The sequence below is a fragment of the Artemia franciscana genome, chromosome 4, assembly GCF_032884065.1.
Source record: "Artemia franciscana chromosome 4, ASM3288406v1, whole genome shotgun sequence".
NCBI lineage: Eukaryota > Metazoa > Arthropoda > Branchiopoda > Anostraca > Artemiidae > Artemia > Artemia franciscana.
The window spans coordinates 41,189,126-41,259,840 of NC_088866.1; the positions used below are offsets into that span (position 1 = coordinate 41,189,126).

General features: G+C 35.0%; 1 protein-coding gene across 1 annotated transcript; it reads right to left on the bottom strand.

The window, feature by feature from the left end:
* Positions 1–12,252: 12,252 nt before the first annotated feature.
* Positions 12,253–52,150, bottom strand: LOC136026435 (runt-related transcription factor 1-like). Its single transcript, XM_065703022.1, has 5 exons — positions 51,767–52,150; positions 50,316–50,432; positions 44,632–44,775; positions 19,450–19,620; positions 12,253–14,851 (listed from the first exon to the last, which is right to left on the bottom strand). Exons 1-5 carry the CDS (start codon positions 52,125–52,127, stop codon positions 14,553–14,555), a joined length of 1,092 nt encoding a protein of 363 aa, XP_065559094.1. The 5' UTR covers positions 52,128–52,150; the 3' UTR covers positions 12,253–14,552.
* Between the last annotated feature and the right edge of the window lie 18,565 nt (positions 52,151–70,715).

Below are 70,715 nucleotides of genomic sequence, written 5' to 3' on the forward strand. Positions count from 1 at the left end.
GGAGATTTTTCTTAATATGGCAAAGGATGTGATACCCTTTTAAAAATATTTCCCTAATAGCAGTGAATAAAAAAGGGTTTCTTTCTTCTGTTTCAGTTGAATGAATTCAGACTTGAACAAAACACACAAGTAAAAGGAATTGTAAGCAAGGTTTTGTTTACCTCCTTTGATCAGTTACACGGAAAATCTGAAAGATTTGAGAGAAGGTGTCTATGCTTGAAAAGAGTTGAAGGAGTTTTCAAGTAATTCCAATGGATTTTAAATTTAGTATGGATATAGAATTGCATATACAGGGTCTTTGGACAAAATTCTCGCCCAAAACTCTCAGGATGTTATGCATCTAGCTAGATAATTGGTTCTGTCGCTAACTCCCAGCCAATCAGTATCTTCAGCTCGTTCGTTTAAATCTATTTTAACGTACTTTTGGTAAGTCTACCTTGGTTTGTATCACAATTTGAAAATCAATTGAAAACTCTCAGGATTAAGAATTTGGGGAAGATGGTTAAATGAGACTTGAATCTTTGTGTTTTTAAGATCTCAGCAGAATACTATACGCCTAGGTCTTTTTTCTTGTCTGCTTGTGTCTGTCATCTAGCAGTCTGTGCTCCCAACTTCTTCTATAAATTCCTATATAATTTTACATCATTTTCAGAACAAATTTGTGCGAATTCGGTCCTCCTTCAAATTATCTTTTTAAATTTGAAAACGAATTTACTTTCAAAATTTCAGATATGCAGCATAAATTTCAAGAGATTCACAGCACATAAAAAAATAAAGGTTTTCCATGAGATGAAAAGACAGTTTTGACAAGGAAATTTTTATTGTCTTAAAATTAGCAGAGGTTACCATGAAGGAGAGTGGGGTTGTCAAACCCCCCTTTTATCAAGCGTCATCTGTGCTTTAATAAAAACTAGGTAAAAAAAGAAAATGAAAACACCAACATTAAATACTAATCAAGGTTCTAGAGAGAATTTATTGATTTAAAATCCCATGACAATTACATTTGTTTAACCGTTTACGTTAAGGTTTGACCGTTTGTTTCAATTTTTTAAGAAAGACTACTGAAAGACAAGAGCCGTTTAAATAGAATAGGAAGCTTTTTTACAACTGCTAAAAATTTTATTGCGAAGAACAAATTTTTGAGGAGGGGGCAACCCTTTGATATGAGAAATAATTTCTGTTCATTTTGAGTATTAATGTTGCTCCTTACTTCCAGTTGAAAAAAATGTGTTTTTTTACTTAATTATAGAATAAATTCCACCTAAAATAACCAGAATTAAAACAAATGATCATTACCAGACATAAAGAAAACAGGTACTGATGAATAAATAAGTTCAAAAACAATAAAAATGTAATTGATAAACGAACAAAAATTACATCAAAAAGGAGTTGGGCTGCAGCCTCTTCTCTAACCGTAAACGTTCAAGGACCTATTGCGTCATTTGTCATTTACAGAAAATGAAATATATTATAAACTTAGCTTTCATTTTTATGAAATTAAAAAATAAAAATAAAATACAGGGAAGTAAAGCACTTTACATTTTATTGAAGGACTTCTTTTTGGCGGATTTTTTCTAATCAATTGAAATAAAGGATCACATCAGACATAAAGAAAACCGATAAACAATTCAAACTTAAAACGAACAAAAATTACAACAAACAGGAGTTTGGCTACTAAAGTAGCCTTACTTAATCGTTAAAGTTATAAAGCCTGTTTTGTCATTTGTACTTGACTGAGAACAAAGTATTTTATAAACATTTCTATATTCACAATAATAAAAGATAAAAAATTCAGTTAAGTATAATCTTGATTTACTAATATTTACAGGAATTAATATCGTCATATATTAAAGTTTATTTTCATTAGTTTTTTCCAGTCATCTTGACTGTTATTGTGATTTATTTTTCGTCGATTTTTTTCAAAAATTAAAGCACACTGTTCAAAATGCTGTTCAATAAAACTTAATAAACATAAGTGATGCTGTTTAAACATAAGTTCAAAATGCTGTTCTGAATAAAACATAAGTGATGTAATAGGTTTTAGAAACTTAAAGGTTATGGAAGGGATCTTTAGTAGTAGCTTTTGGTCATCTTAATTTTGAATTGTTCTAGGAATTTATTTCTATTCGTCTCAAGTTTAACATGCCTCTTTATTTTTCTTTGAAAAAACTTCTACAAAATTTAAGATTGAAAAAAAAAATAGATATAATTTTTATACCTGGAACAAAAAAAACAAAAAAAAAACAACATGCTTTAAATAATGAAATTCCGGATATTACGACTCTACGTCCAGGATCCTTAATTAACGGGAAACAAAAATTAAAGTTCATTTTCAAAATCACATTTCTTTCTCCATTAGGACAATTCAAAAAAAAAAAAATATAATCCAGTACTTCCTGAGGTAATCTCAATCGAATATTTTAAAGGGGTTTAAATACTTGTGGGAAATAAATTTAGCTAAGCAACGCCAAAAGCTTTTCGTTGTTTTCTTCCCTAGGAACAGGTCAGTTCATCTGAAACTTATCCTGCTTGTCCCGCATTATATCCTTTGGTTGTCCTAAGAGACAGTAAACTTTGGCCCTTCTGTTGCTCCAAAGAGAAACCGGTGCCCTCGCGTTAGTTATCTCCAGGCAACACCTATAAGATTGCTAGTCTTATGATAAATCCACTGTATCTATGAATGAAGTATACGTTGAGGGAACTTTCGGTTTAATTGCATTGCTGAATGAATTTCCTGTAGTTTTATCTGAGCAACACGCAATCCTTTAGAAGCTAATGCGTTTCAATAAAAACTTAGAGGCCAATCAGAAGATACACAACGATGGAATGACTTTCCTCTCTAAAATTTAAGATTTTTACCGAAAGATAGAGCTTGGCCCAAGAATTGTTTTGATATTACTTTTCGTCTGTAAACGCTATGTTTTACTTTCCAAGCCAAATTGCAATCCTAACGGTTAGCAGTTGACTTTTAAAGATGATTTTCTAAATACTACCTTAATGATAAGGGTTGAAATGTGTGGAACTTTCTAAGCTTTTACCAAAACTATAAGACAAATGTGATTTCTAGATTTGTCTTAATTGTCTCCTGAGGTGGCTGTCTTTGTGTCAAGCTGAAAATGTATATTTATATTGTCTATTGTGAATGGCCAATTGTTCTGGCTTGGGTTTTGGCTGGTAATCAGTGGTGGGTAGCTGATCGTCATTTTCTTTTTTTAGTATACATTTGTTGGAATATTATAACCTTTGCGATCGAAATACCTTACTTGAAAGTTTCATCCAATACCATGTGGGTCTGTAGGATGAAAAGAGTCGTTGATTGACCCACAATCATCTTTGTCCCTAGAAGAGAGCATTAGAGTTTTCATCTCGCGGTCGAATGAACCCTCTTCCAGTTTCTATGAAAATCTTAACTAAAAAATGAGGCTGAGGAAGAAAACAAAAGTAATACATAGGAGGCATATCGCTCTTTACTAAGTCTACACTAGGTTATAAACAATAGCAACCATTTTGTTTTGGAAAAATAGAAGTCAAAAACTGGAATTTTAGGAACATTGCAAGTACTATCATACAATACAGCATATATATATATATATATATATATATATATATATATATATATATATATATATATATATATATGTATATATATATATATATATATATATATATAATATATATATATATATATATATATATATATATATATATATATATATATATATATATATATATATATATATATATATATATATATATATATAATTAATTGCGCATGCAGCGCGTTAAGTTGTTCATTTACAAATTTCTACTTTCAGCTTGTCTAAACATAAATTGTATAAATTCATGTATTCAAGGCCATTAAATCTTAAGCTGCACAGAACGTATAATACCTCGTCGTTTTATTATGAGACTCCAGTTTCCCACTCTGAATTTTTCATGACCTCTTAAAACGTTACTCAGCTTATGCAAATACAGTCGTCCAAGATGTGTGGATGAATTCCCAGGAATCTTGCCACGAAAATGGACAGAAACATTGCAGTAGCTTATTCTTTTAAATCCATGATTTATTCAAAAGGGGCTATTAGTCCCAACGCTGCTAAGTGCAAAAAGAATAACAATGTCCCCGCCTGGGAAAAAAATACAAGGATTGTAAATCCACTTTCTACTTAGCAGGAATACCTATTGATATTTAATTCTAAGATAAAGGAAATATAACCTAACTTGTAAGAGCTTGACAATCAGCAAAAAGGATATGTAGCTTCTGTTTCCAAAGAAGTTTGTACCCTAACAATACAAAAAAAAGGGGCAAACAAACAGAGAAACAGTAAATTTCTTTTTGTCGTTATATGGTAGGACATCCATTGTTTTTTAAAGCCCATAGAGCCCTTTCCCTCAAATAAGACTTTTCTGGATCATAATGCTTTCAAAAGACTTATTGTTTTTTCAGGATTAATTAAAAAAACTTTTCAAAAAAGAATTTTTTAAAGAAAAATAAAGGCCATATTAAACTTAAGGTCAGAAAAAATAGAAACTTACTGCAACTCAAAATCAAAACCACCAGAAATTACTATTAAAAAATAAATGAAACCCAGTACGAACAGAAATTAAATAAATAATCATAGCAAAAACACACACAACGGGTACTAATATAAATAAAAAATATAAAACTAACAAAATATTTTGCTACTGAGGCAATAATGAAACGCAAAACGAGCAGGAATTAAATAAACAACTAGATCTACGTTGCATAGGCAACGTGAGGTGTTGTGGCAACTTTTGTCAGGCTTCGTCAAGTAAAGCGTTGCGAGAGCAACACTTTGGTTCGTGTTTCCTCGCTTCAATCAAACGCTGAAGTTGTTAATCTGTAAGTATCTTAAAATAAATTCTAGGTACACCAACTCGCAAAAGTTGCAAAACCCTCATTCCAACTAGCAAAAGTTGCAAACCTCTCATCGATGAAGATGATTCTGGCCTAACAACCAATTATTACTTACAAGTCCCCAACATGTCTTACCACTGGAACCAAATTGGTCTTACCATCAAATACACAGGAAACCATTAATAGGTACAACAACTAGCAAAAGTTGCGAACCCCTCATTGCCGAAGATGATTATGAGCTAACAGCCAACTGTTGCATAAAACTACCCTATATGTCTGACAATTGGTATCAGCCTTTTTTTGGTTTCAATGTGTACCCTACTATTGAACTTGTCAACCCTTTTAAATTTTCAAACTGGTATATCTCACGAAGTCTTTTTTCTACCAAAAAATGTATGACACATGCTTTGATCAGCTCATCAAGAGCTATCGACTGCCGTCGAAAAAAAATATGTCTGTCTTAGTTCAAAAGTTGACATTTTTGCCGTAGGCCAAGTTTCTAAAGTTATCACTTAAAAAAGACCGAAGGATAAACTCTAATTTCTATAGCAATGAGAAAACTTTTAAAGTTTAACAGGCAAATCTGATACCATTTCTCTACCGCAATCCCAAGTGCAAAAAACCGAATGATAAACTCAGCTGGAATCACGAACAGAAATGGGTAGAAACAATAGATTTTTGGCCCCAGGCAAGAGTTCTACGAAGTTTTTCAAAATGCAGTCATATTCATCAATCCGGCCTAAGATCCACACTTTCCGTAAAAACCGCAGAGGTTAGACCCTTACCACTTTCTAGGAATAACATGAAATCGGAGTGATAGGAAAAAAAACACGACAAAACCAAAGTGTTGCTCTAGCAACACAGTCATTGCAAACAAACTAACAATAGTTACTATTTTAAATGAGTAAACAAATCCTAAAACGTTTGAAACTTAAATTGAATATGCTAATCCAGCTTGAAACGAACAAAACTGTACAAAGAAGACTTTGGGTTTTGCCTCCTTCTTTCACTGTAAAAGTCAAAAACCTACGTCGTCATTGGCGCTTTACTGAAAACTATATGTGTCTTAAAGAGACTTGAAAAGTACAAATAAAATCAAACTGAATGTTATATATATATATATATATATATATATATATATATATATATATATATATATATATATATATATATATATATATATATATATATATATATATATATATATATATATATATATATATATATATATATATATATATATATATATATATCTATAGATATGTATATATATAGACCGATCATCAGTTCAAGATTTTATTTAACTGTAATTTTATTTTCATGTTCAATGATGCAATAACTGAAAAAGAAAATATTTGTAATATAGCTCGTTTTCAGTGAAGCACGAATGACGTAGTAGACTTTAAAATTTACAGTTAGGGAAGGGAGCAGTGTCCAAATTCTTGTTTGTAGTGAAGCTATATTTGTTTTGAACAGTCTTGAAAAGAACTAATAAAATTAAACTAAATATTTGATATATACTGATATCAATTGCTGAAAGCTCACCAGTTCAAAATTTAATTTTACTGTAATTTCTATGTTTATTTTCAAGGTTGTAAAAAGTACAAAAAAAATTGTAAAATAATTCGTTTTCAGTAAAGCGCCTATCAATAGCTAGATTTTTGTTCGTTTCAAGCTGGATTTGCATATTCAATTTAAGTTTCACTCGTTTTAACATTTATTTACTCATTTATATTAGTACCTATTGCTTGTTTGTTTGCTTTGATTGCTCATTTAATTTCTCTTCGTCTTGGGTTTCATTTATGCCTCAATAGGAAAATATTGGTTTTCGCTTTAACCTTGATTTACATACTCAATTTAAGCTTTACTCGTTTAGAGGATTTATTTATTCATTTATATTAGTACCTGTTGTATGGTTTTTTGGTGTGATTGTTCACTTTATTTCTGTTCGTTTTGGGTTTCATTTATTCTTTAATGATAATTTATGGTTGTTATGTATGAAAACAAAGAAAGGAAATAATACACGAAAAGAGAAAAAACAAATAGGTGAAAAGCGAGGATTTAATCAGCCAGTAGAAAAATATGAGTGCTCAAAAAAAAAGAAAGAGGAAAAAAGAAACAAAGAAGAAACAACAGCAAAATCTAACCTTTTTAAGTGAACTGCACGAGAGGAAAAAAGACACTGAATCAAACAACAAAAACCAACTTGAAATCAATGAAAGAGAAGTTACCAATTAGATTGAATAAGTATCCTTTGCCTTGCAACAGATTTCGCCTGTCTACAATTTCGGTTTTCATTAGATATGCGGACAGGTTGTCTTAAATTAGACTGGGCGAAAATATTCATAGAGTCTTTTAATATTAAATTATTATAAATTGGGCTTAAGGAAATATCTCCCGTGTCTCTATTTATAGCCAAATTTCTATTTATATGTTTTATTTATCTCAATTGCCTCTTTAAAAGATTGCGGTAGCCCATTTACGGTAGATATTAAAGTTGCCTCTTCAAAAAGAACTTAATGGTCAGGTTTTTCGTATATATGCTGGGCCAGAGCTGAATCAAAGTTGTCATTTTTATTTTCCAATCTCAGGGACTTATCTTTTGAAATTTTGTGTTCTTGCAATCGTTTCCCTATTTATTGATGGGTCCTTCTAATGTAAAATTTTCCACATGAACACGGGACTCTGTAGACTCCACTACCTGGTATAGGGTCCGTTTTATCCTTTCCCGAGTTGAAAAAATCTTCGACTTTTTGTTCAGTTTTGACAGAAACAGAGATATTATGTTTTTGTTTTTTTTTCAAAGTTTGTCGCTGAGTTTCGAGACGTATGGTAATGTTGGGAAAGTTTTTTTCTCAATTGCCAGTGTAATGGAATCAAGGGGGACGGGCTCTCTATTTTCCTGTTTTGTCTTTTTTAATCGTTTATCTATTATATTTTCAATGAGGTTGATTGGATAGCCATTGCAGAATAGAATATCTTTGGCATAATCTAATTCGGATTTTACATGATTACGTGAACATATTTTTAGAACCCTGTCGACTAAAGAAATTACTACCCCTATTATGGGTCGGCCCCTATTATACCGATCATTATGGGTCGGCTTTCTATACATAGAAAAATCAAGGCTAAGAATATTTTTATAATTAAAACATCCAAGAAAGGGAGCTTTTTCTGAATTTCCAGTTTTATTGTAAATTGAAGATTCGAATCAAAACAGTTCAAATGTACAAAAATATTGTTTAGAGAGTCCTGACCATGTTCCCAAACAGCAAGAATATCATCAACAAAACGGAACCAGAAAGAGTGTTTTAAGGGGAAACTATTCAAAGCAGACTGTTCTATGAAATCCAAGTAAAAATTTGCCAAAAAAGGAGACAAAACAGTGCCCATGGGTAGGCCCTTGACCTGAAGGAAAAATTTTTCTCGAAACATAAAATATAAAAAGAACTTGTTGCAAAGACGTATAAGCGTCATTATTGTGTAAATTTTCAAAGTTTTATAATCTGACCAAGTAGAATTTTCCTCTAATTTTCTTTGTAAGGCCTGTTCACATTTATGGACATCACATGAAGTGTACATGGAAATTGCATCAAAACTAGATAAGATAGTTTTTTCTGTTATACTATGATTTTTCAGCTTCTCAATAAGATCTATGGAATTTTGTATATAAGATTTCTGTGTTGTTAGAAGAGACTTGAAAATTGTAGCTAAGAATTTTCCTACACCTGTAGCTGTAGAGCTATAACATGCTACAATAGGACGTAACAGAGTATCCTTCTTATGAATTTTGGGTAGACCATAAAATTTTGGGGCTGAACAACCTTTTGGGTAAAATTTTCTGTACATTTGACGGGTGATTTGTCTATTGTCTTTTAAAATTTCTAATTCTTTTCTCAACTGCTTGGTGTATTTATCCGTGGGATCAGTTTTTATTTCTTTATAAGTATTTTTATCCAATAAAAGGATATTTATTTTATTTTGATAATCTGCAGAATCCGTAATCACAACTGTGTTTCCTTTTTCCGCTCTTGTAATTACTGTATTTTTATTTTTTTTTCAAATTTTGGAGGATTTTAATTTCTTCCTTTGATTGAGTTGTAAGCGACAATGACGGCTTATAATCAAGAATACTCTTTACTATTTCTCCTCTTAGTAGGTCTGGATTTTCAACTTCACCATGAGAGCTAAAAATACCGGACCCCACACTCGTAATAATTTCTAATATATTTACGTGTGTCTGAGCCATTGCAAATTTAGGTCCTTTTGATAGAATACTTAGCTCCTTGGGTGTGAAAACCTTGGAGGATAGATTTTCCAAAGGAGAGCCAGGACAAAATCTAGGAAGGAAAATCCGTGTTTGTTGAAAATGTTGAAATTCGAGTTTTGAAAATTTTTCTGATAAGCGAGTTTTTGCTAAATTAAAAACGTGTCGGAAAGACCTTTGTGAGATATTTAAAATTTGGAGAAAATCCGGAACGGATAAAGTCTGATGTAATAAAGATTTGAAATTAGATATTTTATTACTAAGAACATATCTTTTGAGTCTATGTTTCGTTGATGATATTTTCTGTTGATTTTAAATTAAAAAAAAACATAATATCTCTGTTTCTTTCCAAACTGAACAAAAAGTTGAACATTTTTTCAACTCGGGAAAGGATAAAACGGACCCTATGCTAGGTAGTGGTGTCTACAGAGTCCCGTGTTCATGTGGAAAATTTTACATTGGAAGGACCCATCAACAACTAGGGGAGAGATTGCAAGAACACAAAATTTCAATAGATGAGTCCCTGAGATTGGAAAATAAAAATGACAACATTGATTCAGCTCTGGCCCAGCATATATACGAAAATCCTGACCATTTAGTTCTTTTTGAAGAGGCAACTTTAATATCTACCGTAAATGGCCTACCACAATCTTTTAAAGAGGCAATTGAGATAAAAAAAACATATAAATAGAAATTTGGCTATAAATAGAGACACGGGAGATATTTCCTTAAGCCCAATTTATAACAATTTAATATTAAAAGACTCTATGAATATTTTTGCCCAGTCTAATTTAAGACAACCTGTCCGCATATCAAACAGTTCGTGGTAACGAACTGTAGTAAGGAGCGACCCAGCTCAATAGTAACCGAAACTCTAAAAAATGGAATTTTGATACCAATAGCTACACCAAAAAAATCGCAGTTTAATGCTGAGTTTAAGTATATAAGTTTCATAAAGATTAGTCTTACCCATCAAACGTTACGAGCCTGAGAAAATTTGCCTCATTTTAGAAAATAGGGGGAAACACCCTCTAAAAGTAATATGATCTTAACGAAAATCACACCATCAGATTCAGCGTATCAGAAAAGCTTATTGTAGAAGTTTCAAGCCCTTATCTACAAAAATGTGGAATTTCGAATTTTTTGTTGTTTTATTCAAGTTGGTTTGGTTTCAAGTTGGTTTTTGTTGTTTTATTCAGTGTCTTTTTCCTCTCGTGCAGTTCACTTAAAAAGGCTAGATTTTGCTGTTGTTTCTTCTTTGTTTCTTTTATTCCTCTTTCTTTTTTTGAGCACTGAGGACAACCTGGCGGAGGTCCTTGTCGAAATATTTGCTTGTTTTTCATATTTTGCTACTGGATGATAAAATCCTCGTTTTTCACCTATTTGTTTTTTCTCTTTTCATTCATTATTTCCTTTCTTTGTTTTCATACGTCATGCATAGCCAGTATGGTCTCAGAACGTATATGGTTGTTATGAGTTTAAGTTATTGCAGGTTTCTATTTCTTCTGATCTTAAGTTTAATATGACCTTTACTTTTTGTCAGAAAACCTCTTTTTCGGAATTTTTTTTAAATTAATTTCCTTTTGTTTTCGATTGCCAAAGTTTCAAGTTTTCAAAATTCCCTATTTCAAAATATTTTTTTAATATAAAACAAATTGTCAGTTTTGGTAAGAACTTCCACTGAATATTGAACCGAATATTAAACTAAATTAAACAAAGCCAACAGCTGTAGACATTAAAGTCAACAGTTGCAAGTAAAACTAATACGTTTTTTGGCGGGTACAATTAAACCCAAAGCTGCAGACAATTAAGCCAACAGTTGGATCTAAAACAAAGCCAACAGCTGCAGACAATAAAGCCAAAAGTTGCAACTAAAACTAAGCTGCTGGTATAACTAAATGATCCAAAAAGCAGACATAGCAGCTATGCTAAGTCTGATTTGGCCAAAAGAAAGACATCTAGGGTTTTATCTATCTCTTGAGCTATAAATCTTACAAAAGGGTTGATATCACCTAGCACACCATCTCTTATGGCTTGAAAATATTCATCCGCTTTTTTTTTTAGTTATTATTACGAGCGGATATTTTGCCTTCATTAAAATGAAGTTCATGAGCAGCCTGGATACCCTTCCGTTGCCATCCACGAAAGGGTGGATGAACACCAACTTAAAATGAGCCATTGCAGCGTACCTAATGGGATGTAGTCTTCTGGCGTCATCTGAGTTGAGCCATTTTTGATAAACTCATCCATTAAGGACGGTAGGTCTGGTGAGATGGACACTTACGACTACTAACATAGACCTGCCCACGTCAATAAGCTCCGCTCTCCTTGGGATTTACCAATCCCAACACATGGTCATGCAATTTTAAAATTAAAACTTCTGAAATTTCTTCTTCTTTTTTTAGTAGATTACTTCGTAGATAATTTACAGTCTCTTAGAGTGGAGAGATCGAGATGACACTTGATTGGAAGAATAAGCACAAGTTATAGATACGTGATTGACATAATTGGAACGGATCTGTTCTCTTTGGGGGAGCTGAGGGTGTTAATTTGGAAAAATTAGAAAAATTGAGGTATTTTTGACTTAAGACCGGGTGACTGGATCTTAATGAAATTTAAGATTTAGAAGGAACTCATGTCCTCAGAGCTCTTATTTCTAATTCCAACCAGATCTGTTGACATTGGGGGGAGCTGGAGGGGCAAACCAGAAATCTTGGAAAACGCTTAGAGTGGAGAGATCGAGATGAAACTTAGTGAGTAGAATAACCAAATGTCGTAGATACGTGATTGACGTAACCGGACTGGATCTGCTCTCTTTAGGGGAGTTAGGGGGTGGGTTTCAGTGCCGGGGTCGGGTTTCGTGGCGGGGCCGGGGTTTTGGGCATTAGGGGGTGGGGTTCCGGCCCTGTCACAAGTGCCATATGAGCTCTTAGCTCTTGTTTATTTTGTCTGTAAATCAAATAAAAATCACTAGTACGTACTGAGAATACACCTGAGTATCCAAGTCAGTGGCTAGCCATGTCAATTAATTATAAACAGTACCAACGAAATCTTATATACCGAAAGACCTAATGGATATTAATGAACAAACCATGCCATACAGAACTAGCTATTTATTAAAGATTTCTACTTTGTTTTAGCCAATATCGATAAGCATTCTTACCATTTCTTATAACAGATTTTATCTCGGTGTAATGACAACTGCATAAAGAATATTAATTGTAAAAAAAAAATCCTAAGCACAAACGCAATGTAAAACAAATAAAGTTATATTTGAAACAACTCTGTACATGAAAATAAACCAAAAAAATTATGGCACAGGTAATAGGAACTATTTAAGATCTTGTCGAACTAAACGCTTGAAAAGGTACACATCAAGATTTTTTTTTTTTTTTGAGGAAATATGGTTTTTCGTTATCTGGATGTTGAATTTGTTTTCTTTTATTTAGAATAAAGTTGTCTTTATCTTTCCTCTTATCTGGACATTAGAATTTCTTGTTCTATATCTTTTCTTCTTTATTTTCCTTTATCTGGAAATAGAAATGTCTCTATTTGTGGGGAATTGAACACGAAAAAACTATGCATGGCATAGCAATCAAATGTAAATGTAAGCCAGGATATATATTGACAATAATCAAGCTCTAAGTCTAAAAGTCGCATCTGACATTTTCTCGTTTATGGGATAGTTGCCAAAATCTGTTCTCAAAGAAAAGGGGGGAGGGGGCAATATAGACATGAAAAATCAATGGGTGACTGGAAAAACATTGGCCAATTGCTCCTCCCTTTTAGAACAGCTCAAGCTTAGTTCACACGCATCCTTAGCTAAACATCAATACCTAGATAAAATCATTTTCAACTGATCAAAAAAATTATTTCTTTTTTTTTATTGGCAGTAGCCTACTGATTGGTCAAAGATAATGTTGTCTAGCTAGGCACACATTTGACCGCTGCTTTAGCAAAGAGTCTCATAAAGTTAGCTCGAAGTTCCGAAAACGTCATATACGTCCTTTAGTCCTAAAAGTAGCTATTTTTTACAATAGCTTACACTTTTAGTTTCTAAGGCAAAAGCCAGATTTATGATTATCTTTGCTTGTTTTTAAAATCTAGATCCAGTTTTGCTTCCATAACATACTGTGAACTTGAATTGCTTTATTCAGAAAGTCATTTTGATAATGGATAATGGCTAGTTTGAAAGAATTTGGATCGTGCTTCAGAACTCGAACATGACCACTAAGTTAAAATTTTGAGAACAGTTTCTATCTTTTAATTTTATTGAAATACCCTCTGGTAGACTATTTAAGGTCTATTTAAGGTGGTAGACAAATCTTGGAATAACAAAAGCAAGGCTGTTAAATAAAAAGAGTATATTTCGACTCCAATTCAGATTGCAGTTCAAATCAAAATTAATAAGCGATTTTTTGATAAAGCCATGTATTAAGAGTTTTTAATAATTTTCTTCCCTTTACTTTTTTAGTGAATAATAATAACTTTTTATTTGCCGAATGTTCTTCACAATATGTGTTACCCATGGCCACATACACAAAAGGAAATGTTTCATCCCAAAGATTAGTCTAAAAGGTAAAAAATTGTAGCCTCAAAATTTAGTTTTTGACATACTTGGATCTGCCACCCCCTAAAGCATCACCGTAAAAACTCTGGTGTAAGATCTGTTCCCATATGCGATAGACTGTGTAGTGATAGTACTTAAACTTTTAGTTCAGCTGTTGCGCAACACTGACCAACATAGGTGCTTCTTTTTTATTTTTTTCTTAGGGAAATTCTTTTTTATTTTTATTTTTGAATTTATTGTTTACGATACATTTTATATTTAAACATTTGACATAAGTCTGAATCAACTTTGATTCTCTATATTTTGAAAATAAATTCACAGTTTTAATGTATTTAATTCACAATTTTCAATGGTAGTCAATATTCACTTGTGAAACAATCAGACTTGTGAGTATTTCGAAATAAATCCTAATTTTAAGGTTTTATTTCATTTTTTAGTGGTCTTTGCTCCCAACCATGCTTTGGACGGCACTGATACAAATAAATTTTTGTGGAAATAAATTCAATTGACGACTTTGTCCTTTTTTCAGAGGAAACAAAATTAAGGGGGATTTAATTAGTTTTACACAGAAAACAATATAAGATCAATCAATTATCTGTTAAAACCTTGATTTACGATTTTTTTCTTTTTCCTTTTTAAATGTTAGATAATGCAGGGGATAAGTCACGAAAAAACAATACAAAATAGAAATTAGTCTTAAGCTTTTCTTTACTTATGTCTACTCTATACAATAACTCTCTACTTCTGGTTCTACTTCTTTAACATCTGACAATACTTTTTAAGCAGCATAATTTCCAAAAGAACTGACTGAACAAGTAATAACCACTTTTTCAACTTCAATAAGGCCTCCAAACGACAGATCCATGCCTCTGCATATCCTGGATCTTCCCACCTCCATTCTCTGGTGTTGGCTTACACTGCAGACTCATAAGTTTTTCTTTTAACTGCATCGATAACTCTTCCGGATGCATGGTTACGGAAAGTTGCAGATTGTTAGATACGAATGGATTAAGGAAAGAATCACTTGCAACTGCGTTATCTCGTTTCATAGTCATACAGTTTTGTTGGTATTGAGGCATTTGTAGGTGGTTGAGGTTATGTATGGGCGAGGAGACAGATGGCAATGTTGGCAAAACTGAAAAAGAGGATAAAATTGAAATAATAATATTCTCGATGAGTGTGCAGAATTGTAACACTTGCAAATCAGGATTTAAAAAGGCAAGGAGATTGCTTTTAGATAAATTTAAGCATTATATGAATAGGTATTTAAAAGGTATGCGAAATGTTTTGCATATCTTTGCATTTTCTTTGAATGATTTTAAGTGCGAAAAATTAATTGAAAACTTGTACCAAAATTCTTATTCCCTCCTTTTCTCTCTCGTTTTTGCCTCAGTTTAGAGATTATTACTGTTAAATAGAATGTTTATTTTCTTTTAGATGTTTTTAGAACTAGAAAAGCTTTTTAATTGGATTCTGATATTTGTGTTTAAATAGCTGCGTATCTGAGTCTCAGTAATATGATCAAAATTCAACTTCGGCAAAGGTCCAACCCCTTTCTTTAGAGTATTTTAGCCATGTAAAAGGTTCAATTAGCCTAGTAGACAAAACCAATTTCATTTTTTATACAATCTTTATCTTCCAAGTAATGGTGGATCCTCCACAGCCTACCCATAAGAATACAATACCCTTTATTAATCAAATTGCAAGTTTTAATCAGCCAATATGCTTAAACAACTAAACTTATGTAATAAAACATATATCCTAATTTAAGAAACAACTATTCCAGAAACACTGAAAAATATTTAAAAAAATATATTTTTTATTGTACTTGATGTAGTGCCAGACTATAATTTTAATAATTAATTAACTCCAAAACTAAAAATTATCAGTTCAATCAAAAAATTAAAACAGTATTATGTTTGTCTATCTTGTCTTCCTCTAATCATAACAAATATGAGCTGATATTCAAAACAACAGTAGCACATAATAATATATAATAATAATAATAATAATAATAACTTATTTATAACCCACAAAGTACATTAAACTGTGGAGTAAACACACACAAAAAAAAGACAAAAAAAACAAGACAAAAAACATAACAACATAAAGAACATAGCAGCATAACAACATACAACATAAGTAAATTACCTCAATTCAAAAAATGGCCAAAGAGGGTCAAAAACACCAATCATTTGCCGAGTTTTAAGACATATATCTTTAGATAAATGTTTCAGTCGCGAGGGATCAACGATCTCAAATTTAGAAACGACTGTATGATTCCGATACCACCGAGGCAGACGCAGCAAATACTTGTAATACTTAAAATATCCTAAGCGTATTTTCTTTGTATCCTTCTTGCGAAGGAGGAAAGCAAAACCAGAAAGATAGAAAACAGCAGGGGCGCAAAAACTAGAATAAAGAGGGCATAGTCCTTTTCGGTTATACCGACCATGATTTGGTGAAATTTTCGCGTATCCAACCCGCATACTTTTCAGCACGCTGGACGTAATAGCGGAGCAAGTAGACGAAAGTGACGTGGAAAAAGAGAGACCAAACCATTTAATACTTGCTGAACATGGTATAGTTGAAGAACCCAAGCAAAGAGGTGATGCTGGTGAAGGACTCCCAAAACACAAAAACTCACATTTGGAGGCATTAACTGAAAGGCCTACTATGGATAGTGCGGCTGAAAGCCGGTAAAAGTTGGTAATTAGACTATGTTTTGTCCGGACAAAACAGAAGCAGAACATCATCAGCATGTGCAAAGTGACTAATGCCTAAATTATCATTGTAAAAAATTGACGGTTGAAGACGTTGGAGACACGAAGCTAAAACACATTTAAATATGCTCGAGGATAACACGGCACCTTGCCTAACGCCTTTTCTAACAGGAATATACTCCCCAACAGTGCCATTCCACTTCACCCTAACTGAAGAATTAGCATACCAATACTTAAGCACGGAAACAATAGAAAGGTTAACACCTGAGGCTGCTAGAGAAAACAAAGCATTTGAATGAATTACATTGTCAAAAGCACTAGATATGTCAACAGTCAAACAATACAGGGGACTTTTTTGAGCAACAGCTTGTTTCATTAGCCGACCTATAATATGGTGAGCTTGAACGCAGCCCATACCTTTTCTAAGACCAACCTGGAAGGGTGTAAAATTGCACTTGGAGTTTATGACCGGTAGCAGTACATATTCAAATAGCTTACTAACAAAACAAGACACAGTGATAGGACGGTAATTAGAGCAAGCACTGGGATCCTTACCCCTCTTAACTATGGGAAATATACAACCGGACAAAAAACTATCTGGCACAACGGACTGTGCCAAACACATCTGAAACAATAACTACAAATGCTTCAGCAGTTCGGGACAATCATAAGCAAAAAACTTGAAGCAAAGACCATCACTATCGAGAGACTCAGACTTATTCACTTGCTTAAGAGCTCGGAGTATAACACCAGATTCCACCGACACCGAATTGGGAGGATTGAGTTGACAAGCTTTGTAAAATGATTTGGAGATTAATATTAAATGAAAGCAAAATATTTTTATAATGAGAAACGAAGTCACATAGCCGAAGAGACGAATTAATTGGAGGTGAACACTTTACACTGTTTATAACACGATCCCAGGATTTCTTGTCACAAGGACCATCCCAGGCATTCAGTCTCACTTTACGCAGCGAATACTTGTACTCTCGCTGGGTCTTCTTTTTTATTTGATGGACTCTACCACAAGAAGGACCATCACAGGCTATCCACATACGGAGCCAGAACTTAGCTTTTTGCTTAGCCATCTTCACTTAGGATCAACTTTCCAAAAGGGATTGTGAGTACCCGTTCGCACGCACTCGGAGGGAACAGCTTTTTTAGCGGCAGACTTTAGACAGAACACTATTTGCTGATAATACGAGTTGATATCTACCCGAGTTGAAGTTGTAGATACAGATGTTTGCAATAAGTGGAAAGGCACTTTAATAGATGATAATAACTGGGACAATGTCAATACATAAAGTGGAATATTGGTATTTTCCCAATTTAACTTTGAGAACCACTTGGGAGAGTTACGTTGCACAGAGCTTGCCATGGAGCAAGATAGTTGGCACGTAATTGGTAAATGATCGTCGTCGATTTTAGAGTCGTCCACATGAACTATTGATGAAAGTAGAGTTGAATCTGATACAATTAAATGATCAAGGTTGGAAGTAAGTTCACCACGATAGTGAATATAAGTAAATAGAAGATCTTTATGACCAAGACGGAATCCTTCGGGTGGTGAATCGAGAAAGATTTCAGATCGGTCAGAATTAGATAATAAGTCAGTGTTCATGTCGCCTGCAAGAACCCACTTGGTATTTTGTTTTGAAAGGTCGCTAAGTAGTGTTTATAGGCGATTACATGCTTGTGAAAAGCTAGACAATGACTACACAATCTTTTTATTACAGGGGAAATAAATTTTTATAAATGCGGTATCACCACATTTTATCGCTAAGATGCTAGCGTCGCTTTGCAATAATATCGGCTGAGTCTTGTGTCTGAAATAGATGGCCAGACCTCCTGATGGTCTACCACGGGTTTTCTGGGTGGCTCTCAAGAAGTTATAATGGGTCCGAAAACGCTTTAGGCTATCAACATTCACTTTAGAGAGAAGGTGTTCCTGTAAAAACACAATATCATTTTCAAGCAGCTCACTAATCAGTAGATCCTTGTCCTTTGTACCATTAATATTAAGGGACACAAAGCTAAACGGAGTTTGAGCATTTATTTATTAGCGTTACTGAGAGCCGATCGGAGAACTTTGCATTTCAGACTAAAACTTACGTGTTCCATAGTGCAATTTGCAAATTTTGGGGAGGCTTGGCAAGGGTTTTCCTTGAAATTCACATGAGGGCCAAAACATCTGGAACACTTGGGATGTGCATTGGGATATGGAAACAAAAGGATTAACCTTACCGTCCATAAGATCTTTAAGCTTCAGCTTCATCAAACAGATTTAGAGAAAAGAATTTAGAGAAAAAGTAAATCCAGTTTCATTTGATAATTTTATGACAATGTGATTTATACAAGCGAAAAATACTTCACTTGGTATACGCACAATATAGCAAAACAAAACGGAAAGTTTCGACCAACGCTTCCTCTAAATGGTTCAAAAAAAAGCTTTAGTACCCCAGGACCATACATTTCCAATTAGGCATTGGCTTTGAAAGTCAGGTCAAGCTCTATTTAGTGTTCGAGGCTAAAATAATCCTAACTTTACCTGGAAGCTCCTACGGGATTATGGGGGCTATCAGTTTTGAATAAAGGGAAAGTTTTATGGTTGAGTGCAAGATTTGTAATTAAAATCATAAGTCATCTAGTATCGTCTATGTGAACATACGGATGAATTTATTGGGGGGGGGGGGGGGTATTAAAATTAACATTTGTATAGATAAGTGTCATTTTACTAGAAATTATATAAGTAAAGATAATATAATTATATTATCTTATAATATGATAATTATATAAGCACATATCTAACAGATGCGTGGACCACAAACAATAGCCAAAATCATCTAAATGCCTCAAAAAAATATTGAAACAAAATAATAATGAATCCAGACAACAAATAGCTTCACTAAAAATCTAATTACCAAATATTTGATTCTCTTTAGATCCAGTTTTTAGGCTATGAAGGTGTAATGTTTACTATTTTACCACTATATAAAAATGATTATCTTACCACTACGAAGGTTCCTCGTTCCAGCCGGATCACAGCTAAACTCTGACACTGTTTGTCGTGGGTTAGTGAGCTGGGCATTTAGATACGATAGTTGCTGGGAAGATCCGGGAAACCCTGCTGACCAGTTTAAACTATTGGTTGTAAGTCCTCTGAGATGATTAGTGTGAAGTCCTAAAACAATTTTAATTGTTTGAATTTTCCCTTGAACTAAAACAGCATTAATTCTATTTGCGCTTCTTTATGAAGGATGGTCTTGGGCTAAAACTCTACTTGAACTAAATTAATTTGATTAATTTAACTATAATTTGATTAACATTGAACTATGTTAAAGTAGCTTTCAACAAATCTCGAGCTCTGGACCAGTATTTTAGGTGGCCTTAAATCGAAGAAACCTTGAACCCGAGAACAGAAAATTATTACTTTATCGTAATACAACATATTTAGCATTTAATATCAAAGTTGATTATTTTCCTGGGTTTCACCTTGAAGTTGAGATACACATGCACAGCAAACGACACATCCAGAATTTTTCTTTGGGGGAGAAGGGAAGGGGGAATAAAACTTCGAAAACGCTTTGAAAAGTTTGTTTATATGCATTTTTTTCCTTTTTTAACGAGTAAGACAAAACATTTTGGGCCGGTTCAAACCCCATAACATCCCCTTGTGCATTGCACAGTGTTATCCAGTAGACAATATTAGCGGCGACAATTCACGAAATTTAGGAGGGAGGGGCAAAGTATATTTTTGTTTAATTTTCAAATTTCTTAATTTTGTATTTTAACTGTTTTTCTTCATTTTTCAATGAAAATACCAAGAACGAAATCATTTTTCAATTGAAATATCGAAAAAAGGAAATTTCAAAATCTGGTCAGAGGGGCAAAAAATAGAGGGGCAGAAATCCCTCCCCTCTGCCACGCCAATTGACACCCCTGGATGATGCTCGTTAAAGATAATGAAAAGATCCTCAATGGGGATACGAATTCTACCTTTTTTATTTGCCATCTGGTTGCTGTTTTATATTGAAATATCACTTTTTCATGTTTCAAATCGTGAATTAATATTAGAAAATCCTTAAATCTATTGTAAACTAAGAAGTGACTATATTTCTTTCATCGAAGGTATGTGAACAATTTTTTGGAAACAATTTCCTGCTTCAATTTCCAGAGTCGCAAGGAATTTCTTCATACACTTGATTATTAACGATTTTTTACATGGCTGTTTAACTTTTAACCAAATACTCTAAGTCATTAAGTATTAATCTTTTCTTTGTAAGTAATTCTTTTTTATGGAATTTTTTTATGCAATTTAACAGGCGATTTTTCTCATATAAATCAATAGAACATACGTTTCTGTACACAACAATTTCGTTTTCCTTACATTTGGCTGAAGAGGTAAGGAACAAAGCAAACAGTTCGTTATAACAAACTGCGAGTAAGGAGCGACCCAAGCTAATAGCAACCGAAACTCTAGTTGTAATGTCATAGGTACTTTAAAATGACACATGGCCACTACTCCTTTCTTCCTTTAATGATCTTAAATTGAACGGTGATTCACTCAAGATGCAGGTTTTGATTCTTTAAAAAAAACCTACGAGACCCTCCAAATCAGGATTTCCTTGGATGTAACGTCATAGGGTTTGCTTGTTACATAATAGGGTTTTGATTGTTTAAAAACCTTCAGAAGCCGTTCCAATCAGAATTTCATTGGTTGTTATGATTATAAGCCTGAAAGGGCCAGGAAAAACCCTTCGGGGTCCACTAGTGAGGGACCTTTCAAGACGCTAGACTCTAACAACTAATTCCCATGGGCCCCCTAGTATCCAATCCATCGAGGACCCTAGCCTCCAATTTCATCAAACTCCTAACCCTACACCTTTTGCACTAGCATTTGATTCCATCAGAGGGCCCTAGCATCCAATTTCATCGGGGACCCTAACCTAACAACCGGGAGCCCTAGCAACCAATTCCAATGGGGCCCTAACATCCAATTTCACTGGGCCCCTATCCTAACAACCGGGGGACATAGCCTCCAATTTTATTGGGGGCCATAGCATCTAATTTCACCGGACCCCTAACCAACCCATCGAGGGTCCTAGCATCCCATTACATCGGGGGCTCTAACGAGCATTTCCAGAAGGGTCCCTTAGCAATTAATTCCAATGGGACTCTTAGTATCAAATTTCACTGGAGGCCCTAGCATCCAATTCTACGGGGGGTCCTAGCATCCAATTTCACCAGACCCCTAACCTAACATAACCACCGGGGCCCCCCTTGTATCAAATTCAATCATGGCCCTAACATTCAATTTCACCAGGCCCCTAACCTACCCACCGGGGGCCTAGCATCCAATTTCAGTGGGGGACCTAGCATCCAATTCAATCAGGGGTAGGCTTGCTATTAGAGATAAATTTAATCTTAATCAAGAGCTATTTCTGAAATCTTTTAATGAAAACTCCGTGTTTCTTTGAGCCAAGACTATGCATATTCGCGCCACCGTGACGATATGTGGCTGGACCAACCCCTACCAACCTATTCTAGAGAGGGAGAGGCTTTCTACTATAAATAAATTTAAACCATAATAAGAGTTATTCCTGAGAGCTCTTAATGGAAATATCTCGTTTCTTTGAATGTCTCGTTTCTTTGACCGGGTGTTAGATTTCACCCCCCCCCCTCTCCCAAAAAATTATTTTAATACCTCCCACATTAACTTAAAGCTGTTAGAACATGTTAGTCCAAGTAATTCACACCACCATGGCAATATGTGGCTGGCCCGTGGCACCAGTGTGATAAATATTATCATTCCTAAGACATTTTTCAAATATTTTCATGTTCAAAATCATGCATTAAATCCATTGGATCATGTTTTTCGCAAGCCAACCCTCTATATTACACCATGTCAGTTCAAGCCACCACGCCACACTATTACTTACCCTCTGGCAGCTTCTGGCTCCCTACTCATTCCTAGGACATGATCAAGATATTTTCTTGTTAAAAATATGATTTAAACCCAACGGTTCTTGTTTTTGTAAGCCAACCGTCCGTGACATACCACCTCAATTCACACAACTATGCCACACTATGACTGGTCCTCTGGCTCCCTCTAGCACCCCAGATGATTCCTAAGACATTTTCCAGATATTTTCGTGTTAAAAATCATGCACTAAATCCATTTGTTTATATTATCGCAACACTCCGTCCCCCCAAGGTGATACACAATGTTAATTCACACCACCGTGTCACACTGTTACTGCCCCTCTGGCCCCTTCGTCATTCCAAAGGCATTTTTTCACGGTTCGTGTTTTTGCAAGCCAAACTCAACGTGATACACCATCTTAATTCACACCACACACTATGACTGGCCCTCTGGCACTTTCTACCACCCCCTTATTATTCCTAAGACATTTTCCAGATATTTTATTGTTAAAACTCACGCAATAAATCGATTGATTCACGTTTTGGCAACCCAGCCCTCCGTTATACACTCTGTTAATTCACATCACCGTGTCACGCTATTACTGGCCCTCTGGAGCCCTCCGGCCCCCTTCATCATTCCAAAGGCATTTTTTCAGACAATTTTATGATCATAATGTTATTTAAATCCAATGGTTCGTGTTTTTGCCAGACAACCTCAATGTGATAGACGGTGGGACGTGTTAAAAGAATTTTCCGGCGGGGGGGGGGACTGAAATCTAACACCCGGCCAAAGAAACCTTTTTATTATAAGCTCTCATAAGTATCTCTTAATATTGCTTAAATTTATCTCTAATAACACCCGCTCTGGAAATACTTTTTAGGGTGGGCTAGCCACATGTTGTCACGCTGGTGTGAATATGGATAGGTTCAGCTAAAAAAACCGTAGTATTTTTGTTAAAACCTCTCAGAAATACCTCTGAATATGGATTTATTTATCTCTATTAACAAGGCCTTCCCTCCCCAGAATTGGTTGCTAGGGGTTGGGCTAGCCACGCATTGTTACTGTGGTGTGAATATGCATAGTCTTTGCTGAAAGAAACACGGCATTTTCATTAAGACCTCTCGGGATTAGTCTCAATATGGATTGAATTTACCTCTAATAAACCCCCCCCATCGGGAATTACTTGCTAGGGTGGGCTAGCCACATATTGTCACGGTGGTGTTAATATGCATAGCCTTGGCTCAAAGAAACGTAGCATTTCCATTAAAATGTCTCAGAAATATCTTTTAATATGGATTAAATTTATCTCTAATAACAAGCTTCCCCTCTAGAATTGGCTATTAGGGGTTGGGCCAGACACATATCATAACCGTGGCATGAATATGCTTAGTCTTGGCTCCAAGAAACGCCGCATTTTCATTAAGACCTCTCAGAAATAGGTCGTAATGTGGATTTAACTTACCTCTAGTAACAACCCATCCCGTATGGAGTTGCTTGCTAGTGTTGGCCAGCCACATATTGGAACAGTGGCGTGAATATGCATAGTGATGGCTCAGAGAAGGTGGCGTTTTCATTAAAAGCTCTCGGGAAGACTTCTTAATAGAGCTTTAATTTACCTCTAATACCATCCACAACCCCCTGAAATTCCTTGCTAGGGTCCCCACCTTTCTTTCATTCATGGTTCCTTTCGCTCATATTTTATCCTTGTAAGCTTTTTTCGCGTTTTGTTTTTTCCGTTGTTGAGTTTTAACTGCATTTTTGGTGATTTCACGATTCTACAAAGTTTTTGATTAATGAAATTTGTATCTACAAAAGCCTTCATTCTTTAGATTCCTTGTTTTAGGATATAACTTTAATACGTAATCACTTGCGGAATAAAATATAAAATGTCAATGCAAGGTAACATCTGCTATGTAACGCAATCTGTGTGGCTTACGTAACAGCACTAATGTAAAGTAACGTGCAGGTATATCTAATATAGCAAAAATCAATAGCTTTTCTGGATAGTTACATGGCTCGGTGATGATGGTTAGGAAAGATGCGAATCAATTAATTGTTCTAGTATGCGCAAAAAGGGGATTCTCCTTATGTGCAATAGGCTATTTCGTAGAATCTATTTCCCAAATCAAAATATTAGAAAGAGTTTTATAACCCAACTGGTTAGTGCTCCATTCTATTGAGGGGGAATCCCTTTTGATTCCTGATGTGAACATGAAATCCTTAGTTAATAAATGTCCCAGGAGAAAAAAAGAACATCATGGAAGAAGATGGAATCTCTTGAATAATTACGTAACATCCCACGTGTAATTTGTCATTACGTAACACCAACGTTTACACTGCCATTACTTCATTCCCAGTAAATCTACCAAGTCACGTAAGATTACTTAACCCCCAATAAATCAATCAAATCACGCAAGATTGAGTCACACCCCACGTGTGCGCTGCCATTATGTAACACCCACGTTTGTGCCCCCAAGTTACAACCGAGTTTTTCTTGCTTGACTAATGGAGTCTAGCGAGTCCTGTTATGTAACTAACCCAAAACCTATTACGTAACAAGCAAAGTAAATACTTCCTATTATGTAACAGACACCTGCACCTCCAAGAAAAACGTCTTTAAAAAATTCTCCGCTTGAATAGTGGACTCTAACATGTCCTATTACGTAACAGTCAAAGCCCTATTAGGTAACAACCCAAAGTAAACAAACTCTATTGCATAACAACCAAAGTAAACCCTCCCTATTACGTGACATGCGCCTGCTTCTCTTAGAAAACATTCCCTATGATGTAACATGCAAAGTAACCGTTCCCCATGGCGTAACATGCACCTGCGTCTCTTGGAAAACATTTCCCATGACGTAACATGCACCTGGTTGCTGTAGTCTGAATGACGGGATAGGGATGTCTTTAAAAACATGGGCAGGGTTGTCTTTAAAAGCAGAGATAGGGATGCCTTTAAAGCAGGGGTAGGGATGCCTTTAAAGCAGGGGTAGGGATATCTTTAAAAGCAGGAATAGGGATATCATTAAGGTTTTTGAGGCATCACAACTAACACTACGAGGATTTTGATAGCAACAAATAAGTCGAAGCAAGTTATCCCCAGGAACGAGATAAGAATGTCATATCTTGAGTTTTCTTTTCATATTTTCTTTGGCTGACTTTTTATTGACATTATAATCTTTGTATTTTCGCTTGTACATTTTTAGCTGGATTTTACTATTTTTAGATTCAATGTTATCTCTTTTTTATTTTTTTTACATTGTTCGATGTTGAACACTTTCAGTCATGGCATAGCGTTCAGTCTGTTTTTATGCCCTAGCAGAATGGTGGTGCACAAATAAATATCTCGATTTTAATTTTGCTGACTGATATTTACAGCGGGGTATGTAGTACTTCTTTTCTTTGTTATAATGAGCCTCACACAGCCAAATATTACCGCGTTACTACAGTTTAGGAAAGACTTGAAGAAAATTGAAACTTATTGTTATGTGCAAAAGAGTGAAGCTTTGAATAGATTGGGGTGGACGAGGAACTTGGGCAGCTGTATTGGCCTTGGGTAGGTTGGTGCTGCAGTTAGCAATTACAATTACTATTAGAAGAAAAGACTTTTGCCTACGGCAAAAAACTTAAATCATTATGATAGCTCGATAGCTTGTGACCCTAAATACTTCTTAAATATAAGCAAATAGTCAAAGAGTGCTAACAGATTTGACCGTTGGGATGGCAGGGTATGGCGTCCTATTAAATGTTAAACGTTTAATACACCGAATTATTAATCAAAGCATGGCAGTTGAACCAGGGTTGCCAACTTGCACACTCTCATGTTTTGCACTCTTTTTTACCTTATTTGCACTCTTTTCCTCAAAGGACGGAATCACTCTTTTTGCCAATTTTTACCTAAAATGTATCTGTTTTGAACATTTTTACGAAATGGTAATAGAAAAATTTATAGCGAATGAAAAACTTAAAATTAAATTAATTGAGTGCAAAAGATAAAACTGCTAGCTGGTATGATCTCTGTTATCTCTGCCCGTGCCTTGCCCTAGTCCTCCAGTCGTCTTTCCAGCATTTCCAACCATTTGAGGAGAAGAGATCAAAATCAAATTAACAAATGTAAATCCAACAGGCATGCAATTTCAAATATTTTTGACTGAAAGAAAAACATAGAAAACATTTAGCTATAAAAAGAACGATTCTTAGAAAAGGTTCATTTAAATAGGGAGCCCTTCTGAATTCAATTTAAATACATTTGAAAAAATGTGGTTTTTTTGCATTGGGTCTTTTTTGGCAAAGATCACTCTTTTGGGCCCTGATTTACATTCTTTTAAGACGTCGGCAGTTGGCGTCCTGGCTTTAACATCATGAACTAGCTTCAGTACTGCCACTCCTTGGGATTTCACCAATATCTTGGATGCCATATTTAGATCCCCCTCATTCTCCACTTAGCTACCCGTTACCTCTTAACACCAAAAAAACATTTGACTAAAAATATCACATCGGCCATTGTCGATGAGAGCTAATGGATCTCTACGTAGATAGGGGAAGCGTGCTTGAAGCCTAAAAGCGCATTCTTACTTAATTCTTAATTAAATTTCTTAACCTTCCCTAGCCCAAAATATAAATATAGAATTAGACCGGGAGAGGGAGAGTAAAAATTCATCTCAAGTCCCCTATGCTTTCAGGGAATATTGCTAAGACTATGTTTATCATATTGGTTATGGAGGGCTATAGCCCCCACCTTCAATTGCAAATATTATTCCAAGAATTGAAACATGAGCCTGGTTTTCCCTGCCAATGGAATTTAAACTAATATACATAAATCAAATTTTGATTTTATTTAATTTTTGTTCGTTTTTGATACAATGTTCTGGGTTTCCCTAAATAATAAGAGAACTACCCCGCCTCAAATACGACCTCTTCAACTCAAATTCGTTTTTTACTAGCCGTGCATTATTTTGTCTTCATTGATGTGTGTGACTGTGGTTTTTTAAACAATTTTCAAACAGTTCGTGGTAACGAAATTGTAGTAAGGAGCAACCCGGCTCAATAGTAAACGAAACTCTAAAAAAGGTAATTTTGACGCTAAAATATTCATAAAAAGAATTGGATTTTCATGCTGATTTTAAATATATAAGTTTCATCAAAGTTAATCTTTGTCATCAAAAGTTACGAGCCTGAGAAAATTTGCCTTATTTTGGAAAATAGTGAGAAAACCCCTCTAAAAGTAATAGAATCTTAAGGAAAATCACACCATCGCATTCGGCGTATTAGAGAACCCAGTAGCAAAAATTTCAAGCTCCTATCTACAAAAATGTGGAATTTGATATTTTTTGCCAGAAGACAAATCACCGGTGCGTGTTTATTTGTTTTTTTGTTGTTTTTTTTTCCCAAGGGGTCATCGTATCGACCAAGTGGTCCTAGAATGTTGCAAGAGGGCTCATTCTAACGGAAATGGAAATTTCTAGTGCTCTTTTTAAGTGACCAAAAAATTGGAGGGCACCTAGGCCCCCTCCCACGCTCATTTTTTCTCCAAAGTCAACGGATCAAAATTTTGAGATAGCCATTTTGTTCCGCATAGTCAAAAACCATAATAACTATGTCTTTGGGAATCACTTACTCCCCCACAGTCCCTGGGGGAGGGGCTGCAAGTTACAAACTTTGACCAGTGTTTACATATAATAATGGTTATTGGGAAGTGTACAGACGTTTTCAGGGGGATTTTTTTGGTTTTGGGGGTAGGGTTGAGGGGAGGGGGCTATGTGGGAGGATCTCTCCTTGGAGAAATATGTCATGGGGGAACAGAAATTCAATGAAAAGGGCGCAGGATTTTCTAAAATTACTATAAAAAAAACAATGAAAAAATAAACATGGAAAAGTTTTTTCAATTGAAAGTAAGGAGTAGCATTGAAACTTAAAACGAACAGAGATTATTACGCAAATGAGGGGTTCTAAAAATACTTTAGCATAAAGAGCAAGGTGTTTAGGAGGAGATAAATACCTCGCTCTTTATGCTATAGTATTTTTAGCAATTTCAACTATTTATTCTACGGCGGTCATTCTTAAAGAATTGGGACAAAAATTATGATTTAGTGTAAAGAGCGAGGTATTAACGAAGGTACAAACCCCCTCATATACATAATAAACATTTAAGAATATAATTGTTACGTAAGTTAATTCTTAAGTTACGTGTATTTTTTACTAATAAAAACATTCATTAAAATTAAAATTTATAGTTGCCTTTTTATGTAACCGAAAAATTGCAGGGCAACTAGGCCTCCTTCCCCACCCCTTATTTCTCAAAATCGTCTGATCAAAACTAAGAGAAAGCCATTTAGCCAAAAGAGGAATTAATATGCAAATTTCATTTTAATAATTTATGTGTGGAGAGCCAAAATCAAACATGCATTAATTCAAAAACGTTCAGAAATTACATAAAAAAAATAATTTTAAACTGAAAGTAAGGAGCGACATTAAAACTTAAAACGAACAGAAATTACTCCGTATATGAAATGGGTTGTCCCCTCCGCAATCCTTCGCTCTTTACGCTAAAATATGACTCTTTGCCACAATTCTGCTTTTTAAAACAATTAAAAGCTTTAGCGTAAAGAGTGAAGAATTGCGGAAGGGACAACCCATTTCATATACGAAGTAATTTCTGTTCGTTTTAAGTTTTAATGTCGCTCCTTACTTTCAGTTAAAAAAACTTTTTTTTTATGTAATTACGCATAGAGGCCACATCGTTCCTCACTTTAATCTTGAATACATCACCCACAAGAAAAACTCTTCATTTTTTTTTCTTTTTTTTACCAGGAATCTAGTAAAGAGTGAACCACGTTGTCAATAATGACCGTATACGATTTTCTTATAAAAAATTGTTTAATCACTTGCACAAGAACTTATAAAAATTCCTGTGCTTTCTTGTAATTGTAAATTGTGCTATCTTATTTTAGTGCTATTACTTATATTTAAGCCTCACTTTAAAGTTAAAAAATGTGTCATTTTTGTATTATCACTTCTACCCAAGCCGTAGAAGGAACAATAGTACAATAACACATGGAATATGGCGAAATTTCAGGAAATTGAAAAGACAGGCGTCTTCTGTTATTTTGTCAGAAAATATATGTGTTATATCATCTTGTATTCAAAGATGTATTTTCGAAAATTATCATTTCAATATTTTGTATTACATATTTTATATTTACTTTAATACTGTTATCTTTCCTCAGTTACTAAATTCACTAGATATAGCAATTTCATGTACTTGTGTATTATTTGGAACACACTCAATAAGTGAAGTCAGGTTCTTTTGTGAAACAAGCTACGATGCAGGTACATTTTATGAGAAAATCCGGTTTTATAGCCACAAAGACAAAATTCAATTTAGTTTGCTACGCATAGTGATAGAAGATAGTGTCTGAACATGGATTTTGAAATGAAGATTTGGGATTTGCCAAAGACTGAAAAAGAGGCAATTATATTTTTCCAGGATAAGGGGTTGTTGCCCACAACAAAACAGTGCGTCAATGGACACAACATGACTTTATGCTCTTACGAGAAGCAACATTTTTGGAAGTGTAACAATAGACCATGTTTGAAAAAATTCAATTTGCGTGTAAATACGTGGTTTGCTTACAGTGGAATACCATTTATTACTGCAATTCGTTTCATTAGCTTTATCAAAAGTTTGGGCTATATATTTGCACATTAAAGGGTGAAGAGCATTATATCAAATACCTAACTTAACCTAACCACTTCTATATATAAAATATTCAATTAAAATATACCTGCATCGAAGTTTGTTTCACGAAAAAACCTTACTTCACTTATCGAGTGTGTCCTGAGTAATACACAAGTGCCCAATTTCATTTCAAACTTCCCCCAAGTACCTCCCTATGATTTTTCAGTGCCCCCCTTGTTGCGACTGAAAAAACAAAGCAAAAAAAGGAGGTGCATCACTGCATCCTCTATGAAAAAGTAGTTTCCTTGTTTTCCAAGATGGGGGACTACGATTCTCCAGCATGGGGTCATCAGCTATGGTGATTCAATTGGTGCAGTTTCATTTGGATCCAACACTATATTTTTGGGATTTCATTCTGTTTTTTGAAATTCCCACACATTTGTTTAGTAACAAAGTTTTATCATCAAGGTTAATCGAAATAGTAGTTACTATTCCTAATGGTGATTCTTAGTCACTCGGCAGTTTTTTTTAAACAATTTTTTTAATTTTCGGTTTCTATGGGCAAGGGTTCGTTCTTTACTAGGTTAATCCTTGGGGGTAATTTTCTGCATACAGACCAATGGTCTTTGTAGTGCAAGTACCAATCTCCTGGATCTCTACCTTTGGCCGGGAGTGCTATGCATGGTTGAGGGGAAATCCTCTGACGCTTCCCGTGTCCTCTCCCGCCAGAGATCTCCATGTCTCTATTTGGAGGTTTGTCGACTCTGACTGAGCTCCCAGAGTCACACCGTTGACCCCCATCCCAAACCAAACCTTCAGCGACACTAGGACTCGAGCACCTACTCCTAAGAATCTAGGATTGCAAGACCAAGGTTCCAACGAACAATGCTTCCAGATATTCTAATGCTAAAATATGCCAAAAGTAAACATGGAGCCTGGTTATATTTACGGAACAAAGTAGGAGAGAGGGGGTAAATGTGAGGGTGCCGTTCTAAAACAACTAGGGATACAATGGATATTGGATATAGTAGACTTTTATTTAAAATCAGTTCCACTTATATGCTTGAACACAGTAGCCCTAATCTTAGTTAGTGTACTTGACTGGGGGAATAGATGAGTTGAAACTTTTTTAAGTTCCAGCTCATATTGAAATTCAAATGATCAAGTTTTACGTTGCAATGGTTCACTTGTTTCGTTTCCTAGTATGAGGTCATCGCAAACATTTCTCAACGAATTAAGCCGTTTTCACTTCACGAATCTTTAAAATGCTGTCTTGCTTCCTTATAACCTGCATGTAATGCCTTTTTGCAAGATAGTCACTAATAGGAAAATCCATTTTATATTTCTTCGTTCCGCCCAATACTTGCTCTACATTCTTCTGTGGGAACGCAACTCATAAATATACCATAGCACACCCAAAACTCGCAGTTTCAAAACTTAGCAATATAAAAAGAAAATAGCAGGTCACCCATGGTTTAATGCTTTTATTTAAAAAATAGGATCTTTTTTTTTTGTCTCGTATTAGGCTACACTTTCATGCTACTGCCCTTGTTTTGTTACTGGAAATGCTCGTTTTTTTTGTTTTTTGTTTTTTTATCCATTCTCAGTCCTTTTTGTAGACGGGCCTCCAAATTAATTAAGTAAAACAGGAGGTCCCATACACCGACGGTGGTATCTATCAAATGTCTAGATTCAAGTCCTAACTTCAGACAAGTCCGAACAGCTTCCATAGTATCATAGCCAATAGAGTTTCTTTTCATCTCTTATCGGAAGCTTCATGCCCTAATTCTATGTTGAAGTTAAAGCTCAATATACTATTGAAGTTTTACAGGTTTGTTACTCTTTTTTTAGCACGATAGCTCAATATAGTACAGAGATTATCTCAGCGAGCGTTTAGTTCGTCGCCGCAGTGTCTGTTCACCTTAGAGTGTCAGCAATCAAAGGCAAGTTAAAAAAGTATCAATGCCAATTTTGCATGTCTTTCTCTTCCAATTCATCTATAATAGCGCCTAAAACTCGGTGAGACGCAAACAGCCGATTCACAGAAAGTTTAGGATATAATTTTGGGAAATAACAACTAATGTTTTTCACCGTCTTGGGCAGAGACGCATTGGCGGTAGATATTCCGACAAAAAGATACAGGAAATACAAACACTGACTGATTTTTGGGTCAATTAGAACCTAATGGAAGGGCTTAATACATGTGACGGAAACGATTGGTGGACTTATATTATTTTTTAGTAAGGATCAAGGCAACAAAAAGGGTCACCTACTCACAGGGTTGCCACCCCTAGTGATTTGTCACTATTTCTAGTGATTTTTTTTGCTGCCTTAAAAAATCACTGGTACTCCTGTATTATTCAGAACACACTCGGGAAGTGACGTTAAGTTTCATCCCAATAAAATAAATCAAAATATGATGAAAATATAATATAAATCAGTGTATATAAGTTTATATATATAAATTGGTTTTGTATAAACACATCAGTTTATATAATAATAAGGTTTGGGGTATATATTTGCATATTTGGGGGGTGTAGGGATAAAGTAACCTGACCTAGCCTAAATTAATCTAACCACGCCTTACCCTCCATCCATCCTAATGTGCAAATATTTAGCCCAAATTATACGATTCCAACGCATTCTGTCACCCGTTATTTGTCTTTGTGGTTGTGAAACCGATATTCATAGGTCGTACATTCAGCAAACTTCTCGAGTGTATTCTGAATAAGACAGGAGTACCAAATCACTAAATCAAATTAATCATTAGGCTATTGAAGAAGATCCCTGAATCAACCAAGAAATCAATAAAATTTAGTGATTTCATTAGATGGCAACCCTGCCTACTCAGTGATGAGATTTTGACCATTAAGTTTTTGAAGTTACACGACAAATTCAAGGACCTTCAAATATAGTTTAATTTCTTGTGAAATCAATGTACTGAAAGTTATTTCCAGATCTTTCACTACAATAAAAGTCAAGACTTTAATTTCATTAACATGAAATGAATCCACATTTGTTACTATTCTCAAACTGCTAATGAACCAGCCCATCGGAAAACCCAATACTGGTCATGTTTCCAAACAACAAAATCTAACGCTACTCCCTCCTGAACCCAATCCAAAATGTATTAATGGTCACTGATGGACATTTGACTCACAATTTCTTGGTATGACGCGTAAATGTATATACGTATTTTGTCCCTTGAGATGAGCTGTCCTCTTCTAACAGGATTAAATAAATAAAAAAACAGTTTTTGTAACTGAAAGTAAGGAGCGAAATTAAAACTTAAAACGAACAGAAATCTTCCCCCGCCACTCAACTTCTCCCCCACCAAACCAAAAAAATCCTCCTGAAAACGTCTGTACACTTCCCAATAACCAATACTATATGTAACCACTAGTCAAAGTTTGTAACTTGCAGCCCCTCCAGCGGGGACTGTGGGGGAATAAGTCGTCCCCAAAGACATAGTTATTAGGTTTTTCGAGTATGGTGAATAAAATGGCTATCTCAGAATTTTGATCCGGTGACTTTGAGGAAAACATGAGTGTGGGAGGGGGCGTCGGTGCCCTCCAATTTTTCGGGTCACTTTAAAATGGCAATATAACTTTTAATTTCCGTTAGAATCAGCCCTTTTGCAACATTTTAGGACCACTGAGTCGATACAATCACCCTTGGGGAAAAAAAAACAAATAAACACGCATCCGTGATCTGTCTTCCGGCAAAAAATGCGAAACTCCATATTTGTGTAGATAGGAGCTTGAAACTTCTACTGTAGGGTTCTCTGATACACTCAATCTGATGGTGTGATTTTTGTTAAGATCGTATGACTTTTAGGGGGTGTAGAAGCCTATTTTCTAAAATAAGGTAAATTTTCTCAGGCTCGTAACTTTTGATGGGTAAGACTAAGCTTGATGAAACTTATATATTTAAAATCCGCATTAAAATGTGATTCTTGATGTAACTAGTGGTATTAAAATTCCGTCTAACAGAGTTCGGTTACTATTGAGCCGGGTCGCTCCTTACTACTGTTCGTTACCACGAACTGTTTGATACAAAAAATGCTTCATCTGATTTTAACTATCGGACTAACCTATCTAGAAAAAATCATCTGAATTATCAGTATTGTTTTTCTCTGATCTCAAGTATTATTCTTTCCCTCTTATTTGCTAATAACCATGTCAAGTTGCTCTTAGCGACCTCCTGCCATAAATTAACCCAAAAAAGTCATTTGAGCTGGAGCGACCAGATCTTTTTACAGTTCTCCTCTGACTTTCGACCCCAAGTGCGTTTCCGTCTATGTCTGTATGCCATTAAAGACAATAAAATTGTGCATTACGCGCTTTTCGATAAAGTGACAGGTATATGGCACAGGTGTCAGCTTTCTCGTCATCCGTGTCCTAGCATCAAGCTGTTTCAACAAAGGACGTAGAGATAAAGCCTTATCTTGGGGGTTCTCGTCAGAATTTAAACAGCCATTGATTAATTAGGCAATAACACCAACCGTTTCATTATAGATGTATTATTTCTTGATAACCTTGGCCCCACTAGAATTGAATTCGTGTAACTAGGCAGACAGAATACAATCTAAAGGGGGGGGGGGGGGGGGTTCTGGCCAGTTTCGCAAAAAAGAAAATTATGGGAAAATATGAAAAAAAGCCGAAAAACCCATAAAAACCTAGCTGTTCAAAATATTACGGGTATATTCTAGTATATCCAACACATGTACTCGAACTTCTCACTACTCCCATTTATCCCTTCAGCTCCTCCCCATCAGCGAGGGCTCCAACTTCATGTACCCACCATATAATGTCCATTTACAGACAAATAAAAAGTTGTGTCAATTCACTAAAATTTGAGGGAGGGGGTAAACTGTATTTTTCAAAATTTAGGACTTTACATTGTCAGATGTTGAAACAACGGACTACTACTAATAATAACAATAACTCACGATAGCACCCAGCTGATTGAGACCAACACAGCTACGCACGCTCCTTCTCCATCCCAATCTATTAAAAGCCTCCATCTTTGCACCCTCCCAGGAAGTTCCCCATTCCTTCAAATCTTTCTTTATGACATCCTCCCACCCAAAACGCGGACGACCTGCTTAACGTTTAGCCCTAGACGGTTCACCGAAAAGGACAATCTTTGGAAATATATCATCCTTCATCCGCAGAACTTGCCCTAACCATCTCAACCTTTCTCTCATTATAGCCTTGGAGCCAAGTGTGGATTGAACCACACTTTTCATACAGCCTACTGTTTGAAATGCGGATAGCCAGCCGAATGCCCAGAACAATCCATAGGCAATTTCTCTGGGAAAAAAAATCTAGCAAATCTTCATCTGCTTTCTGGAGCGCCCATGTTTCAAAGCCATACTTGGCAACTATAATCACTATAGCTTCCAATATTCTAATCTTGGTTTGAACACTTATCTTCCAAATCTTTTCTAACCGTGAACAAAAACCTGAGCCTTGGCTATTATTCTACTTCTAACATCTTCACTGCTCCCTCCATCCTTACTAATAATGCTACCTAGGTAGGTAAGTGCAGCAGTCCACCTGATCAATCATTTTGTTGCCCAACGTCAACTTTTCATCTTCACTAATTCCTAGCCTTAGTGACTTAGTCTTTTATTTTCAAACCTATTGCAGCACTCTGAACTCGCAAAACTTCTAAAAGTTCATTCATTTTTCTTAAACTTTCATCTAAGATGCTTAAAGCCTCATACCAGGGGGGGAAGAGTCCCCCCCCCCCAATTTCATTCCGTGGTCTCCTATTGCCTTTCCTGTGCTTCTTAAGACAAATTCCATCAAATTGATCCATATATATGGTGATAAAACGCAACGTTGTTTAACTCCTAATTTAATACGAAACTAGCTGCTGACCTCATTTCCTACCTTAACCGCAGCAATGTTATTCTCGTACATAGTTCTAATCACTATAATATATTTGTCTGGTATACCATACTATGATAAAACCTTTGCTAAAGCTCTTCTATGAACAGAATTGAACGCTTACTATTAATCTATAAAACTGAGGACCAAAGGAGTTTAATAATTCAGGCCCTTCTCCATTATTAACCTAAGTGTGAAAATTTGGTCGACACCTCGTCTACCTTGTCTAAAACCGCACTGTTCTTTTTTTAAACTTCGCGTACAGCATCTCTCAGTATGAAAAGTACCATATTACTAAGTAATTTGGTCTCTAAGTAACCTACAGAGACCAGTTTAATGCCTCGATAATTACCACCCTCACTCTTTATCACCTTTCCTATACAGTGGTTTGATTAATACTTTTCTAAAATTGCTTGGTACTTCCCCTTTTTCAAAAATCATATTCATAATCTTCAGTAACTTATGTCTAACCTCAGAGCCGCCATATTTAAAAAAAAACTCATTTACCACACTATCAGCACCTGAAGAATATTATTTTTCAATCCTTTTAGTATTGTGGCTAATTCTTCTTCATAAAATAAATCTTCCTTCACGTCCAAAGTATCACAAACTTTTTCATTTTCCTCTATACCTTTTCCTGCAACTCTCTCTCGGTTTAGCACATTCTCAAAATATTCTGCTCATCTCTCTTTAATCCTTTCTCTATCATTAATTGTGGTCCCTTTTGACTACAATAGCGGACTACGGAAAATAAAATAACGGACTATAATAGTGGAATTTCGTTGAAAAGAATTTCGTTGAATTTTAGTAATTTGGAATCGCTAAAATGGACAAATACTATAAAAACTTGAAAAACGCAAAAAAAAACGGGAAATACTCCATCATTAGAATAAACATGTGAGGGCCCAAGGCCCGAGCGAGCGGTGTTAGCCGATAAAAAGTCAGTGAGGCCATTTCTTCGGCTAGTATCCATTGTATATGCATCAAATCAACGGTTTGTTTGTTTTTCCGTGTATAGTTTACATTGAAAATAGGACTACGGGGTGTATATAATATGTTAGAGGTAATTACATGGTTAGAAAAAAAAAGTTCATTAGCTCTACGAGTCAGCTTTTTCAGTCTTACGCAAGCTATGATGGTAAAAGTTAAAGTTTGGTTTGGTTAATGTTACCAAACCATTGAAAATAGGACTACGGGATGTATATAATATGTTAGAGGTAATTACATGGTTAGAAAAAAAAAAGTTTATTAGCTCTACGAATCAGCTTTTTCAGTCTTACGCAAGCTATGATGGTAAAAGTTAAAGTTTGGTTTGGTTATGTTAATTTAAGTTAGTTTATTTAGGTTAATTTAAATTTGGTTATAAATATCAGAAATGGGTTAAAAACCTAACTAAACCTACCCCAACCTAACCTAACCTTGTTTAACCTAACTTGTCATCATCAAATTATGCATTAACACGAAAAAGTTGGCTGGCAACGCTGGCTTCAAAAAGGAAAAAAGGTGTTTCAAAAATGGTGTTAGCGCTGAAATTCTGAGCGAAGCAAGGACACATTGACGAAGGCTTGAGGCCTTAATTATTGAGTATAGCGGGAACAACAAGCAAAGGGAAATAAAAAAAAAGGCCCACTAGGCAGGTTTTTATTTGCAAAACAAAGACCCTGTGAACCCGAAAAAGTATAAAAAAGTGAGAAAAAACCTTTAATTTGTTGTAAAGCTAAGAGCGCGCAAAAGTTTAGGGGAACGGTAGGGGAAACTCTTAAATATTGAAGAATGGGTCGGAGGCCTTGTAGATCAGTCTCGAGAACAACTTGAGGAATAATTGTTGAAATTTTCATGTAGCATTAGAGGAAGAAAGAGTTGGGATGGACAGGCAAGTACGCAGCAGTTTTCCTTTTTTTGCGGGGAGGGGCAAGAACAGCAAAACTAATGCTTTATAATTTGAAAAAGAAATGCCCAGAAACTCATAAAAAGGGGAGCCTGAAGCCTTTACTAGGTTCGTCTCTGGCCAAGGAGGATTCAAATTTCTGCTAGGGTTCGGGGGAGGGGGCTTAAAGGTCTTGTTTCCGAGTCCCTAGCTAATCCCCGTGTCAACATATTTTCTGAATAGTCAATCTGCTACATCTTGAAGTACCTTTGGGATGAAGAGGAAAGTTTCAGGGAGTGTTGAGAGGAATAAGAAGATCTTGATTTTTGACATGAAAAGGGGTAACGGAGGATAAAAAGAAGGATAAGGACCCTCCAGTGTCATTTATGGCGCATAAGGCGTCAAAGTTAACTTATTTTTTTACAGGTACAGGTATTAAGCCTGTCTCCCAAACTTGCAGCAGTAGGAATTGATATCTGGGACCCATATTGCTAAGCATCAATCAACTGTGCTGCCAACTGTTCCAACTATGCGCAGAGGAGACGGGAGTCTAAATTTTATTTTATTTTTCAGTCACCTAAAAGGTTTTTATGCATTCAGGTTATCAAATTAGAAGATCTGCAGTATCTAGCGAACAGATTTGTAGATCGAGCATAGACCTTGTGCTGGGGAGTGATTCTTCCGACGCCACTAAAAAAAAATTTTCAGTTCAATGACCACGAAATGCCACGAAAATACTGGGATATCATCTACAGAAATTTTGAAATTAGTCGGTAAACACAGCAGTTTCACCGACTTCTACCGTGATTTTACAGATGGTGCCACAATTTACCATTTGGTTAAATGAACAGCATTAAAATAGTGACATGTAACAAAATCCAAATCTCGGTTGGTAAATACAGTGGTTTTACCAACTCGTGCAATGATTTTACGTATTGTATTCGAAATGGAAATTATGCTAATCTTGACAAAAACAATCGGTAGAAACGACCAGCCAGTCGGTAAAATCTTTTGCCCCTCCCCCAAACATTTTGACTAGTAATGACCCTGCCTAGGATGAAAAATAGGAAGAGGAGCAAAAATGGATATCTCCAATCCACCTAAGAGTCTAAATACAATTAGACTAGCGGAACTTAAGATCTTTTCATGGTGAAGTAGAGGGGTAAATAAAAAGATTGTTCCCATGTTATCAAAATTGTATATCTGAGCTATCTCAAGAACAGTTTGGGGGATCGGATGGAAACCTCTGGTATGACGGAAGGGGGAACAAAGGGACTTGAAGTTTTCTTTTACTTGGAGGGATAAAGGGAAAAGACATTTCACCCTCTAAATTTTGTCTAATGACTCAAAGTGGCACATGTTACCCGTAAGATTTACTTAACTTTACATTCTAATCTATGTTCGTTTTAGGTTTCGCTTATTTATTCAATGCAATAGCTATTCGTTCTAACTTTGAATAATTATATGACTTTATTTCTGATTAAATAAAAAAAGTTTTTTTTTAACTGAAAGCAAGGAGCGACATTAAAACTTACAACGAACAGAAATTACTCCGTATATGAAAGGGACTGTCCCCTCCTCAGCGCCTCGCTCTTTACGCTAAAGTTATTCACTGTTTCATAAAGTAGATTCGAGAGAAAGAGTCAAACTTTAGCGTAAAGAGCAGGGCGTTGAGGAGGGAACAGCCCCTTTTATATACGGAGCAATAATAACTTCTGTAGTTCATGTAAAGTCACTACAATTTACAACCTGCAATGTGCCACCTGCCATGTACGAGGATAACATGGTAAAAAGGAAGATTACCAGTTGGTTCCCTGTTGAATGGGAAAGCAGTTTTGAGAGGGAACAGTTTCGAAAGGCAAGCTGAAACACCCATTGATTTTGGTTACGGAAACAATTTTTTGCGTCCTACCATAAAAGTAAAATAAATGAGAATGCAAAGCCACATGCAGGGGTTAAAGGGTTTGAACCCAGCCCCCTCCAAAATATTCGTCCAACTCTTAAAAAAGTATCTAAAATGGATGTAAGAACTTTTTGATCCGTTTTTTTTAAGTTATTTTATAGCCCCCTCTCCCGAAAAAAATCCTGGATACGTTCTTGTGAGGATTGACAATGGTTTTTTAATCGTTGAAAAAAGTCAGAAGAATAGGCCTAGTCTTAGAGCTAAGGTTAGGATACTAGAAGCCAAGGGAAGATCACTGGTAAAGAATGATACAGAATCTGCAAAAGACAAAAGGCTGCAACATTGAAGTCAGTTATTTTTATTTTAACTAAAAATTTTCAAACAAATAAGATTCATAGTTTATGAATCTTTCTTTTTTTTTCTTTTTCTTCGTGTCGTAGCTCCTTATCTTGATTAAATAAATAAAAAATTTCAACTGAAAGTAAGTAGCAACATTAAAACTTAAAATGAACAGAAATTATTACGTATATGAAAGGAGTTGTCCCCTCCTCAACACCTCTATCCTTACGCTAAAGTTTTTAGTACTTTTAAAAAAGCTTTTTATTGTTCTAATTAAACGAACCTTGGGTTTCAGGAGTCATTCTTAAAGAATTGGGACAAAATTCAAATTTTAGAGCAAAGAGTAAGATTTTGAGGAGGCGGTGCCCCATTTATATACGTAATAATTTCTGTTCGTTTTAAGCCTTAATGTTGCTCCTTTCTTTTAGTTAAAAAAAACTTGCTTTTTTATTTTATTTCTGATTATTTTTAAAATAATGCCAGCAAATGAGACCCCATCTCCACGGAGAAATCCCCCTCCGCACGGAAATATCCTCTAGACAATTCAATCCCGGTGAAAATATGCCTCAGACAACTACCCTTAACAACTCCTCGCGTAAATCTGAGACGGAATAGAGAAAGCAAGACATATAAAAAGAATTTTGTTTTGAAATTTGGACCGATTTCCCCAAAGTGTAGCTTTCCCTAACAAGTTCACCCTCTGGAAACTTCCCTCTCCTGAAAAACCTCGTGCCCCCCACCCAAAAATGTATGCATATTCCCAATAACAAATACTATGCGTAAATAATTGGCAAACTTTATAACTTAAAGACCTTTCCCCTGGGGCTATGGTGGGGGGTTACCCAAAGGCATATTTATTGGACCCTTAAGCGTTAATGTTAATTCAATAAGGTTTTTATTTCTTCTTCTTTGTCTCCTTTATTTTTATACATTTGCAGGACAGAAACTCCAGCATTTTTATTTGGGGGGGGGGGAGGGTAAGAGAGGTCCATATCCAAATAGTCAACTTGCCCCCCCCCCCCCAAACGACACCCCTGTACATGTGTATACATCTTACAATCTTACAAATGAGCACTTTGTCAAGAAGTTTCTTGAGCTCAGAGCTTAGTTTCTTGAGCTCATGGCTATCACATGGCAATAGCGTAGATATCAAAATTCAAATAAACCCATGCATTAAGGCAGTACGCTAAAATTAGTGAATCCCAATTTTTATGAGCCCGAGAATTGCCCCCTGACTTTTTAGTTAGGATTCAATCACAGGTCAATTTTAAGGTCCGCGTGCCACAAATTAGTGCAATTGCGCCCAATAAAATGAATGCAAAATGTTGAAGCGGCTTACGGCGTATTTGAGGGTATCACTCAATTTTATAGATGTCTCTTTGTCATAAAAGGTTTATTTGTATGGACATTTTTTTTAAGAGGGCTGTTAAATTTTATGGCGTCTGCCTTGTGTCTTTTATTATTGTATCAGATTGAAAACATGATGAATGACTTAGGACGTCTTCTTTTTTTTAGTGAAAAGATGGAGTAGCTTCGTCGAATACCTCAATAAGCTAGCAACACTGTCACAAAATCACCTTGTTCGTTAGTGGACTAGCATAGTGATTAACTTAAGAAAATTACAGCAGTATTGTCTTTTACTTTAGCTAACTGATTAGAGGTCGAAGGTGTATCCATTTTTTGTAAAATACTTTAAATTATTCTAAAGCACAAAACTTGGATCGCTCTTGGGAATACTAAAACTGTACTATGAAGGAAAAAATAATTTATTAAAATTAACAACGTAAAAGCAAGTTAGAAGATTAATACCACTAAAATAGCAAATTTATCTGGCAAATGTTATTAATTAATATTAATAAAGTCGTAATGCGTAGCCAATAAGGAGAATATGTCTGCAGAAAGTCACTCCCATTTTTTCCCATGCCCTCTATCTTACGTCTTATTACATCTTTTTTCTCTATATTTTTATATCATTTCACATAGACTATGAATTATATTTTGCTTCCCAACATTTGAAGACTTGGCTTAGCATTTAAAATAATGGTAATGAAATCATTTTATTTTACAAAAGTTAAATAAAAAAAAAAATTTCAAATGAAGATAAATAGCTATATTAACGTTTACAACCAACTGTAATGCATTCGTTTAAATTCCACACATAAGGAGGGGGGGTAGCCCTCCCCCTTAAAGTAAGCGCGACTGTATTACACGCTAAACTTCGACTAGCTCTTAACTAAAGCCCGTTTAGTGAAAAAAATAGTATTTTGGTGATTGAAGTATTTGGGTTTAGTCCAAAATTTCTTGTAAGTAGTGGATTGAGTGGGGGCGGTAGCTCCTCTTGGGTATAGGCGCTTATCCCCGCCCCCTGGAAAATAAACCCAGAGATAATACCTCCAAAAATTACCCCCTGTGGAAAATACTCCCTCCCCCAATCACTTTTGACTTATAAAAAAGAACCAAAACTGTTTTCTGATTGAATGAGCATCCTCTGGAGTTTTTACAACCATGAGGCGGATGTGGGGATGAAAAAGGGGCAGTCCCCCTTCTATATGGAATAAATTCTGCCCATTTTGGGGTTTCATGTTACTCTTTACTTTCAAAATAACAGCGCAGACCAGAAATATTCCCCGAAATCAAGAGGGATTAAATATCAATTTCACATTTATGATGTGCTTTTTAAAGCACATTGGCATTTTTTGGCATTAAAATGTACTCTGAAGCATCTTCTTCCCTCCTTAACTAGCCAAAATATTTGTTAGGCATAAGCAAATTTCACTGTCTTGGGTAAATTCTCTGTTGTCTTACAATTCCAAACATTTGCATACAAGGGTTTTAAAACTCTATAATGGGATTCTGGTATTATTTTGTAGTTAGGAAGGGAGGGACATGTCTCAAAGGGTGCACTTTAATACCGAATCATCCCAACTCTCATTGAGGCATCAGATGAATAAAGAATTAGTTCTAAGGGAGAGACGAGGGGAGATTGGAGGTAGAAATGAATATATAATCCCAAGGGCCGTATCCAGGACTTTTTTGATGGACTATTTATTTGGGGGGGGGGTACAAATTTGCTTAAAACACATCAAAAATGTGAGATTGATATTCAGTCCTTCTATATTTATTGGAATATTTCTGATCTACGCTGTTATTATGAAAATAAAGAGTAACGTTAAACCCCAAAACGAGCAGAATTTATTTCATATTGGAGGGGGGCTGCCCCTTCCTCATCCCTACTTCCACCTCATCCCTACTTCCACCTCATGGTCATAGAAACTCTAAAAGGTGCTCATTCGGCCAGAAATTGAGAGTTCTAGTCCTTTTTTATAAGTCAAAAGTGATTAAAGACCAACCAGTCGCGTGGGGGGTATTTTCCATGGGGGGGTGGGGTGTTTTCGGAGAGTATTTTCAATGGGAGTACTTTTAAAGGGGGTGTGGAAATCATTTTATCATTTTCATGCAATACTAAAAAGGGCTTATGCCAGATTTGCCTCTCATTCACTCAGACTATCTGTCTTGACTTTTTCTACAATTACCTATGGCTTGATGCCCGCAACTCCTTGGTTTTAATTACTTGATATTTTCCTGGGGAATTTCTGCGGGGGAGGAGGGTATTTCTAGGAGAAAGGGGTAAACGCCGACTCCCATCCCTCTTATATGTAGAATAGTTCCTGTTAGTTTTTAATTTTAGTTTCAATGTTTGCTATCATAAAAAAAGGGTTCAAAAATCTATGTTGTATCTGTTTTTGCAACAACACTCAGGCCAAGATATTTCATTAGTTCCTTAACTTTAGTTCCTTACCAGAGAAAGGATTTCAAATCTAACGTGTTATTTATAGATGGCTATCTTAAAATTTTTAAATGATGTCACGTCATTAATGATGGCAGCATATGGCTCGGGAGGAGGTCTTGCCACCGTCTGGTACCATCCGATAGTTTTCAACTCTTGAAAAAGGCCCTAGACCTCGCGATTTCCGTTCGAATAATGCTTTTCCTGAAACTGCAGGACCATTGTTTCGATAAAATAACCCTAGTCAAAAAAAGAAAAAAAGAGAACAGCCGTGGGCTGGTTGACAGTGATTCTGATTTGAAAACCGTAATAACAAATTATGGTTTTGTTAGGTATACTATAATTACAATTTTTGAAGATAATATATATTTATATATATATATATATATATATATATATATATACATATATATATATATATATATAAATAAAGGGAATCTATTATCCTACACATTATTTGCATAAAACTTGGCTAATTGGCGTACAATTATTAGTTAGAACAAGTTCTATGTCAAGAGCAAATTTGGCTAATGAGCCACGTTAAAACTTCTAAGGATTACCAATCTTTTTTTGATAAGAAGAAACCATATTGGACATTTTAAGTTAAATTTTCCGATTCATAATCCCCAAAAATTCGGATTTTGCTCATATTTGCTTTTTCCTTGTAATTTATTGGCAAATTGTGTTGGGTGGTCACAGAAAGACAAAAGCACATATCTACTAAAAGCCTATATCCTATCCTATCATACTACCACAGTACACTTCAAAATATACAACTCGTAAAAAGCATTGTATTACCTTGTTGTTGTGTATAAGCCATTCGTAACGCCAGCGCTTCTGATCTGTGATGCGCCATAAGTGCCTGATCTATAGAAGGGGTCATCGGCGGGTGTTGCAAAAACTGATTGCCCCGGTGTGGGTATGGTAGCATAAATGGTATCCCTGAAATTCAAATTTCATTTCATGCAGAAATTCAAAAATTGATTTCCCTAATGGGCAAATCAATGCCAAGCCAAATGTCTCAATCAATCCCTACCAAAACCTAGATGTCTGTATTTTTTCGTTTTCGAGAAAATCGTATTAATGGTGATTTTTTCTATTTTTTTGGAACTTGAGGATCCGATGAAGACACAAAATTTCACCAAAAGTTTTCCGAATGCCGTCCTCTCCCCATTTTTTGCCACTCTATTTTCAGCGGTACACGGATCCTTGGTTTTATAATTCTAGTATTTATTTCTGTGCTAGATTTTGACTGTGGAAAACCGGTGAATTCTGTTTTCACCTCTGTAGATACTACGACCTATCTCAGAAGTATGAGTGGAAAGAAAAATTCTAACGTCGCCATTGCACCCGCCTTGTCAAAATTAATTTATTTCCATCCTCACTTAAAAACTAGATTTATATGCAGAAACGGGGTTTTGGGCAGATGACAACTTTTATGCTACTAGGTGATGGGTAAAGGAGAAGAGACAAGGAGGAAATTTGTACTTTCCGCTAAACAATCTTGTAATAAATTCATTCATATGATTTTTCTTTATTATTATTATTATTATTGCAGAGTTCAAGGACACAAGAAGCAAGCTGGACTTTTTTTTTGAAATAACCTACGAGCCAAATTAGAGATAATCATATGTTTTATATTGGAGTGAGGAGATACTTCTTTTAATAGTTTTGAAGAAGATGTATGTAATTTTAGCAGCTTGCAAACTGCATGACACTGATTAAGTTATGATTTCGTGGTATTCAACACAAAAGAGCGCATGTGGCATTTTCAGAATTTTACGATATAGTGAAAAATATATTTTGAAGCTCTTGGCGAAGCAAATTTTTTCTTCAAAGATTTTAATAATTACAAACTTTAAAAAAAAATGAATGTATGTAGCTGAATGATGTAGCTTTGATTTGAACCTCCCCCAGCCTAAATTGTTTTGGATTTGTAAAAACGTAACAAAAATGTATATAAACAATTTTTGGATACATTTTATGGTTTTTGTCAAGACTCTACTCCAAAAATATACCTCCCTAACAAACTCCTGGGTAAGGACTTGCATACGTCAACACAAGAATTTATTTGGGATGGTTAGACACTTCGCTATTTGTATTTTTGGACGAGGGGAATGGATAAATAAAATGCAACAATAATTATAAATTAAAGAAAATTGGTACAAAATACACAATATATTTGTGAAGCAACATATTTGTATTTCTTAAGATGTTGTTATTTAAAAATTGATTAATTAAAAAAGAAATCAGAAGCAAGATTTCCAGAAAAAAGAAGAAAAAATCCATACCAAACTCTAAAACAAAGAAAAATCAAGTAATATTATAAGTTAATTTCAAATGAACAGAAATTACTATTTTAATAAATAAGATCCAAAAACGAACAGAAAGAGAATTAATGATAAAGTCAAACTAAAAGCAAAGTGAGATTAGCAGACATAAGAGTGAGACTATCACCCCTTCAAGCCCAGTAAAATATAATAGAATGTCATCTACACTTTGGTGGAAACAAAACGGACTTAGTAAAAAAAAAATTGAAATTGAAATTTCAAGTGCTTTCTTATGCATCAATTCATCATACTTTAGACAAAATGTAAATAAAAGGTAGCAGTTAAAAGAGTTTTTTTAATTGCAATATTTCAAAAAAGCGTTTGTCTTTTTTGTACAAATTTGTCTCTAGCTTATGTTTTTTTTTTTTTTTTTTTTTTTTTTTTTTTTTTTTTTTCTTTTTTTTTTTGCCGAAAAAGAACCTGAATATAAGGCTTTTCCTGTTTTTACGTCAAATTTCCAGAAGCTAGTTTTTTCCCATCCAATAATACAGATTGAGAGTCCTTTCATGATTCTGGTTTAAACAAGGCGCAACATGCTTACATTTCTCCTAATTAGATGGCATCAGAAAAGGGGAGTTGAAGAGGCTGCATATACTCAGTTTGTGCCTACAATCCTACAAATTGAAATTCTTTAGAATCCGGCTAATAAGGTGCAACATGCATATATTTTCTACTAAAATGTATCGGTGAAGAATGGAGCATTTACATGATTGGAGAGCCATGCTCCTGGTACTCGGTGGGTCATGCATATTTCTCTTAGACACTTCTGGGTAAAATGGCTATCTCAAAATACTGATTTGATGTCTTCGAGGATGCCCAGTGTAAAACTGGACAAAAGAAGCGGTTTCTAGCCTCTGAACACTTTTGATCCTTATAAACAATACCAGAGCTTTCAAATTTGGACCTAATTAGCCTGTTCCATTTTTCTGGAAAATCCATTACATTCAAAGCGGGGAAAAATATCAATAGGGACAGGTTACTCAATCAGGTTACAAAAAAGTCCACACTATTGCGCTGAGTATGACGCACTTTTCGTCATATACCAGACCCTAGGATGTAATGCATAACGTTTATTTCATTAAACTACAGTAAAAACCGAAAAAAGTCAACTAAATTAATATAGAACAAAATCGGAAATGATTCAATTTCTTCGTATCAAGTAGCGAAACCTTTTTGTTAAGCTCAAAGTATCAAATAGCGCAACATGTGCCATATGGATAGCATTTGCTTTTTCGCCTTTAGAAGCCTTTACCAGTGCTATAATTTATTTGAAGTACTATTTAGGATAAAAGTTGAAAAACTTGTACACATCTTGGATTAAGAACTTCAGGAGGTTCTCCAAGTATATTTCCAACATACTTGGAAACTTCTCCAAGTATGTTTGAATAAGATTTGTAGCTTATTGTGCTAAGAAATGTCCGAGAACAGCTTAAGTATTTTAGTTTTAATACTTAAGCCCGAGACACACTTGTCGTTTTGTCGTTTGTTCTACCGAGCATTTTTTTACCAAGTTTTTTCTGCCGCTGCTGCTCAAGTGCATACACACTGGGTGGTAAACATTCTATTCTCGCAAGATCAGTCGATCATAATAGATCTGATATATCATAATAGATCATAAATAGATCTGAAACCTTGCACCAATAGTTTGTTTTATTCATAGTGTTGCATATAATATCAATAGAGAACAGCCTCTTGATTAACGTTATTTCGCCATCGATTGATTCGCCATCATTGAAAATAATTGAAAAAACAACAAATTTGTTGAAAATTTGATTGAAAAAATAATTAATCAAATAATTGAAAAAACCTACGTATTGAAAAATACATTGTATGCCATCCCCTATATTCAGATAAATTGAATAATTGAATTTAAATTTTATTTAAAATAGTATTTAGTGCAGGGCGAATAAATTAGATTAACCCCCATTTTTTCTGATAAATATGCTTTGATTTGTAAAGGGTTGAAGGCAGGTTAACTCTCTGACACTTTAAACTTCTTGAATTTCTGGGCCCTTCCTAATCAAATTATCTAGCCCTTTTTTTTGTACAATTTTCCTCTCTTCCCAGGAAGAAAAATTAATTTATGACTAGCAATCTCGTTTTTTTTTTTAAGATACATCCTCTGCAAACACTCAATCGCATCAGCAGTGGTCAGCGATAAAAAAGCTGAGTGTGTGCGCTTTTTTTAGTTCCATGGGCCACCATCGTTTCTTTTTCTTTCTTATTTCACGCCCAATGCGTATATCGCAATGCGTATATTTCACGCCCAATGCGTACTATGCTGCAAACCACACAAAAAAAACGCTCGGTAGTGTGTTTCGGGGTTAAGCTCCGAGACAATCTTGGGGTTTTTTTTTTTTTTTTTTTTTTTTTTTTTTTTTTTTTTTTTTTTTTTTTTTTTTTTTTTTTTTTTTTTGTAACTTACAGGCGTCGGTTTAACAAGCGTTGACGGTAGCAATGCAGCCTTCCATTGTCACTTCGATAAATGAACGAGAAAATAAACAATCGTTTATTTTAATGCCTTCACTGAGATAGTTGCCTATGGAAGAAAATGGAAGCACACACACTCGCCTTCTTTTTTTTTCCTTTTTTTTCACTAACGAATGCTGATGAGAGAGTGTGTTTGCAGAGGGTATATCATAAAAGAAAATTCAATTGAAAGTCATAAATGAATTTTTTCTTGGGAGGGAAAAGGCAATTTTTATAAAATGCAAGATAATTTTTATTAGGAAGCACCCAGAATTCGAGGAAGTTTGAAATTAGAGGTTGGACCCAAATTAGCCCTTGCCTTCGACCCTAAAGCAAACCAAAGCCTATTTATCATAAATAATAAAAATGAGCGTAAATTCAATTTATGTATTGGATTTACTAAATACTATTTTAACTAGATACTACTAAACTAAATGCTATTTTAACAAGATTTGAATTCATTTACATTAAGATAATTTCTGCCTATTGGTGTTCAAAATAATTTCTAGTTTAACTACTTCCCGAACCCCCAATGCCCGTTCACGTAATAAATTCATACAATATGGGGGCGGGAGCAAAATGTACTTTTCAATGTGTAGTAGTCTATTTCTTTGTTTCCTCTTTAATCGACAGTGAAATAAATTTGATGCAAGAAGGTTTTCTCTATTCATGTTATGCACAACATTGTGAATGAGATAAACTCTTATTGCACTGTTTCAGAACTATTTATGATCTATTATGACCTATCAAATACATTATGATCGACTGATATTGCAACGTTAGATTGTTTACCGCCCAGTGTGTATATCCTAGAGTAACAACGACGAAAAATAGCTCAGTAAAATAATAATAAATAAATAAGCGCTCGGTAAACAAAAACTTTGTAAAAAAAGGGGGGGGCAAGATGTTGCGGGCCTTAAAAGAAAAACATGACTCATTTTTAATACAAAAATTTTTACTTTTCATTATTTTTCATTTATATATTTCATATTTTTCTAATTATTTTTCATTTCGCCATTACACAGCAAAGTTTACGAGAAACATTACAAGAAAAAAATTGTTTTCTTCCCTTTTTGAGGGATGCTCTCAAGAATGATGTGTTTCCAGGCCCATAAGCCCCCCCTCCCTCCAGACATCTGGATTTTTGTGAGTTTTCACTACTCTTCAGATAACTCACCTTTCTTAAGTGTTTTTTATAATGGAATCACCATATAGAATAACCTTTCCATATGGCCTTATAGTAGACTGTCAAATTATTTTACCAACATTTTACAACTTCCTCTGGTAAGCTTGTACAACCTCTCTCCCTTCATTTTTTTTTTTTTTTGAAACGTTTTTATAAACGGTATGAAGAAGGAAGCGAAGTTCTTTTTGTGTTACATAACTTCTTCAATCCATCACACATTTAAGTCTCATGATTTTTCATACATTTAGGTCTCATGATTTTTCATAAATTTAAGTCTCATAATACATCCATCTTTGGGATATGTCTAAGGTACGGAAAAGGCTGAAAAATATGATGTAGTCTTTCAATTGTGAACTGATTTTAAGGGTCCTACCACCATTCACCAGCTTTGGGAGTTTCGATTTTTGTTTTTTTACAAGAAAAAGTTCAATCCTGAATCTTCTAAATATAAATAGAAAAGGCATTTTAATATTTATAATAAAAACTAAAATACTAACTGTGCTTATAGCTTCTTGGTTCCCGAGGTCCATCAACAGTGATTTTTATGGCTTTTGAATACGTCGTAACAAGAGGAGGACTTGTACCAACAGTTATTGTTATGGTGAAACTTTTCCCTGGAATCAAATACTGGAATTTACCTATTTATGCTTAGTAAAGCAAATAAATTAACCTATGAAATTAACTTAACCAATAAGTACATAAATTGAATCTAATATCCCAAAATTTACCCAGGAAAAGTCTAACTATCACGTAAAACTATAGATTTGACAGTTTTAGACACTGGGGGGGGGGGTGTTAAAGCATAAAATCGGTCGGAGTTTTTAGATTGAGAAAGTTAAACTTTTTTGTTAAACAGACTCGACCTAACACAATCGCGTCAATAGAGATAAATATTTTGGAAAAATAAATTTTCCACAAGATAGTTAAAAAAAAAGGAAAGTGTTAAGACTGACTAACTCAATTAAGCGTAAATACAGTGAAGTTTCGTCAAGAACCCTTCCAGACTTTAGGTTAAAGCTGAAAAGGCGCCCAACATTAGGTAAGGCCAAACTCCAAGATAACTAAGGCCCGACGTGAGATCCTTGGATCCATTCTCCCTCCCACGCTTCAATCCTCTAAAGTTTTACTCTTTGATGTTTATTTTCATTAAAGTATCACTTAAGAATTCATGAGCTTGCTAATGACAAATTTATATCCCTGTTTTGAAGTTCCCATTAGAAACGTGAGACCAATTATGTAATTCTAGAGTTCCAACTCAAAACCATTTAAGCACATGTTTCGAAAACTGTGTGCATATCACTCCTTTTTTAAACGAGAGTTAGGAAAAGATTTTCAATGTACACAAAATATAAACTTAAAAACAGTCCTTAGGACCAGTTTTCCCTCTTTGCTCACCCCAACTTCCCACTCATAGACATATTACACATCAGGGATTATCTAGGGAAATGTCCTAACTGCTTAAATCTTAATTCTAATAAATTATTAAGATCGTAGCATGATTGTCTTAAATCAAAACACGCTAAGCAAATATTTCACATAGGCCCATTGCTTGATTTTTCGTAAAAATTGGAATTTATAGCTTTCTAAGCTTGTTTGACCACAAATCTGAGGCTAATATAGACGTCTAATGTCCAAACACTGTGAAAGTACTCCAGAAATAGGGTTTTATTACAACAAAAATTCATACCCTAGGGTTTCTGAACCTGTTGCTTACGAATCTGAGGTGGTTATTGCAATGTCGAAATCCAGAATCAAAACAGAGATAGTACCTGTTTAAGACATTGCCTTTCCTTCCCTCTAAATTACCTTATTACCCCCCCCCCCCCCAAGTAGTATTTGTGACCTCCCTTGAGAACAAAGTTTCACAGTTTTGCCTTCTAAAAGGTTAGAAATATAACTCTATATTTTTTATAAACAAAAGCGCTAAAACTAGACAAAACTTACACACCTCTACCGCTCCTCCCAATGAATCTAAGGTCTTGAAACTTTGCTACTCCTCCTTGAATAGTTGAAATTGCATTCCTTAATTCAGCACTCCAATTTTCATCATTACCTGCACTTAAATAGACCTGTGTTCCATCTTCAACAGGACTTAAAACTATAACACGAAACACATTTGGTAATGTTTTATTTGACCTCCAATGACTCGGTAATGCAGAGCAAACAACTGACGGGCTGCCAGTTCGCACAAACTCAGAGCCAAGGTTAAATAAATTCAGAATATCTTTCTCGATAATATCGCTGACGTTTTTCTTCTGCAGAGATTGACTATGATAGTTGCTCGGGATATGGTTCAGAACGGTTGCCATCTTCACAACTTACTCTACAAGATCAATTAACTCACTGAGTGACTTTGTGGTCTCAATTGCGGATTATCTGCTCCATCCTCAACCCACCAGTGGGTAGCACATGCCCAGCCCACAACCGCTGTTTCATAATATCGTTGGTCCATACTCGTCGGTCTTGATGGAATCTACCTGTTCCATGACAGGTAAAATGATTAAGTGGTATCATGGCAAGGAAGATCAATTTCTGTGTGAAATTACAAGAATTTCTTGGTTTTTGGGTCAAAATGATTGAATTATTCAGGATTAAATTACTATTTATTCATTCGTAGCAATAAAAATGAAATCTATGAATCGAACTTAGTCGGTGTTAATAAGATCAGGTTTGTGTAGCTTTTTACATTCTTTCAGTCCTTGCACCAGATACATGCGGTAGCGAACTATAAGTAAGGAGTAACCCGTGCAAAAAGTTAACAGAATTCTAAACAGAAATTCTGAAAATGATATATATGTGTCATTGTTTCCCCAAAATTAGTGATAAGGAAAGAGTTAAAGAGAGATGGGCAGAATATTTGGAGAAAGTGCTGAATGATGATAAGTTCCAGTAAATTATCAAACAGTTCGTGGTAACGAACTGTAGTAAGGAGCGACCCGGCTCAATAGTAACCAAAAGTCTAAAAAATGGAATTTTGATATCAATAGCTACATCAAAAGAATTGATTTTAAATATATAAGTTTCATCAAGTTTAGTCTTACCCATCAAAAGTTACGAGCCTGAGAAAATTTGCGTTACTTTCGAAAATAGGAGGAAACACCCCCTAAAAGTCATAGAATCTTAACAAAAATCACACCATCGGATTCAGCGTATCAGAGAACTCTACTGTAGACGTTTCAAGCTCCTATCTACAAAAATGTGGAATTTTATATTTTTTGAAAGAAGGCAGATCACGGATACGTGCTTATTTGTTTGTTTGTTTTGTTTGTTTTTTTCCCCAGGGGTGATCGTATCGACCCAGTTGTCCTAGAATGTTGCGAGAGGGCTCATTCTGACGGAAATGAAAAGTTCTAGTGTCCTTTTTAAGTGACCAAAATATTGGAGGGCACCTAGGCCCCCTCCCACGCTAACTATTTTCCCAGAGTCACCAGATCAAAATTCTGAGATAGTCATTTTATTCAGCGTAGTTGAAAACCTTATAACTATGTCTTTGGGGACGACTTACTCCCCCACAGTCCCCGTGAGAGGGGCTACAAGTTAAAAACTTTGACCAGTGCCTACATATAGTAATGGTTATTGGGAAGTGTACAGGTGTTTTCAGGAGGATTTTTTGGTTGGGGGAGGGGTTGAGAAGAGGTAGATATGCTGGGGGAACTTTCCATCGAGGAATTTGTCATGGGGGAGGAAAATTTCCATGAAGGGAGCGCAGGATTTACTAGCATTATTAAAAAAAATCATGAAAAAATAAATATGAAAAAGTTTTTTTTCAGCTGGAAGTAAGGAGCAGCATTAAAACTTAAAACGAACAGAAATTATTACCCATATGAGGGGCTCACCTCCTCCTAATATCTCGCTCTTTACGTTAAAGTATTTATAGTAATTTCAACTATTTATTCTGCGGCTTTTATGATTCAGGGGTCATTCTTAATGAATTGGGACAAAATTTAAGCTTTAGTGTAAAGAGCGAGGTACTGACGAGGGGACGAACCCCCTCATATATGTAATAAAAACATGATAATAGAAAAGTTCTTTACGTAAGCTAATTTATAAGTTACGTATATATTTTACTAATAAAAAGATTCGTAAAAAATTAAAAGTTTTAGTTGCCTTTTTAATTAACCAAAAAATCGGAGGGCAACTAGGCTTCCTCTCCAGCTCTTTTTTTCTCAAAATCATTCGATCAAAATTATGAGAAGGCCATTTAGCCAAAAAAAAAAAAAAATGCAAATTTCGTTATAATTATTCTTCTGCGGAGAGCCAAAATCAAAACATGTATTGATTCAAAAACGTTCAGAAATTAAATAAAAAAAAACAAGTTTTTTAACTGAAAGTAAGGAGCGAAATTAAAACTTAAAACGAACAGAAATTACTTCGTATATGAAAGGGGCTGCTTCCCCATCAACGCCCCGCTCTTTACGCTAAAGATTTTTACTGTTTTAAAAAGAAGAGTTGAGAGAAAGAGTCAAAGAGTCTATACCTATTGAAAATTTGATAAAACAAGATTTTACCTTAATCTTTAGTTATTAGTTTCTTTTTCTCTGGTTTTAGTTCTGAAAGTGCAATTCCTGATGTTTGATTAGAATTTTAAGTTGTATCAATGGCTTTTTCTAAATATAGGAAATATATTTGTGCATCTTTGAAACCTCATAAATTGAGACTGAGCAAGCTGTGAAGCTGAAAACAGTTCTGCTGTGCACAAGATCTATTTTGCAAAGTTTCACTTTTATAGAACATAGATTTTTAAAGGTCATCAAAGGTGAGGACCCTCTAGAAGGAGAGGGAGTGGTGGTAGGTACTTCAATATACCTTCCCTGGACATACTTTAGTCTATAGACCCATCCCTGAGAGTATCATATTCATAACCTAACCCCTTTCCAAGATGACCAAAAGTAGCTAAAGTAGAATTTTACCAAAGATTTATTTTGGAGGAAGAAAATTATTAAAAAATAACAAGGCCCCGGGTGCATATAGTTTGATAAATATTTTTTATATAGTATTTGTGAAGTTAGAGATAAATTAACTGAAGATTATGAGCATAAACCGCAACAGAGAATTGTGGAAAGCAAGCCGCCCAGAACGCATTATATTGAATACTTCATCTAACCATCTCTATATATTAAAAAATAAAATAAACAAGTTTTTTTTAACTGTAAGCAAGGAGCGACATTAAAACTTAAAACGAACAAAAATTATTCCGTATATGAAAGGAGTTGTCCCCTCCTCTACGTCCCGCTCTTTATGCTACAGTTTTTTATTGTTTTAAAAAGTAGTTTTTTAAAAAGTTAAAAAACAGTGACAAAGAGTTAAACTTTAGCCTAAAGAGCGGGACGTTGAGGAGGGGACAACCTCTCCTCAGTTTTTTTAACTGAAAGTAAGGATCAACATTAAAACTCAGAACGAGAAGAAATTTTTCCGTATATGAAAGATTGTCCCCTCCTCAATACCTTGCTCTCTACGCTAAAAATGTTAGCACTTAAAAAAGCTTCTTTTTCTAATTAAACAGCCTCTGTGTTTCAATAGCCATTCTTAAATAAATTGAGACAAACAGATAAGCTTTTAAATTTATGCTTTTTTTCAAATAATGCCAGTAAATCCGGCTCACCCTCCATGAAATATACCTCCGTCACGGAGAAACTTCTTCGCGAAAATGCTTTCCAACATAAAGTAAGCCCCTCCCCTCAAATTCCCTCCAGATTCTTAACTGAAAATCCCCCTCCACGTAAAATTTCCTGCGGACGATTCGGCCTGAAAAATTATCCTTAGCTTACTTTCATTTGAAAAAGAGTTTAATCTCTAAACAGTTCTTCGATCACTCCGGAAATACCCCACTTCCATGGATTTTTTCCGGAAATCAGCGGATAGCTCCCTGGAACACCTTCACGTGCAAAATTGAGTTGGTAAAGATAATGTAAGATAATTAAAAAGAATTTCATAGAAGAATTCTAACAAATATCCCCAGCGTAAAATTTTCCCTGGTAAAATTCACGCCCCCCCCCTGGAAATTTCCCTCCCCAAGGAAGATTCTCCCAATGAAAATTTACCCCAAGCACAAAATCCCTCCCCGGATAATGTCTGTATTCTTCCCAATAGCAAATACTATACGTGAACAATGAGCAAATATCATGACTTACAGACCTCTCCCCATGGACTCTGGGGGTCATTTTACCCCTAAAGACCAAGCTATTTGTTGTTTCAACTATTCCGAATAAAATGGCTTTCTTAAAATTTTGATCAAGTAACTTTGGGAAATACATGGGTGTGTGAAGGGAACCAGTTGCCCTCCAATTTTTGTCGCTTGAAAAGGGCACTAGAAATTATAATTTCTGTTTGAATGCACTCCGGTCTTCTAGGACAATTATTTCAAAACGATCTCCTCTGGAAAAAAAAAATATAAATAAACACGCATCCGTGATCTGTCTTCTGGCAAAAATGGCAAAATTCCACATCTTTTTATGTAGGAGCTTAAAACTTCTACAGTAGGGTTTTCAGGTACGCTGAATCTGATGGTGTGATTTTAGTTAAGATTCTATGACTTTTAGGGGGTGTTTCCCCCTATTTTCTAAAATAACGAAAATTTTCTCAGGCTTGTAACTTTTGACTTATATATTTAAAATCAGCATTAAAATGAGATTCTTTTGATGTATCTATTAGTATCAAAATACCGCTTTTTAGAGTTTCGTTTATTATTGAGCCGGGTCGCTCCTTACTACAGTTCGTTACCACAAACTGTTTGAAATGATAGGATACAATTTAATCAAGCAGTTCGTGGTAATGAATTGTAGTAAGGAGCGACCCGGCTCAATAGTAACTGAAACTCTAAAAAACGGAATTTTGATACCGATAGTAACATCAAAAGAATTGCATTTTTATGCTGATTTTAAATATATAAGTTTAATCAAATTTAGTCTTACCCATCAAAAGGTACAAGCCTGAGAAAATTTGCCTTATTTTGGAAAATTTCATCAAGTTTAGTTTTACCTCTCAAAAGTTACGAGCCTGATAAAATTTGCCTTATTTAAAAAAAAAAGGGTGAAACACCCCCTAAAAGACATAGTATACTAACAAAAATCACACCATCAGATTCAGCGTATCAGAAAACTTTAATGTAGAAGTTTCAACCTCCTATCTACAAAAATGTGGAATTGTGTATTTTTTGCCAGAAGAAAGATCACGGATGCGTGTTTATTTGTTTGTTTTTTTTTGTTTTTTTTTTATATTTGTTTTCGTTTTCTTCCCCAGGGGTGATCGTATCGATTTAGTGGTCCTAGAATGTTGCAAGAGGCCTCATTGTAATGGAAATTAAGAGTTTAAGTGACCAAAAACATTGGAGGGCACCAAGGCCCCCTCCCACGCACACTTTTTTCCAAAGTAAGCGTATTAAAACTTTGAGATAGCCATTCTGTTCAACTTTGTCAAAAACTTAATAACTATGTCTTTGGGGACGACTTAATCCCCCACAGTACCCAGGGGAGGGGCTGCAAGTCACAAACTTTGACCATTGTTTACGTATAGTAATGGTTATTATGAAGTGTACAGACGTTTTCAGGGGGACTTTTTCGCGTTGGGGTGGGGGTGGGTTGGGGGGAGGGGGTTACGTGGGAGGATCTTTCTATGGAGGAATTTATTAGGACGGAAGAGAATTTCCATGAAGGGGGCGCTGGATTTTCTAGCATTATTAAAAAAAAAGACAATGCGAAAATAAATAATTTCTTTTCAACTGGAAGTAATGAGCAGCATTAAAACTCAAAACGAACACAAAATATTACATATATAAGGGGGTCCGTCTGCTCTAGAATACCTCGCTTTTTCCGTTAAAGTATTTTTAGTCATTTCAACTATTTTTTTTACGGCCTTTGTAATTCAAGGGTCATTCTTAAAGATTTGGGACAAATTCAAGCTTTAGTGTAAAGAGCGAGGTATTGAAAATGGGGCAAACCCTCTCATATACGGAATAGAAAAACACAAATATAGAAGTTCGTTATGTAAGTTAATTCGTAAGGTATGTATGTTTATTACTAGCAAGAACGTTCGTAAAAAAAAATTAGTTGCATTTTTAAGTAACCAAAAATTGGAGGCAACTAGGCCTCCTCCCCCACCTTGTTTATATCAAAATTATCTGATCAAAACTATGAGAAATCCATTTAGCAAAAAAAAAATCAATATGCAAATTTTGTTTTAATTATTCATGTGGAATGAGCCAAAATCAATACATACATTAATTAAAAAATGTTCAGAAATTAGAAAAAAAAACAAGTTTTTTTTAGCAGCAGGTAAAGAGCGACACTAAAACTTAAGACGAGCAGAAATCATTCCGTATATGAAAGGGGTTTTCCCCTCCTCAACACCTCGCTATTTACGCTAAAGTTTTTTTTATTGTTTTAAAAACTAGAGTTGTAACAAAGAGTCCAACTTTAGCGTAAACGGTGGGGTGTTGAGGAGGGGAAAACCCCTTTTATATACGGAATAATTTCTGTTCGTTTTAAGTCTTAATGTTGCTCCTTACTTGCAGTTAAAAAAGCTTGTTTTTTTTTATTTAATTTCAGGTAAAACTTCCATGTTCAGTGGAAATTTCAAAAAAAATTCCGCTATGGATTTTCCCCCAAGATTTCTACTTAAAAATTCTGGGGTGAAAACAAGTTGAAAATCTTTCCATGATATTGGTCTCCATGGGGCTGAAGTCGTTTTTCAGCCCCATACCCAAAGCTGTATGCATCCTTAAATACAAACGTATCTTACCCCGCCTTTTTATTAATAAAGGAAAGGCTTTGGTGTAAATATGAACGTGCTTAAATATGTTGAGGTTGTCTAGCAAAAGAAATTTTTAAATACATTCCAAGACCACAGTGGCTGTACATGACGTATGAAGCAAAGAATAACATAATAACAAATGAAAAAAAAATTAGATAGGCAAGGAAAAAGAGGGTAGTATCAACGTGTGGGAAAATACGGAACGAAAATAACCAGATCGCCAATTCCTCTTCAGTGCTGTATTTTTCATACAAAATATCTTCCGTCCTCAGTATTTCTCCACTGGTTAACACTACCCTCGTTTTCCTTGCCTATTTGATTTTATTTTTCTCATTTGGTTTTTTTTTTCTTCTTTGCTTCAAATGAATTTGTATTTTGATGTCGTTAAGTAAATAAAGTTTATGTAAAATAAAGCAGCATAATAAAACAGATTAAAAAAATAAAGCAATAAAACTGCCAAAATATCATTTATGATGTTTCAAACATTACATAAAACTTAAAATGGCTTTAAAATCCATTAGGGTATATACTGGCTCCCTCATCCTCTCCGCTGCTAGCCTACTTTGCAGTAGCATGTCACAATCGTATTATAACCGCCAGATCAATGAAGTAATAGTATCATGGCCCCACCCCCACGGATTCTAACTTGTTTGTCCAAAAGAGATGGTAAAGATGGTCAATTGGCCAAGAAATGGGAAAAGAAAAACAAATTTACATTTAAGGCTCTATGCGAGAAATTGATCACAGTTGGAATGCAAGAACTTTAAAACAAATTTGGAGCACAAGGAGTAATCACTAGCATATCTTGTTTACCCCAATTAGTGGTCCTAACCCTACACAGTCGACCGACAGTAATTACCCAATTACTACCACGTCACGAAACTCTGCCATTTCATTTTCAACCCTAATATGACCAATAATTAATTCGACTATTACTCCCCATTTTTAGCCGCGTCACTTGGTCTATTATTTATTTTTCTGGTTTTATTTTGAATGTGTAAACCGCTGAAACACGCCAACTAGCTATTAGAGACTATTTAGCCCCCATAGACGTCTTGGTGGCGCTTCCAGGTTTCAATTATAGTAATGCAGTCAGACAGGATACATTTGAAGCTTAATAGGCTTAACTAAATTGATTTGAATGTGTGAAAGCGTCATGTGTCTTTAATTCAGGGAATTACTAGAGAGATTCGCCGAGACGTTTTGCAGAAAAGGTTGCAAGAGGAAACTTCGACAGAATGCCGTGGTGTTAATTGAAGAAGAACGTTCGCCATTGTGTCGGCACAGCTCCAACTAGTTTGCGTGACAATAGTGTCTTCGAACAATAATTAACTTTCCAATGTATTGGGTATTTTTATGACGTCTGCAAATTGAAAGGCGAATAAAAATGCAAGGCGTTGCACAAGCTTACAGGTAAAGAAGTTTTTTTAAGGACAATATATTCTTGTTTCTTACGGCAGGGATCTTACTATGCGTGTAGACGCCACTAATGATTCACCTGAGCATTGAAACTAATATTATAGAGAGGGTTTATAACTTTATAGATGTGATGGTCATAGATATGGTACTAGACTTGTTGAGATTTGCGGATTTTCTTTCTAATCCTCAACCCCCCCCCCCCTCTCTCTCTCCCAGGCCAAATACTTGCAACTTAAAAGGGTATTAAGTTTTGGAAGGGATGCTAAAAAAATGCACATTTCTGTCAACCCTTTACTTCAGTACAGAAACAAGATTGAGGAACAAATACAGAAGAACCCCCCCCCCCAAAAAAAAACAACTAATTTTGGAAGTTCTACATTGAACTACGAAAAAAACAGCGTTTTCAAGTTTATAGTACTGTACAGCAGAACTTAAATCTTTTTAAAGAATGTTGCCCTTATACAATATCTTCTTATCCCAATTCACCTGATTTCGGAAACTTTTACTTCATTTTCAAAAACCCGACCAATTGGTTTGCGCATCCCAAGTAGCCTACCGATCTCTTGATTTTCTGCCTTCGACCGGGAGTGAATTGCGTCGTCAGGGGTAAATCCTCCGACACTTTCGGTGTTTATCCCTCAAATTTCTCCAGGCACCCATTTAGAGCTGGGTCAACTCTGGCTGACCTTACAGAGTTACATCATTGACCCCCTTTCCAAACTTACTAGCCAGCGATTTTAAAAACGTGGTTAAATTAAGTCTGAATAACAGTACTGCTGGCTCCAGCTCTTATGTGTGATTAAAAAAACAAAAATTTGATGAATTTCGATCTTCTGAATTATCTAAATTGACATTACATATTTGAACTCACCATCAACAGTTCTCTTAGGATTGTATTGAAATTTTCTACTTTAGTTTGAGATTGGGTATCCCTGATTGAACCCATGTTTTACCCGGGAGAGGACCCACTAACAAATCGTACAAGATACCAAATTTTTGTTGAATAGAATAAAAGTATTCAATTTGGGAGAATGGTGCTTTCTCTTTATTTTTTTTAATGGTTTTTTAATAAATTAAGAAAATAAATAGGAAAAAGAAAAGAAAATCATAAAGAAATACAACACAATATACATAACAGCAAAAAGCAAAATCTTCCACCGAATAAACTGAAACAAATAGTTAATTTGCGCTCATAGTACATATTTGAACTCACCATTAACAGTTCTCATAGGATTGCATTGAAGATCCCCGCTATAGTTTGAGATTGGGTATCCCTGATTGAACCCACGTTTTATCCGGGAAAGGACCCACTAACAAAACGTTCGAGGTACCAGATTTTTGTTGAAAATATGGTATATTTTGTTCATTTTTGTTTTTTTGTTAATTCTGTTCGTTTTTTTTGTTTTCTTCGTTTTAAGTTATTTTTGTTTGTTAAATACGTCATAACGCTAGAACAATGTCCTAGCTCTTTGTCAAACACCTGCTAGGTTAATTATAATAGTAAGAAATTATTTTGGGATTACAGACAAACATATTGGGTAAGGATGATTTCTTATTCAGATTAAATAAAAAAAACAAGTTTTTTCAACTGAAAGTAAAGAAAAAACTTGTTTTTTTTATTTAATTTCTGAAGGTTTTTGCATATTTGCATATTTTTTTTTTTTTTGGCTAAATGGCTTTCTCATAATTTTGATCGAATTATTTTGAGAAAAAAAAAGCGGGGGAGGAAGCCTAGTTGCCCTCCAATTTTTTGGTTAATTAAAAAGGCAACTAGAACTTTTATAATTGTTTACCAATATTTTTATTAGTAAAAGATATACGTAACTTATAAATTAGCTCACTTAATGAACATTTTATTCTCATGTTTCTATTACATATATGAGAGGTTCGCCCCCTCGTCAGTACCTCTCTCTTTACACTAAATCTTAAATTTTGTCCCAATTCATTAAGAATGACCCCTGAATGACAAAAGCCGTGGAATAAATAGTTGGCATTACTAAAAATACTTTAGCGTAAAGAGCGAGGTATTAGGAGGAAGTGAGCCCTTCATATGGGTAATAATTTCTGTTCGTTTTAAGTTTTAATGCTGTTCCTTACTTCCAGCTGAAAAATCTTTTTCATATCTATTTTTTCATTTTTTTTAAATAATGCTAGTAAATCCTGCGCTCTCTTCATGTAAATTTTCTTCCCCCATGACAAATTCCTCGATGGAAAGTTCCCCCAGCATATCCCTCTCTTCTCAACCCCTCTCCCAACCAAAAAATCCTCCTGAAAACGCCTGTACACTTCCCAATAACCATTACTATGTGTAAGTACTGGTCAAAGTTTGTAACTTGTAGCCTCTCCCACGGGGACTTTGGGGGAGTAAGTCGTCCCCGAAGACATATTTATAAGGTTTTTCGACTACGCTGAATAAAAATGGCTATCTCAGAATTTTGACTTTCGGAAAATAATTAGCGTGGGAGGGGGCCTAGGTGCCCTCCAATTTTTTTTTGGTCACTTAAAAAGGGCACTATAACTTTTCATTTCCGTTAGAATGAGCCCTCTTGCAACATCCTAGGACAACTGGTTCGATACGATCACCCCTGGAAAAAAACAAAAAAAAAACAAAAAAAACGCATCCGTGATGCGTGTTTAAAATACAAAATTCCACATTTTTGTAGATAGGAGCTTGAAACTTCTACAGTAGGCTTCTGATACGCTGAATCTGATGGTGTAATTTCGTTAAGATTCTTAACGAAATTTCGTTAAGATTCTATGACTTTTAGGGGGTGTTATATCCCATTTTCAAAAATAACGCAAATATTCTCAGGCTCGTAACTTTTGATGGGTAAGACTAAACTTGATTAAACTTATATATTTAAAATCAGCATTAAAATTCGATTCTTTTGATGTAGCTATTGGTATCAAAATTTCATTTTTTAGATTTTGGTTACTATTTAGCCGGGTCGCTCCTTACCCGGTTCGTGGTTCGTTACCACGGAACTGTTTGAAACGTATAATTATAGGCAGCACTGGAGTGCTGCCTAAGTAAAGAGCATAGTGGCTTTCACATATTTTTTTGCACCTTGGAAAAAAAATTAACCCTTTATCCTTATTAAGAGTCAAAAGGGACTGGGGAGCAGCTAGCATCCCTCCTCTATGCTTATTTTCTCCCCCAGCTCCCATCCCACAAACATTATTCAGTACAGACATATAAACTTTAAGGATGGATTGAATACGTAACTTAATTCAAAAAATTTCTTACGTGTTTATTTTCTATTTTAAATTTGATTTACTTTTTTATTTTTTAGAGAGAAACGTGCTCTGGGTACAAGGAGTTAAGCATAGCAGGTACTTCACAAACTCAACGTCGTAACCTTACAGATTTGCAGCTTTTGTGACTTTGAAATTGCCAGACAGGGAAAAGGTCAAGTAGATCAGAGACAGCAAATTCAGTGAAAAGCTTTTCTCCGTGGGCTCTATTCTGCTGGACCGTTGTAGGGACCAGAAACGCATTAGCTTGATTTACCTTTTCAGTACCATCCTCGATGTTGAGCTTAACTGTTTCATTAATAGCTCTGCCAATAGGTATTCCTAGGAAAAAAAAGACTTTTATGAAGTTCAACATCGTCATTTGACATGAGCAAACTATTGCGATCACCCCGATGATTAGAACCTACCGCAATGGTTTTATCAGCATTGAAGCTTTCTGTAGGCATTTTATACCTTAGAAAAAGTAAACTTCACATCCTGAAAAAAGCAACTTAAAATCAGCAAAGGTAAATAGGTACAGGCCGACTCCTTTAAAAGACGAGTAGGCAGACTGCAGTTTGTGCTTATAGCAGACCCCCTTAACAGATTAGTATCTTTCATTTTTGCTCGAGACGATACATATATAAAAACAACTACTGATTGTTTAGTCAATATTTCTTAAATTAAACGAGTTTTTTCAACTAAAAGTAAGAAGCAACAGCAAAAATTAGAAACAGACATAATTACATGCAAGAGGGTGGGGTCTTCCTCTCCTCAAACCCTTGCTCTTTACGTTAAAGTTTTTTTTACAGTAAATTAAAGCAATCCCCCTCACATGTATAATAGTTTCTGTTCGTTCTAAGTTTTAATGTTGCTCCGTACTTTCAATTGAAAAATTTGTTTTTTATTTAATTTCTAATGTTTTTTTAAATAATACTGGGAAATCCGGCTCTCCCTTCATGGAAAATTCTTATCCCCTACGAAAAAATCCTCTATGGAAAGAACCTCCCACGTAACCAGCCCCCCTCCACATCCATTGGAAGAATACCCCCTGAAAAATGGCTGAATAGTTCCCAAAAAAATGGCAATCTCAAAATTTTGATCTGGCAAATTTGAAGAAAAATGAGCGTGGGATTGGAGCTAGCTACCCTTCAATATTTTCATCACTCAAAAAGTACACCAGAACTTTTGATTTTTGATCTAATGAGTCCTCTCTCTAACTTCTACGATCACTGGTTCGATACGATCGCCCCTGGAAAAAAACAACAAACAAATAAAAAATTTAAAATTCCACATTTTCGTACATAGGAGCGTAAAATCTACAGTAGGGTTCTCTGGTATGTTGAATCTGATGATGTCATTTTATTGAGATCACTTGATGTTTAGGGGATGTTTCCTTCCTTTTCAAAAACTAGGTGAATTTTCTCAGGCTCGTAACTTTTGATGGGCAACATTAAATTTGATTAATTTTATACATTTTTGATAAGCATCAAAATTCGATTCTTTTGATGTATGTATTGTTATCAAGATTCTGTTTCTCAGAGTTTCGGTTATTGTTGAGCCGTATCGCTCCTTGCTTATAGTTCTTTACCACGAACTGATTGGATGGCCTCTAAAAGCGATTTGTCTAAAATTACAGGATTCGAAAGCACAAGTTACATCTAAAGGGCACATCGTTCAAAAATATTATGTTTTTAACATCAGATAGGGCATGGATAAGGGCAAAAAGTGAATGCTCTCTAATTACACAGCTTTGGCTCCAAAATTGGTAAGCCGGAACAGAACACTTATTTCTTATTTTACAATAATATGTGATTCAAATAAACTAAACAGGTACAAGAAATTGTTGTTGATGATAAATTATTTTCCTCTTTCTAAAAATTTATGCCCTGAATAAATTTGATCTGTAACGGTACCACACGACAGATTTACTCAGATTTGAGTAAATCTAGGATTGTGCAACTGGATATACTTAGCATGGGTCAAGAGTAAAAAACCCTGGAAAATTCCTTCGGAGAAAAACCGCAGAAGCTTACCCCTTGCAAAATTCTCCCCAGATCTGAAATTAAAAATTCGAAATGAAATTAAGGCAAATAAAAAGAATAAAGAAGAGATTCTGGAATACAAAGGCATGGCTAGACTTTTCGGCGCCCGGGGACAATGTTGGTTTTTGCCATCACTACCACAATATAAGAGGGGAAAATCAATCTGGTACCCCCTCAGAGGCTGTGTCCAGTGATAGCCATCTGCCATTGCTCTTCCCTCCCTAGCTATGCCACTGCTGAAATATTCTAATTGTATTACAAATTGCCTGTATAATATATGGTGTAGAATGTCTCTATAGGATTTATTTAATATTTTATTTCTTTTAATAGCTCTTGTCGTGTTTTTAAGGGCTGGGGTTTCATCTATCATAACATGGTATGATAAAAGTTAAAGAAATTAATTTGCCCACCCTTTCTCCCCAGCTTAGTGATGGTACATCACTGAGTCAATTATAACTTGATAAGGGCTTTACAGTTCAAAGCTATGTGCAAAGACACCAGTTTGCCAATGCTTGTGGAACTATCAAGTAAGGATAGTAGATTTATTTATTTATTGCAATGGAAAATTGGATTTTTATATTCCTTAAAGTGCAAAAAAAAGAAGAGGCACATATAATTCGAAAAGTACTTACCGTAAAAGCCTTATCTTCTTGGCTTTGTTTATTCATTATTAGCCTTTCAAGAGTTGAAGGAACACTAACAGTTTTCTATCAGAGAGATGAACCTTTTATACAAAAAAAAAAATATGTCACTGAACCAATTTCAAAAATTCTTTACACTCACACATTAAACAATACTACCTGAGTTCAAATATAAACCTGATATTCAACTTCTGTCTATCTTGCATTTAACTAGGACAAACCTTAGGTGTAGAGTCTCTAGTATAGGGAAGCTTTAGTGACTCAGGTGTCTTACCAGTGGAGATATTATTGCAACACTACTTTTACATAGAAAACGGACAAATTTTGTAACGTAAGGACCTTTCCAAAGGAGCTATGGGATTCATGTTATTTCTGAAGACATAGCTTTTTGGCTTTTCAACAACGTTGAAATAATGGTTAGCTCAAAATTTTATGAAGCAATTTTGAGAAAAAAGGCGGTGGGAGGATGCCTAGATGACCTCGAATCTTTTTAGTAACTTGAAAAGGGCACTAGACCTTTTAATTTTCGTTCAAATGACCCTCTCTCGAGATTCTAAGAGAACTTGATTAATACGACCACCCTTGAAAAAAAAACAACAGCAAAAAGCAACAAATAAACACCCATCCCTTATCTTTCTTCTGGCAAAAAAATACAAAATTCCACATCATTGCAAATAGGAGGTTGCAACCTATACGGTTATGTTTTTTGATACGCTGAACCTGATGGTGCAATTTCTATTAAGCTTTTATGACTTTTAAGAGATATTGCTCACTTTTTTTCTAAGATCAGGCATATTTTCTCAGGCTAGCAGCCTTGCATGCGTAAGACTAAACTTATTGAAACTTATATATTCGGAATCAGCACAATCTATTGCTATACATCTATATATCTATCTATATATATATGTATATCTATCTATCTATATATGTAGATACTATATATAAATTTCATTTTTAGATTTTCGATTGCTATTAAACCGAGCAGCTCCTTACTTACAGTTTGTTACCACGAACTGTTTGAATGTTTTGTTGTAATAAAACGTTTTATTAAAATAACTTGTTTTGTTCCATCTGATCTTTGTTTAAACAAACGGATGCATAGGTCGTTTATCAAAAAAAGAGTTTTAATGCACTAAAGAAAAGAATATAATAAAATAAAAATAGGACGTCACGAATATATACAATCAGATTGGTTTCTTTAAATTTGTATCTTAATTGAGGTTACCTTTTATCCTGGCATTTAGAGTGAGGAATCTAGATAGCCTGAAATTTTACAGCCGATCAGAGGGGGGGGGGGATCTAATTTTTCTGGCTAAGAATTGATAACCTGTAGCCCCATTCAGTCCAGTCCACTTACCCTCAAAGTATTAGTTCGATCAGTTTCACGAAAATAAATAAATTAATGTCCATTTTTTTAGGAAGTCCATTTTTCAATGCGTCCGCACTTACTAAAGGGGTTGGAAGAAACATTATTGAAGAGGGGAGACTGTAAATCTCCATTCAAGGGTTTTTGACCATGGACAATATAATGATCCTCTTTTTTATTTTTCCCAGCCTTGCCACTCAAGAAATTGCACCAGTAAGTGCCGTGTCATCCGGCACTTAACGATAAGTTTGTTAAGACAGATTTGTAGGAGGACCGTAGTTATGAACAGTAACTTTTAACTGTATGCTATCCCTGCATGCAAGCCCTGGCAGAAATATTTGTAATATTTGTCACTACACGGGTTTTTCCTTTCGAAACGCAGAACTAGTAATGCCAGAAGAAATTCCCAAACACCCCAGCTCCAGTAAACAAAATTCCCTCTATTTGACAATTTCTCACAAAAATATTTAAGCATCAAACGGAATTAGTGGTCGAATTAAGATTAGCATTTATTTTCCAATGAAAAGCTGGCGGCGAAACAAGTCACTTAGTTTCTCATCTATTGGTATGACTTCACTCCATGGCGCCACAAAAATTAACCACAAACGAAATAATTACTATTGTTGGTTTGAATTAGCTTCACAAATAAGATGGAAAAACGAAGCACTAGCACGAATTCAATGGTTTACCATAAACTGCAATTATAACCAACTTACTCTACTCAAACTGAATTTTATGGTTACACTTCTTGAGTTTATCAGTTAAGGCAATTATAATTTTTTTTAACTGTCAAGTAACTTAATATTGACTGTAATCAATGTGGATGAATCTAAAAAAAAGTTACTTTATAAAGAGAGAAAAGTATCGGAGGAGATCCGATTTATCTCAGACGACATTTAGTTTCTTTATTGTTCGAACTTTTCTTTTGAAAAAGTTGTTTCTCATTTCAGTTATAGTTTGGGTGGGTCAGAGACATTTATGATAAGACTAATTAATAAGATTGATCTCCTCCTGTCCTCTTTTTGCTTCAGATTTATTAAAAACTTTCAAAGAAGACAACTATCTGGAAAACCATAAGACTAGAGATTCTCACTAAAATTGGGTCTTTGGCACCTGGGTCCGTAATCTTTTGAACCTAAAATCGGGGCAGTAGCATATCAATTTTAAGACCCCAGGGCAACTAAAGTCGGGAGAGCAGCTTCCTAATTTAGATGCCCTAGAAATGCTATAGATTTGATTTTTAATTTGATTCGAGCTGTGGCACCTACACGAAAAAGTAATCGGAGGAAGCAGAATTTGTTTTTCTTTTTTTTTAGCATAACAGTTATAGTCCAAAGTCTGTATGGGGCTCTTTTGAGTTTTTCAAAGTAATATTAAAAAAAAATTCCTCAAAATCTAGAGGGTGCAATTGCAAACCCCTTCAATTACGCCCGGGTATCATCGGTATAAAGCCATATCCAGGGCGCACTAGGTTAACCCCCCGCAAAATTTTTATACGACTCACAAAAACGTAACACAAATTTAAAAAACAAATTTTTTATGCGTTAAAAAAAACTTCACCCCTCACCCCGAATAAAAGCCCTTTATACGCCTTTGCATACAGGTTGAATTTTTTTTTCAAAATTGTGGCTCAAATTAAATTTAAAACAATTTCAAACTAAATTTTTGGAAGTGCTTGACTCTTCAAGCACTTTTGGAAGTGCTCACACTAAATTTTAACTAGTGCTTGACTGCCTTTGACAAAAATTTGAAATGAGAAGACGTATTATTTTTTTAAAGCAGGTACGAATTTTCAGGGCTTCCATTTTTCAAGATGTTGGAAAACTTGTTGTCACATTGTTCTTAAAGAATTTGTCTTGGGGGGGGGAGCTTGAAATCTAGTGTAAAGAGGGGGTTTAAGAAGTCTCACAATATCCTTCTTATAAAGGATGAGTTCTAATCATAAAAGGCTTCCGAAAAAAGTTATTTCGGACGCACTTCTGTAAAAATTATTTACAAATCCTTCTATGGAATAACAGGAATTCTTTATCACTGGCCAAAATGCTGATTGGGTCACTCTATGTTTGAAAAAAAAATTAGATTTTTTTATATTTGGCCACAATGGACTCATAGGCAAAAAAAATTCTAGTGTAAAGAGGGGGCTTCAAACAATAACATAAAATAGGCAGTTAATCTACTAAATAGAGGTTGTATAAACTCGTATATGATGACTGATTCAGTAGTCCTTGGAGCTCTTCCTTTCCATTGCTGGCATCTTTTTTTTACCCAAATTGATTTTAAAAAGCTCAAAAATCTTTTTTTCAAAGAATTGCAAAGATTAAAACCTAACAGGAGCAAAAATAAGGATGTAAACAGGTAAAACTTAGAAATTACTATGAGTAACTTTGAAATTATTTTATGAATTACTTTGGAATTACTTTGAAATTACTATGACAGGAAGAATTTACTATGAATGAAAAATTAAATTTAAACGAACAGAAATTAAAACGACTAATCACATAAAACTATAAAATAATAGATTTTACTATAGATGAATAGATGAAACCTACGACTAACTTAAAGTAAAACGAATAATCAAGTCAAACTTAAAACACACAAAAATTATGAACTCTCTTCAGTTCCACCTGGGTTAAAGGGCAAATTATCAAGTTTTTTTAGCAACCAATTGATTTTAAGTCAATCAATTATCATTATTTTTACAAATCTCTCTTTACCTCTTTTTGCTATCAAGACACATTGACAGTAACCTTATTTGACAGTTCAGAAGCCATTGAAGAGCCAATCTCTTATTATGGGAATATATTGCTATTAAATGTAATACCTCCTCTTTTTCTAGAAAGTGTTCTTTAAGCTTCAGTTACACTAAGCTACACTAGTTACACTAGGCTCTCCCCAGCCATATATTCTAGAAACTCCAATCCACTGTGGTTCATAATAGAACTTCCTCATAACGTGTGAGGTACATTGGCATCACATGATAAAGTTATGATTTCGTTTCATTTTTTATAAAATTCTGCCTTGTCTATTATTTTCACTGACTTATTATTCCTTCATCGTGAGCCAAATATACCAAACTAAACACTACACGTTCAAACCAATTTCATTTTTAACCATAATGACTACATCATCCCTAGAACAGAAATTCGATTGCCTTTCCGGGGCTGCAAAAGGGGTCCTCGACATAATTTTTTTTTTCTTTAGAGGTGTTTATCCTAGTTTGAGGGCCAGACATGCTGACCCAGCACCATTCTTTCAGTTGTAGGTATTTATTACTTCATAAAAAAAAATTCAACACAACTAAGTTATATAAGAAAATCAAGAGCCAAATTAAATACAAAGTTCTTATGGGTGGCTCTATCTTCTAACCTTGTTTAACATAAAAAATCGTCAATGAATAATACCGCAAGTCCAAGTTTAAAACTAGTTGTATTATTATTATTTCAG

What these genes read in the sequence shown, in the direction of transcription:
- LOC136026435 (XM_065703022.1), bottom strand. Translation starts at nt 52,127, where the DNA reads ATGGCAACCGTTCTGAACCATATCCCGAGCAACTATCATAGTCAATCT. An exon ending in ACCAAGAAGCTATAAGCACA is followed by an intron (nt 44,776 to 50,315) that starts GTTAGTATTTTA and finishes TTTGAATTTCAG; the next exon opens with GGATACCATTTATGCTACCA. An exon ending in GGCTTATACACAACAACAAG is followed by an intron (nt 19,621 to 44,631) that starts GTAATACAATGC and finishes AAATTGTTTTAG; the next exon opens with GACTTCACACTAATCATCTC.